This window comes from Salvelinus namaycush, chromosome 34 (genome assembly GCF_016432855.1).
Source record: "Salvelinus namaycush isolate Seneca chromosome 34, SaNama_1.0, whole genome shotgun sequence".
NCBI classification, from domain to species: Eukaryota; Metazoa; Chordata; class Actinopteri; order Salmoniformes; family Salmonidae; genus Salvelinus; species Salvelinus namaycush.
Window position 1 is genome coordinate 26255778 of NC_052340.1, and position 72089 is coordinate 26327866.

General features: G+C 42.6%; 1 protein-coding gene across 4 annotated transcripts; it reads left to right on the forward strand.

Moving 5' to 3' along the window:
• The first annotated feature begins 24668 nt into the window (after window positions 1-24668).
• LOC120028685 (Friend leukemia integration 1 transcription factor-like) lies at window positions 24669-59508 on the forward strand. Of its 4 annotated transcripts, none has more exons than XM_038973910.1 (10): window positions 24669-24774; window positions 27315-27403; window positions 35431-35642; window positions 36001-36158; window positions 36939-37142; window positions 43946-44014; window positions 52967-53026; window positions 54839-54898; window positions 55046-55093; window positions 56922-59508. In XM_038973910.1, exons 2-10 carry the CDS (start codon window positions 27359-27361, stop codon window positions 57449-57451), a joined length of 1386 nt encoding a protein of 461 aa, XP_038829838.1. In that variant the 5' UTR covers window positions 24669-24774; window positions 27315-27358; the 3' UTR covers window positions 57452-59508. The 4 variants fall into 4 exon arrangements, with proteins under 4 accessions (XP_038829838.1, XP_038829839.1, XP_038829840.1 ...); XM_038973911.1 differs by having other exon boundaries at window positions 36004-36158; XM_038973912.1 differs by lacking the exons at window positions 24669-24774; window positions 27315-27403 and adding an exon at window positions 31524-31634.
• The last annotated feature ends 12581 nt before the right edge of the window (window positions 59509-72089 follow it).

The window sequence follows — 72089 nt, forward strand, 5'->3', positions numbered from 1 at the left end:
TAGGCTCTGATGTCTTTCAGAAAAAGAACTGGGAGGGTGTAGTGGAGAAAGTGTGTGCCAGACTGTCAAGATGGAAATGGGTGCTACCCCAGTTGTCTTATAGGGGAAGGGTATTGGTAATTAATAATCTTGCTGCCTCTACCCTGTGGCACAGACTAATGATTTTGCAGCCACCAAAGGGTCTGATACAAGAGCTTCAGAGGACCCTTGTCAATTTCTTCTGGTCTGGACAACACTGGATCAAAGCTGCAGCTTTGTACCTGCCACTGCACGAGGGGGGGCAAGGCCTGGTGGACATTTCCTCTAGGATCATGGCTTTCCGGCTTCAAGCAGCCCAGAGACTGTTGTACAGTGACGGTTCTAGCTGGGTCGACACAGCCTACGCATTGATGAGGAGAGCAGGCTGTTTGGGCTTAGACAAGCACCTTTTCCTCTTAAAGCTGGAGGGGGGTGAGTTGAATGGCCTGACTCCATTCTATGAGTCTGTTATGCAGGCTTGGAGGGTTCTGGTCAAGTCCCGTAAGGCCGGCACGCTACCAGGGATGTGGCTTTTTGAAGAGCCTCTTTTTTATAACACTGCCATCCAGTCCAGTGCTCTGGGTTCAGCCAGCCTGCGTTCATGCCTGTTAGGTGTCGGGTGCACCAAGCTGGGTCATCTGATGCAGAGCAGGAGCAGATCGTTGGAGGAGCTGGGAGAAAGAGCGGGGATCCGATCATCTCGCCTACTGAGGAAGGTCGTCGCTGAGGTCTGTGACTCCTTGCCAGTTCTTCATCGTCAGTATGTGACTGACATTTCCAATTCTGATCGGTGGAAGGAGGGTCTGGATTATGTGTTCCCTGCACTGATTGTTAGTGCTGCGGTGGGGGCATTTGAGGAGGACGTGGGGATGCTGCTTTCCTTCGATACCCCGGAGCTGGGGGATTTCAAGGAGGTGGGAAAGAAGGCCATGTACAGAATATGTGTAAAGGTGTCCCATGCCTCTTCCCTGGAAGGGGTAAAATCGACGAGGTGGGCGGGTGTGCTTGGTCCAGGTGCTTCCCCAAAAGGCTGTTGGCGATCATTATACAAACTGCCGATTGATAAGAGGACAGCTGACCTCCAATGGAGGATCATACATGGAGCTATAGCCACCAACATGCATCTGGTACACCTGGACCCTACTGTTGGGGAAGGGTGTCCATTCTGTGCAGAGTCTGAAACTCTGGCACACCTGTTTTTACTGTGTCCCAGGTTGGTCGGGATGATTGACCTGATCACTGACTGGTTCTCAACGTTGGGAGAGGTTTTCTCCTCCCAACTGTATATATTTGGGCCAAAGTACAGGTTCAGTCAAAAGGGTGTCATTGTGTTGCTTAATTTTGTGTTAGGGGCAGCAAAATTAGCGATATGGAAGACCCGAAAGAACAGTATTCGGGGACAAGGGTCTGTGGATGTGGTGGGAATGCTGGAGGGAATGGTGGCAGCGAGACTAAGGGTTGAGTTTGCCTATTATAAACTTATCAACAATATTGATCTGTTTTTGAGTATATGGGGTATTCAGAGGCTGTTGTGTTTAGTTACTGTGGAGGAGGAGTTGGAGTTGTGTTTTTAATTGATGTGTAACTGTGGTTTTGTATGAGTATTTATTGTGTGGTGGGCTCCCAGACCCAATAAAGAATATTTAAAACTCAAACTCTCTCTCTCTCTCTCTCTCTCTCTCTCTCTCTCTCTCTCTATGTGTGTCTCTCTCTCTCTCTCTCTCTCTCTCTCTCTCTCTCTCTCTCTCTCTCTCTCTCTCTCTCTCTCTCTCTATGTCTCTCTCTCTCTCTCTCTCTCTCTCTCTCTCGCTCTCTCTCTCTCTCTCTCTCTCTCTCTCTCTCTCTCTCTCTCTCTCTCTCTATGTGTGTGTCTCTCTCTCTCTCTCTCTCTCTCTCTCTCTCTCTCTCTCTCTCTCTCTCTCTCTCTCTCTCTCTCTCTCTCTCTCTCTCTCTATGTGTGTGTCTCTCTCTCTCTCTCTCTATGTCTCTCTCTCTCTCTCTCTCTCTCTCTATGTGTGTCTCTCTCTCTCTCTCTATGTCTCTCTCTATGTCTCTCTCTATGTCTCTCTCTCTCTCTCTCTCTCTCTCTCTCTCTCTCTCTCTCTCTCTCTCTCTCTCTCTCTCTCTCTCTCTCTCTCTCCCTCCCCTCAGTCAGGGACTGTGTTGTTGAGTTCAATCTAAAGAGCATTTCCCCCTGCATTTGACTGTTGCTCATCTCAGCTCACAAGTTGTTGTCTTGAAATATCTACGGGGTCATGACACTGTCACAGTACTATTAAAACAAATGCATCCCACTTCACCTCTTGAGTAAAGGGGACAGAAAGTAAAAGTATTTTTAAAGCCCCTTGAAAACTTTGGTAGAAGAGCAATGCAAATGCATTTTTGAAGGTTGTGGCACGTATACAGAGTTTGATTTTGACCCAATGGAATGTTATTTCTCAGAATTGTAATTCAAGATCAGCTAATGTACCAACTAACTGCAAGTTGCAACACAGTGATTGAAATCATCACCTCCATATGTCTCTTCTGAAATACAACAGTGTGGTAAAACATTTCAGAGTTAACTGACTGCCTTTAACTTAGTTTTAGCTCAAGAAGCAGAAAATAAAGATGAAAGAAGGGGAGAGAGGGGAAAAGGAGTAAAGAGGAGGAAGAACAAGATGCTGAGTCCAGCGTGCCCTTGATAAGCTGCTGGCTCCAAAACGAACACCCACGCAGCCCCCTCCCCTCCTCTGTCCAGCCTGGGCTCCGGTCCCAGCACCGCCACTAACTATTCCTCTTCATTAGCCGCCTAGAACGAGATGCTTGTCATGTAATTAGAAGAGGGGTTTTCTGAATGCTTGTGAAACACATACTGTCATTAGAGACGTGAGAGAAAGCTGGTAAAGAGAGAAGAGGGCTAGAGAGGAGGGTAAGAGAGCAGCACAATGTGAAGCTGGAGAGAGAGGGGTCAGCTGGAGTGGCTTGCCTGCTTTGTAAAGAGGGAGATAGTGTTAAACAGCCTCCCTTGTGACTCTCTCTTCGGTGTGTTTTGGACAATCAGTAACTCCATCCTAGTCCCATTGTGTTAGCGCTGATAGCAACATAAGTGACACAAGTAGATCTGCCAGGCTCACTCAGCTCATCTATGCTGTGATCTGTGAAGGTGCAGTGAGGCTTATCAACAGCAGGGCGATGAGAGGGAAGATGTTGCTGCTTGTCAGTGATTTTCACCAGGGTCTGGGTAGTGTCCAGTCCAGAGCCTATGCTTTCTTCCAGTCTGCCCTGGGAAAGACATCGCTCCTGCCACCCCTCACTCATATGCTCCCTTATTCTTACCAGGCCTTGGTTTCATTAACATATCTGAAGGGATGTAAACTTAGCTCTACAACCCCCCACAATACTATAGGTACTCCAGCTGCTACAACGATGGAGGCCTGCTAATGCTCACCCTGAGAACAGCAGAAGCCCCTAACCCATGGTTCCCTCTTCCCTTCCCTCCACTCCCTCACTCCCTCAACCAGGTCAGGCTGAGAGAAGTGTTTATAGAGCCAGAGCCTATAATTAATGACAGGATAGTTCATTTGAGGCCTCGTTCTGTTCTGTGGAGGTAGATAGATACAGCCAGGGGGTTAGATTACAACTGCTTAAATAATACCCCGCCATCCCATCCCCTCTCCATCTCGCCCCTTTTCACTCACACTCAGTCTTATCCCAACATGTGTTTCTCACTAGCTTTCCTCCTGACTATCCCACTTGGCTCCCCTTCCCATGCCCCCCTAAAACCCACCCCATTTCCACCCCGCCCCCTTACTGTGCAGCGCCGGAGATATTTTTAGCCCAGAGTTGATGTTTTAAGGATGTATAGTCCATCCTGTGCCATGATTCTCTCTGTGAGGAAACGGGATGCTCTCTGTCTTCCCCCATTCTTCTTTCCATCCTTCCCTACCTCCCCTCACATTCTCTCTCCCTCCACCCCTCTCTTTACTTAGCCTCCACCCCCCCTCTCTCTCTCTCTCTCTCTCTCTCTCTTTGTCTCTCTTTCTCTCAATTCAGTTCAAAGAGGCTTTTTTGGCATGGGAAACATGTTTACATTGCCAAAGCAAGTGAAATAAACAATAACTAAAAGTGAGAAGAAACACAAAACAACATGAATCAAATGTACAGTATTGCACTCATAAAGGTTTCAAAAGGATAACGACATTTCAAATGTTATATTATCAGCTATGTACAGTGTTTTGACATCTTGCAAATAGTTGTAGTATTAATAGTAAGGGAAGATAAGTAAACAGATTAATATTGGTTGTATTTACAGTGTTGTTTGTGCTCCACTGGTAGCCCTGTTTTCATGGCAACGGGTCACAAATCTTGCTGCTGTGATTGCACATTGTGTTATTTTACCTAATAGATATGGGAGTTTATCAATATTTGATTTGTTTTCAAATTCTTTGTGAGTCTGTGTGATCTGTGAGAAATATGTGTCTCTAATATGGTCATAACTTTGTCAGGAGGTAAGGAAGTGCAGCTCAGTTTCCACCTCATTTTGTGAGCATTTCTTCTTTTGAGAGCCACGTCTGCCTACGGCAGCCTCACTCAATAGCAAGGTTATGCTCACTGAGTCTGTATGTAATCAAGGATTTTCATAATTTTGGGTCAATCACAGTGGTCAGGTATTCTGCTACTGTGTACTCTCTGTTCAGGGCCAGATAGCATTCCAGTTTGCTCTGTTTTTTGGTTGGTTCTTTCCAGTGTGTCAAATAGTGATCTTTTTGTTTTCTCAACATTTTGTTGGGTCTAATTGTGTTGCTGTCCTGGGGCTCTGTGAGGTCTGTTTCTGTTTGTGAACAGAGCCCCAGAACAAGCTGGCTGATGGGATTCTTTTTCTAGGTTCATCTCTGTAGGTGAGGGTGTTGTGGTGGAATGTGTGTGCATTGCTTTTCTGGATTTTCTGGATTTTTTAAATTAGTGGGTACAATCCTAATTCTCCTCTGCATGCATTGTTTGGGGTTTTACGTTGTACAATAATAATGTTTTTGCAGAATTCTTCATGCGGTCTCAATTGGGTGTTTGTCCCATTTTGTGATTTCTTGGTTGGTGATTGGACCCCAGATCTCATAACCATAGAGAGCAATGGGTTCTATAATGGGTTTTATTTTTTGCCAGATCATAATTGGGATGTCGAGTTTTATGTTCTTTTTAATGGCATAGAAAGTCCTTCTTGCCTTGTCTCTCAGATCGTTCACAGCCTTGTGGAAGTTACCAGTGCTGTTGATGTTTAGGCCAAGGTAGGTATAGTTCTTTGTGTGCTCTAGGGCAGTAGTGTCTCGATAAAAAATGTAGTTGTTGTTGTTATGTTTGTTCCTTATATAATGACAAACCAGGGCGTAGGTTTAACTACTTTTAATGAACATATACTTCAGCTAGAAAACTCCATGTTTAGCCATGCAAGGCATTCTTTAACCATCCGCATAGCCTGCTGGGTAACGTAGTCTAAATGTTATTAACACATAACAACACAGTTGTCCTTCCAACTGGACCTTTTTTGTACCAACATTATTTTTGTCGCACTGAGATTTACCGTCAGGGTCCAAGTCTGGCAGAATGTGTGAGCTGCTGTGGCCCTCCTTGGTTGAGATTTACCGTCAGGGTCCAAGTCTGGCAGAATGTGTGAGCTGCTGTGGCCCTCCTTGGTTGGGGACAGAAAGGGAGACTGAATGCATTCAACCGAAATGTGTCTTCTGCATTTCTGAATCAGAGAGGTGTGGGGGGCTGCCTTAATCAACATCATCGGCACCCGGGGAGCAGTTGTTGGAGGTTAACTGCCTTGCTCAAGGGCAAAATGGCCGATTTTTCCGCCTTGCCAGCTCGGGAATTTAGAACCAGAGACGTTTCGGTTACTATCCCAATGCTCTTAAACACAAAATGATAGTGTCATTCACAATTTGCATATACTCCAGAATGTTATGAAGAGTGATCAGTTGAATTGCAATTAATTGCAAAGTCCCTCTTTGCCATGCAAACGAACTGAATCCCCAGAAAACATTTCCACTGCATTTCAGCCCTGCCACAAAAGGTAGCTCTTCGTGTTGTTGTTTGTTTAGTGTGTTCCAATTTTCCCAGAAGTGATTTGATTCTATGGATTCTTCAATCACATTGAGCTGTTTTCTGACATGCTGTTCCTTCTTTTCTCTTAGTGTATTTTTGTACTGTTTTAGTGTTTCCCCATAGTGAAGGTGTAGGTTCTGGTTTTCTGGGTCTCTGTGTTTCTGGTTGGATTGTTTTCGGAATTTCTTTCTTAGGTTTTTGCATTCTCCATCAAACCATTTCTAATTGTTAGTTTTGTTAGGTTTTCTGCTATAATATTTTGAATTAGAATGTTAGCTGATAGGTAAAATATACTGTTCTGGCATCCTACTGATAAATGTACACCTTCAATATTGCAGGGAAATATTTTGTCCAGGAAGATGTCTAGGATCGTTTGGATTTGTTGGCCAATTGTTTTTTGGTAGGTTGTCTACACTGCCCATGTTTTAATAACATACAGTTTGTTTGGCTTCGATACATCATGGTGGAGATTTGATCTGTTCAAGTAGATTGTGATTTTACTGTGGTCTGATAGGGGTGTTAGTTGGCTGACTGTGAACGCTCTGAGAGACTCTGGGTTGAGGTCAGTGATAAAGTAATCTACAGTACTACTGCCACGGGATGAACCGTAGGTGTACTGACCGTAAGAGTCCCCTATAAGCCTACCATTGACTATGTACTGACAGAGCTGCCAGAGTTGTGACCCATTTTTGTTGTAGTTGTGTCAAGGGGGGCATATTTGGGAGGGAATGCTGTCACCTCCAGGTAAGTGCTTGTCCCCCTGTGTGCTGAGGGTGTCAGGCTCTTGTCCAGTTCTGGCGTTTAGGTCACCAGGCCTGGAAATGGTTGAACTCCCCGTCTAGGATGGAGAAGCTTTCTTCATTAAAGTATGGGGATTCTAGTGGAATGATGTAGGTAGCACAGTGAATAAAACATTTCTCTGTTGAGATTATTTCCTTTTTCATTTCTTGCCAAACGTAAAATTTTCCTGTTTTGATTAATTTAATGGAGAGGGTTACGTCTGATCTTTACCAAATTAGCATACCCTCTGAGTCTCCTCCCTGTGTAACACCTGGTAGATTGGTGGATGGAACTACCAGCTCTCTGTAACCTAGAGGGCAACCAAAGGCAGATGACCTCAGACCTTGTATATTCCAGGATGATAGTAAAAACGTTGTCTTCCATAGTGTCTAGTGTTGTTTTTGTGTGGTTTAGGCATAGGCCATTACTCTCTCTCTCTCTCTCCTGCCCTGATGCTGATTGGGAAGACTCAGAGGGTTCAAATCAAATCAAATGTTATTGGTCACATACACATGGTTAGCAGATGGTGTTGCGAGTGTAGAGAAATGCTTGTGCTTCTAGTTCCGGCAGTGCAGCAATATCTAACAAGTAATCTAATAATTCCACAACAACTACCTAATACACACAATCTAAGTAAAGGAATGGAATAACAATATATAAATATATGGATGAGCAATGACAGAGTGGCATAGACAAGATGCAATAGATGGTATAAAATACAGTATATACATATGAGATGAGTAATGCAAGATATGTAAACATTATTAAAGTGGCATTATTAAAGTCAGTAGTGATCCATATATTAAAGTGTGCAATGATTTCAAGTCTGTATGTAGGCAGCAGCCTCTCTGTGTTGGTGATGGCTGATGGCCTTGAGATAGAAGCTATTTTTCAGTCTCTTGGTCCCAGCTTTGATGCACCTGTACTGACCTCGCCTTCTGGATGGAAGCGAGGTGAACAGGCAGTGGCTCGGGTGGTTGTTGTCCTTGATGATCTTTTTGGCCTTCCTGTGGCATCGGGTGCTTTAGGTGTCCTGGAGGGCAGGTAGTTTGCCCCTGGTGATGCGTTGTGCAGACCGCACCACCCTCTGGAGGGCCCTGCAGTTGTGGGCGGTGCAGTTGCCGTACCAGGCGGTGATACAGCCCGACAGGATGCTCTCAATTGTGCATCTGTAATCGTTTGTGAGGGTTTTAGGTGACAAATCAAATCAAATGTTATTTGTCACATGTGCTGAATACAACAGGTGTAAACCTTACCGTGAAGTGCTTACTTACAAGCCCTTAACCAACAATGCAGTTAAGAAAAATAAGAGTTATTTACTAAATAAACTAAAGTAAAACAAATAAAAGAGCAACAATAAAATAACACTAGAGGCTATATACAGGGGGTACCGGTACCGAGTCAATGTGCGGGGGTACAGGATAGTCGAGGTAATTTAGGTAATATGTACATGTAGGTAGGGGTAAAGTAACTATTATGCGTAGATAATAAACAGTGAGTAGCAGCAGCATAAAAAAAGAGGAGGGGGGTCAATGAATATAGTCCGGGTAGCCATTTGATTAGCTGTTCAGCAGTCTTATGGAATGGGGGTAGAAGCTGTTAAGATGCCTTTTGGACCTAGACTTGGCGCTCCGGTACCGCTTGTCGTGCGGTAACAGAGAGAACAGTCTATGACTAGGGTGGCTGGAGTCTTTGGCAATATTTTGGGCCTTCCTCTGATACCGCCTGGTATAGAGGTCCTGGATGGCAGGAAGCTTGGCCCCAGTGATGTACTGGACCGTACGTTTTACCCTCTGTAGCACCTTGCGGTCAGAGGCTGAGCAGTTGCAATACCAGGCGGTGATGCAACCAGTCAGGATGCTCTCGATGGTGCAGCTGTAGAACTTTTTTGAGGATCTGAGCACCCATGACAAATCTTTTCAGTCTCCTGAGGGGAATAAGTGTTGTCGTGCCCTCTTCATGACTGTCTTGGTGTGTTTGGACCATGATAGTTTGATGGTGATGTGAACACCAAGGATCTTGAAGCTCTCAACCTTCTCCACTACAGCCCTGTCAATGAGAATGGGAGCGTGCTCGGCCCTCCTTTTCCTGTAGTCCACGATCATCTCCTTTGTCTTGATCACTTTGAAGGAGAGGTTGTTGTCCTGGCATCGTGGTTGTTCTGTGTCTGTGTTTAATAATTCCGCCTGCTCCCCCTTACCACCAGAACCATCTGTGGTGGGCAGGGGGGCCCACCAGTTACTGTCAGCAAACCACTTTTTTCTATATGTTTACTGTTTTGTGTTTGTGAACATACAGGTAACTGCCAAAATAAAGGAAACACCAACAGAAAGTGTCTTAATAGGGCTTTGGGCCACCACAAGCCAAAAAAGCTTCAATGCACCTTGGTATAGATTCTACAAGTGTCTGGAACTCTATCGGAGTGATGCGACACCATTCTTCCACAAGAAATTCCATAATTTGGTGTTTTGTTGATGGTGGTGGAAAATGTTGTCTCAGGCGGCACTCCAGAATCTCCCATAATTGTTCATTTGGGTTGAGATCTGGTGACTGAGACGGCCACGGCATCGTTTTCATGCTCATCAAACCATTCTGTGACCATTCTTTCCATGTTGATGGGGGTATTGTCATCCTATGGGGGCATAGCCATGGTAGCCAAAATAATGGCCTGCCCAGCATTTTTATACATGATCCTAAGCATGATTGTGGATAATGGTGCCGGGGGGGATGGCTGCTGTTTTACAGGCTCCAAACCGCCTGTGCTATTTTGTGTGTGTTTTTGTAAGTTTGTAACTTATTTTGTACAAAATGTTGCTGCTACCGTCTCTTATGACCGAGTATCAGAACAGAACTAAGAACAGATATAGCCCTTGGTTCACTCCAGACTTGATTGCCCTTGACCAGCACAAAAACATCCTGTGGCGTACTGCATTAGCATCAAATAGCCCCCGTGATATGCAACTTTTCAGGTAACTTAGGAACCAATACACACAGTCAGTTAGGAAAGCAAAGGCTAGCTCTTTCAAACAGAAATGTTCATCCTGTACCACAAATTCCAAAAAGTTTTTGGACACTGTAAAGTCCATGGAGAATAAGAGCACCTCCTCCCAGCTGCCCACTGCACTGAGGCTAGGAAACACTGTCACAACCGATAAATCCACGATAATCGAGATTTCAAAAAGCATTTTTCTACGGCTGGCCATGCTTTCCACCTTGCTACCCCTGCCCTGGTTAACAGCCCTGCACCCCCCACAGCAACTTACCCAAGCCTCCCTCATTTCTCCTTAACACAAATCCAGATAGCTGATGTTCTGAAAGAGCTGCAAAATCTGGACCCCTACAAATCAGCTGGGCTAGACAATCTGGACCCTCTCTTTCTAAAATTATCCGCCGCAATTGTTGCAACCCCTACTACTAGCCTGTTCAACCTCTTTCGTATCGTCTGAGATCCCTAAAGATTGGAAAGCTTCCGCGGTCATCCCCCTCTTCAAAGGAGGAGACACTCTAGACCCAAACTGTTACAGACTTATATCTATCCTGCCCGGCCTTTCTAAAATCTTCGAAAGCCAAGTTAACAAACAGATCACCGACCATTTTGAATCCCACCGTACATTCTCCGCTATGCAATCTGGTTTCCGAGCTGGTCATGGGTGCACCTCAGCCACGCTCAAGGTCCTAAACGATATCATAACCGCCATCGATAAAAGCCGTCTTCATCGACCTGGCCAAGTCTTTCGATTCTGTCAATCACCACATTCTTATCGGCAGACTCAACAGCTTTGGTTTCTCAAATGACTGCCTCGTCTGGTTCACCAACTACTTCTCAGATAGAGTTCAGTGTGTCAAATTGGAGGGCCTGTTGTCCGGACCTCTGGCAGTCTCTATGGGGATGCCAAAGGGTTAAATTCTCTGGCCGACTCTTTTCTCTGTATATATCAATGATGTCACTCTTGCTGCTGGTGATTCTCTGATCCACCTCTACGCAGACGACACCATTCTGTATACATTTGGCCCTTCTTTGGACACTGTGTTAACTAACCTCCAGACGAGCTTCAACGCCATACAACTCTCCTTCCTCCAACTCTTCTTAAATACTAGTTAAACGAAATACATGCTCTTCAACCGATCGCTGCCTGCACCCGCCCGCCCGACTAGCATCACTACTCTGGACGGTCCTGACTTAGAATATGTGGACAACTACAAAACCTAGGTGTCTGGTTAGACTGTAAACTCTCCTTCCAGACTCACATTAAGCATCTCCAATCCAAAATTAAATCTAGAATCAGCTTCCTATTTCACAACAAAGCATCCTTCACTCATGCTGCCAAACATACCCTCGTAAAACTGACTGTCCTACCGATCCTTGACTTCGGTGATGTCATTTACAAAATAGCCTCCAACACTCTACTCAGCAAATTGGATGTAGTCTATCACAGTGCCATCCGTTTTGTCACCAAAGCCCCATATGCTACCCACCACTGCGACCTGTATGCTCTCGTTGGCTGGCCCTCGCTTCATATTTGTCGCTTCATATAGGTCATCTATAAGTCTTTACTAGGTAAAGCCCCACCTTATCTCAGCTCACTGGTCACCATAGCAACACCCACCTGTAGCATGCGCTCCAGCAGGTATATTTCACTGGTCATCCCCAAAGCCAAATCCTCCTTTGGCCTCCTTTCCTTCCAGTTCTCTGCTCCCAATGACTGGAACGAATTGCAAAAATCCCTGAAGCTGGAGCCTTATATCTCCCTCACTAACTTTAAGCATTAGCTGTCAGAGCAGCTTATCGATCACTGCACCCGTACACAGGCCATCTGTAAATAGCCCACCAAACTACCTCATCCCCATATTGTTATTTATTTTTGCTCTTTTGCACCCCAGTATTCTCTACTTGTACATCATCATCTGCACATCTATCACTCCAGTGTTTAATTGCTAAATTGTAATTATTTCGCTACTATGGCCGATTTATTGCCTTACCTCCCTAATCTTACATTTGCACACACTGTATATAGATTGTTCTATTGTGTTATTGACTGTACATTTGTTTATTCCATGTGTAACTCTGTGTTGTTTTTGTCGCACTGCTTTGCTTTATCTTGGCCAGGTCGCAGTTGTAAATGAGAACTTGTTCTCAAATGGCCTACCTGGTTAAATAAAGGTGAAATTATGAAAAAAAATGATGAAGTGATTATTCACCTGGAACTGGACGAAGATTTTTTCTTACATTTTTTCTTTAACGCAATGGATATACTTTTTTTGAGACCAGGCCTAAATCCCCTTCATTCGTGTGAAGAAAAGACGGCGGTTCACAGGGCGAAGATCGGGGCGCATTGTTAGAATTTGTCTGCCTCTACCAGCAGTTCTATTGGCCAATGTGCAATAGCTGGAGAATAAACTGGATTAGCTCCGTTCGAGACTATCCTACCAACAGGACATTAAAAACTGTAATTTCTTATGTTTCACCGAGTTGTGGCTGTACGATGACATAGATAATATGCAGTTGGCTGGGTTTTCCGTGCATCAGCAGGACAGAACAGCTATGTCCAGGAAGATGAGGGTGGTGGTGTTTGTCTATTTGTCAATAACAGCTGGTGAGCGATGCCGAATATTAAGGAAGTCTCAAGGTATTGCTCGCCTGAGGTAGAGTACTTCATGATAAGCTGGAGACCACACAATCTACCAAGAGAGTTTTCTTCTATATTATTCTTAGCCGTCTATTTACCACCACAAACCGATGCTGGCATAAAGACTGCACTCAACCAGCTGTATAAGGCCATAAGCAAACAAGAAAATGCTCAACCAGAAGCGGTGCTCTTAATCGCCAGGGACTTTAATGCAGGCAAACTTCTATCAGCATGTCACATGTGCAACTAGAAGGGGAAAAAACTAGGCCACCTTCACTCCACGCACAGAGACGCATACAAAGCTCTCCCTCGCCATCCAAATCTGACCATAATTCTATCCTCCTGACTCTTGCTTACAGGCAAAAACTAAATCAGGAAATACCAGTGACTCGCTCAATACGGATGTGGTCAGATGACGCGGATGCTACAGGACTGTTTTGCTTGCCCAAACTGGAATATGGCATTGGCATTGAGGAGTATACCACCACAGTCACCGGCTTCATCAATAAGTACATTGACGACGTCGTCCCCACAGTGACCGTACATACATATCCCAACCAGAAGCCGTGGATTACAGGCAACATCTGCATCGAGCTAAAGGCTAGAGCTACCGCTTTCAAGGAGCGGGACACTGATCCGGACGCTTATAAGAAATCCTGCTATACCCTCCGATGAACCATCAAACAAGCAAAGCGTCATTACAGGTCTAAGATTGAATCCTACTACACCGGCTATGACACTCATTGGATGTGGCAGGACTTGCAAACTATTACGGACTACAAAGGGAAACTCAGCCGCGAGCTGCCCATTGACATGAGCCTACGAGACAGGCTAAATGCCTTTTATGCTGGCTTTGAAGCAAGCAACACTGAATCATGCACGAGAGCAATAGCTGTTCTGGACGACTGTGTGTGATCACTCTCGCCGTAGCCGATGTGAGCAAGACCTTTAAATAAGTCAACATTCACAAGGCCGCGGGGCCAGACGGATTACCAGGATTTGAACTCAGAGCATGCGCGGACCATCTCAATCGCACTCCACACTGCCCTTTCCCACCTGGACAAAAGAAACACCTATGTGAGAATTCTGTTCATTGACTAGAGCTCAGCGTTCAACAACATAGTGCCCACAAAGCTTATCATTAAGCTAAGGACCCTAGGACTAAACACCTCCCTCTGCAACTGTATCCTGGACTTCCTGATGGGCCACCCCCAGGTGGTAAGGGTAGGCAACAACACACCTGCCACGCTGATCCTCAACATGGGGGCCCCTCAGGGGTGCATGCTTAGTCCACTCCTGTACTCCCTGTTCACCCACGACTGTGTGGCCAAGCACGACTCCAACACCATCATTAAGTTTGCTGATGACACAACGGTGGTAGGCCTGATCACCGACAACAATGAGACAGCCTATAGATAGGAGGTCAGAGACCTGGCAGTGTGGTGCCAGGACAACAACCTCTCCCTCAACGTGAGCAAGACAAAGGAGATGATCGTGGACTACAGGAAAAGGAGGGCCAAACACACCCCCATTCACATTGACAGGGCTGTAGTGGAGCGGTGGAGAGTTTCAAGTTCTTTGGAGTCCACATCACCAACAAACTATCATGGTCCAAACATACCAAGAAAGTCGTGAAGTGGGCACGACAATGCCTTTTCCCCCTCAGGAGACTGTAAAGATTTGGCATGGGTCGCCAGATGTTCAAAAATTTCTCCAGCTGCACCATCGAGAGCATCCTGACCGGTTGCATCACCACCTTGTATTGCAACTGCTCGGCATCCGACCATAAGGCGCTACAGAGGGTAGTGCGTACAGCCCAGTACATCACTGGGGCCAAGCTTCCTGCCATCCAGGACCTACTGTATATACCAAGCAGTGTCAGAGGAAGGCCCAAAGAATTGTCAATGACTCCAGTTACCCAAGTCAGACTGTTCTCTCTGCTACCGCACAGCAAGGGGTAACGTAGCGCCAAGTCTAGGTCCAAAAGGCTCCTTAACATTTTCTACCCCCAAGCCATAAGACTGCTGAACAATTCATCAAATGGCCACCTAGACTATTTACGTTGACCACCCCCCCCCCCCCCCCCCCCCTCCTCTCCTTTGTTTTTTCACTGCTGCTACGCGCTGTGTATTATCTGTGCATAGTCACTTTACCCCTACCTACATGTACAAATTACCTCGACTAATCTAAACCCTGCACATTAACTCTGTGCTGGTACCCCCTGTACATAGCCTTGTTATTTTATTGTGTTACTTTTGATTTCATTTTTACTTTATTTTATTTAGTAAATATTTTCCTAACTCTATTTCTTGAACTGCATTGTTGGTTAAGGGCTTGTAAGTAAGCATTTCATGGTAAGATCTACACCTGTTGTATTCGGCGCATGTGACTTGATTTGATGGGATGTTAATTGCCTAATTAAATTGCATGTATAAAACTGCATGTATATTCAGTTCCCCATTTCCCAACAGTATGTCATAACACTGACTGTCAAGAACACCTGTGACAGAACTCTGATCTCTGGACATGTTTGGTCCTCAACTCTAACCCAATGTCTTTCCTATTGGTATTTGAACAGATCCAGTAAAATTGGATTATTCTCTGCTGTCAATCATATCAGTTGTCAGTTTGCCTAAATTATTCAACGTCTAAATGTTTTGGAAGTTGGTGCGTGTTGAACAAGTTTGATGTTTGTTCCAATTCATTGCAGTCAATTTCTGTATTCCTTTTAATGGTCCTCTGGTTACTAGCTTACTAATGGTGAATAGACTTACATGAGGTTCTCAGTCTGTTCCAAAGCTCAACTGTGCCCTCTATCAGTGGAACACCACACTACAGCCATTTCCCAGCCAGTTCTCTCAGTAGCATGGTAAAGTGCAGGTCGGTTTCAAGTGGCAGATTACATATGAATAAACGTGTTTTTCATAAGACCTGCTCAAGCTGAGATAATGACTTTGATTCAGGCATTTTCTAAATTGGAGTCTATTTATCTTTCCCAAAAACAATTTACACCAAATGACTGAAGTGGATATGTAATCAAGCACTGTGCTGAATACATTGTCTTTACGTACACAAAGCCCATTATAATAACTAGTATGGCCACCTACTGGCTTCAACGTATCCTGCAGTCAGACCCAGAGAACAGCACCATATGTTAACACTTTATTCAACAGATACACATATGATGACAGTGACACTGTCTCTTTAAGAGGCATGCAGGAATGCAGTGGTTTTGCCCAGGCGTTTGGGGCACTGCCCTTACAATTGCACACAAACACAACCTCTCTCTCTCACTCTCAATTCAATTCAAAGGGATTTACTTCCATTGGAAACACATGTTTACATTGCCAAAACAAGTGAAATAGATAATAAACAAAAGTGAAATAAACAGCAAACAACACGCTTAAAAGTATCAAAGGAATAGAAATTTCAAATCTTATATTATGGCTATTTACAGTGTTCTAACAATGTGCAAATAGTTGAAGTACAAAAGGGAAAACAAATCTACATAAATATGAGTTTTTTTTACAATGGTGTTTGTTCTTCAATGGTTGCCCTTTTCTTGTGGTAACAGGTCACAAATCTTGCTGCTGTGATGGCACACTGTGGTACTTCGCCTAATGGATATGGCAGTTGATGGGTGTGGGTCTGTGTAATTTGAGGGAAATATGTGTCTCTAATATGGTCATACATTTGGCAGGAGGTTAGGAATTGTAGCTCGGTTTCCACATTATTTTGTGGACAGTGGGCACATAGCTTTCTTCTCTTGAGAGTCTGGCCTGCCTACGGCGGCCTCTCTCAATAGCAAGGCAATACTCATTGAGTCTGTACATAGTCAAAGCTTTCCTTAATTTTGGGTCACAGTTATCAGGTATTCTGCCACTGTGTACTCTCTGTTTAGGATCAAATATCATTCCAGTTTGCTCTGTTTTTTGGTTGAACCTTTTACTGAAGTGGGCTAAATCAGGGTCAATTTTGAGTTTGCATCCCAATATTATACTTTATATACATTATAGAAGATGGAAATATAACAAAACTGTTTGACATAGAAGCACTGGATTTTCAGGCAAACAAAAAATATATAAAACATATTCCACCCATGAGCCCACTTGGGTCAATCACAGTGGTCAGGTATTCTGCTACTGTGTATTCTCTGTTCAGGGCCATATAGCATTCCAGTTTGCTCTATTCTTTGGTTGGGTCTTTCCAGTGTGTCAAATAACTATCTTTGTGTTGTCTCATGATTTGGTTGGGTCTAATTGTGTTGCTGTCCTGGGGCTCTGTGAGGTATGTTTGTGATCAGAGCCCTAGGACCATCTTGCTGAAAGGACTCTACTCTAGGTCTGTCTCTCCCTATGTGATTGCTTTGTTATGGAAGGTTTTGGAATCGCTTCCCTTTCAGTTGGATGTTGATCATTCCTATCATTCCTGGTTGGTGAGTGGACCCCAGACCTCACAACCATAAAGGGCAATGGGTTCTATAACTGATTTAAGTAATTTTAGCCAGATCTTAATTGGGATGTCAAATTTTATGTTCCTTTTTATGTTTAGAAGGCCTTCTTGCCTTGTCTCTCAGATCGTTCACAGCTTTGTGGAAGTTACCTGTGGTGCTGATGTTTTGGCTGAGGGAGGTGAAGTTTTTGTGTGCTCTAAGGCAACGATGTCTAGATGGAATTTGTATTTCTCTCTCTCTCCTCTTTGAAGTTTTTGAGCCCTGTCCTCTGGAAGGATGTGTGTTGTTGTTGTGGCGGCTGATTTTCATTTCACTCCAGCGTTTTGGAAAAACAATGCCCGGCCCTCTTGTCTGGCTTGGCATCAGTAAACAGCACCGTCTGTTTCCCCGTTCACACTTTTTTTGTGCTGAGAGAGAGAGAGAGAGAGAGAGAGAGAGAGAGAGAGAGAGAGAGAGAGAGAGAGAGAGAGAGAGAGAGAGAGAGAGAGAGAGAGAGAGAGAGAGAGAGAGAGAGAGAGAGAGAGAGAGAGAGAGAGAGAGAGAGAGAGAGAGAGAGAGAGAGAGAGAGAGAGAGAGAGAGAGAGAGAGAGAGAGAGAGAGAGAGAGAGAGAGAGAGAGAGAGAGAGAGAGAGAGAGAGAGAGAGAGAGAGATCAAATACAGTGAGTTATGTTGAAGTTGATTAAGATACCTCATTTCAGCACTTGACTTGTTTTTGTTGTAGAATACATCTCTAAAGAATATGTCAATCGCTACATTGTGATTTCTCAAACAGAAGACGTGTCTGTGTTTTGGGGTATAATAAGTGAAAGGATATAGGCTTAGTAGCTAAGGAAATAATAATGTTTTATCAAGTCTCCTGCAGATCTGCCAATGAAACTAAACATATTGTTCATATATATAAATCTTCTCTTCAACATGCCTTGTAAGATGTTTAAGACACAGAGCTAGCTAAGTTGCTCTAGCTTGGACCAGAGAGCCCTCTAGTGGTCTGAGGTTGAATGACTCCTAAAAGAAGGGGATCAATAGTGGGTTCCTTTATTAGATCCAGATTTGACTGTCTGAAGGCACAGATGAATGATTTTTGTAGTCTGGTGAACAGCCCACATCGAGAGAGTTCAGGCTGTCAGACATGTCTGGGGGGGACAGGGGCCTCAAAGTAAATGCCTGAGAATGTATGGCACGGTAAACCTGAGAGCCCTACTGCCTTCAGCCGCCTTCCAGGGAACAACACAAGTCTTATGGAGCAAAGCAGCTAGATCAAAATTAGAGGTGACAGCATATTCATTTCATTCTGTGTTTTTCTTTAAGGGCTTTTTAAATGCTGTTGAATGATGAGCGGTCAGTAGATTTATAGTCCAGGGATGATTTAGGCTTTCTAAATGGCACTACTCTCTACTGCTCGCTCCCTCTTTTTTTTCATGGAGTATAGGCATTTTTGAAGGCTTTATTCCATTCCCATGTAGTTTTTACAAGGATGAATCCCCTTGTGTTTTACTATTTTGAGTAAGTGTGTAAAGTGAACAGCACCTTGGTTCCCATATGCAGTAAGGAAGAATGTCAGCCTTCTTTACACTTTTATACTCACACAGAGAAACATAAACACACAGGGTAAGTACTATTTGATTACAAGTGGGATACACGTTTAAGGTGTGGTGAGACAATGGTAAGGCATGTAATCACCACACACACACACACCCTTTCAGTGATTTTCATTAAAAGCACACCAGAACATATTGTGTATAATGAGAGCATGTATTTTGTTCTCGACACCAAAACATCATAGGTCCTCTCCCAAAGTGCTGTCTGAAAGATAACCCTCTGGGCAGCAGCCAGCAAGGCCTTCATATAAAGGACTTCTCATTTCTCCATGAGGTCAAAGAGGGTGTATTATTGATACTCTCAGAGCGTGATGAGTGGCAACACATCAGGGATGCCATTACCTTCAGAAATGTTTGCCTCAGGAAAGGACTGCAGCGCTTTAATTTAATACTTCCCCTGCAAATTATTATGACACACGCGAGCGTGTCTCTGATTACACAGGGTGGGATTGATGGGGGCATTTTCCTCTCGTCGTCTATGAATTTATATTACATACCATGAATCTGGAGCATTGTTCTTCTAGACATTAATCTGTAACAGTCTTTTATGAAAAGAGGATTGATGAGACTTATATAGGCGTTATAGTCTTCTCTACTCATAGTCTATAGGCCCCCCTCCACCCACTCCCTCCTTACCCCCCTCCTAGTACCAGAACTCTCTTCCCCAGAAGTCACGGTTTTAAAGTTTGGGTCTTTGGGTTTAACTACACTGCATCTGGGCTTGACGGGGGCTAGCGTGAAAAGATGTCAAATTCCGCCCTGCCTTGCCGTGCCTGGTGCCACGCTCCAATTTTCTCTGCCCCTGAGGAGTTAGCTGGGTTGCAGCCCTGTTTCTATCTCAATATCCAGATCATCTCTCCTGGTAGCTCCTCCAACTAAATAAATAACGAATTACAGTTCAGAGTCAGTAAGGGGCTTCATTTACTCCAGTCGATGTAATCAGAGATGTCTGTACGACGTTGCTGCCACAAAGTCCTAAATACAACTGTTTTGGTGGAATCCCAGGAGAGGGTGTGGAACTCTGGAACAGCCCATGATGTTAACACCAGTCAGAGGGCCTGCCAGTGGAATGGAGATGTGGCACAGACCTGAATGCATACATGTTTTTTATAGAGCAAGACAGAGAGAATGGCTAGAGCCAAGAGATACAAAGAGAAAGCTAAAGTCTAGCTACGGTAACAATTACAAATATGCAGATCATGTAGCTGTAACACCAAAACTAGCTTACAAGTGAAAATCTAATCAATGGTACCTGTGAGTTTTTTGGAAGGCAGATTGGAAGGCAGATTGGATGGCATCTCTCTGATTCAGAATCAGATGAGCATACCTATAGGTCTTCTTTTTTGAGAACCATTGCTTTTACTGTGTCACATAGGCAATGCAATCAATCCAAAACAATCCAAATGTTCCCCCTTCTTTCACAACCCCATCCCAAACATACCCCTTACGGCCCCACCCCATCCCCAACCTCGGTCAACACATGAACTCAGCAAAAAAATAAACGTCCCTTCTTCAGGACCCTGTCTTTCAAAGATATTTCGTAAAAATCCAAATAACCTAATGATCTTCATTGTAAAGGGTTTAAACACTGTTTCGCATGCTTGTTCAATGAACCATAAACAATTAATGAACATGCACCTGTGGAACGGTCGTTAAGACACTAACAGCTTACAGACAGTAGGCAATTCAGGTCACAGTTATGAAAAATTAGAACACTAAAGAGGCCTTTCTACTGACTCTGAAAAACACCATAAGAAAGATGCCCAGGGTCCCTGCTCATCTGCATGAACGTGCTTTAGGCATGCTGCAAGGAGGCATGAGGCCTGCAGATGTGGCCAGGGCAATAAATTGCAATGTCCGTACTGTGAGACGCCTAAGACAGCGCTATAGGGAGACAGAACGGACAGCTGATTGTCCTCACAGTGGCAGACCACGTGTAACAACACCTGCACAGGATTGGTACATCCGAACATCACACCTGCGGGACAGGTACAGGTACAGGATGGCAACAACAACTGCTCGAATTACACCAGGAACACACAATCCCTCCATCAGTGCTCAGACTGTCCGCAATAGATTGAGAAAGGCTGGACTGAGGGCTTATAGGCCTGTTGTAAGGCAGGTCCTCACCAGACATCACCGGCAACTACGTTGCCTATGGGCACAAACCCACCGTCGCTGGATCAGACAGGATTGGCAAAAAGTGCTCTTCACTGATGAATCGCGGATTTGTCTCACCAGGGGTGAGGGTCGGATTCGTGTTTATTGTCGAAGGAATGAGCGTTACACCGAGGCCTGTGCTCTGGAGCGGGATCGATTTGGAAGTGGAGGGTCCGTCATGGATTGGGGCGATGTGTCACAGCATCATCGGACTGAGCTTGTTGTCATTGCAGGCAATCTCAACTCTGTGCGTTACAGGGAAGACATCCTCCTCCCTCATGTGGTACCCTTCCAGCAGGCTCATCCTAACATGACCCTTCTGCATGACAATGCCACCAGCCATACTGCTCGTTCTGTGTGTGATTTCCTGCAAGACAGGAATGTCAGTGTTCTGCCATGGCCAGCGAAGAGCCCGGATCTCAATCCCATTGAGCAGGTCTGGGACCTGTTGGATCGGAGGGTGAGGGCTAGGGCCATTCCCCCCAGAAATGTCTGGGAACTTGCAGATGCTTTGGTGGAAGAGTGGGGTAACATCTCACAGCAAGAACTGGCAAATCTGGTGCAGTCCATGAGGAGGAGATGCACTGCAGTACTTAATGCAGCTGGTGGCCACAACAGATACTGACTGTTACTTCTGATTTTGACCCCCCCCCCCCTTTGTTCAGGGACACATTATTCCATTTCTGTTAGTCACATGTCTGTGGAACTTGTTCAGTTTATGTCTCAGTTATTTGAATCTTATGTTCATACAAATATTCACACATGTTAAGTTTGCTGAAAATAAACTCAGTTGACAGTGAGAGGACGTTTCTTTTTTTGCTGAGTTTAATATAGAAAACACACACAGAAGAAAATGTATTTAAAAAAAATAACAAACCAACACTACAATTAAATAAAAAGTACACACAGTAAGATTTATGACCAGTATAACAACATCAAGAAAGCAATTTTATCCCACACTTGCACCATCTCAAGGAATTCAGAGATTTCTGAAGCAGAAACTTTCCACGTTTCCAGAGTAGTATTTTGGCTTTATGCACGCGGGCAGTGGATAACTCCAACATAACCACGTCCTGAAAGTTTACAAACCATTTCCTTATATGAAGGTCATGTGGTGGCAACCAGCGCTGAACAACAGGTCTTTTGACTGCAATCAACCCAGCCAGGCAAACTTTCCATTGTTTCTCATTCAGATACATACCTGAAACTACATCTCCAGCACCACCCCAACATCAACATACACTGAGTATAACAAACATTAGAAACACCTTCCTAATATTGAGTTGCAGGCTCAATTCTTCGTGCCATGGACTCTACAAGGTGTCTATCTTTTTTACTACAAAACATAGAAACGCACAATTTTCACATATGTTGATGTTAGGGTGGTGCTGGACATGATGAATATGAAGTTGAAAATGTTTGAATTGTCCTTTAAAGTAACAGAGGAATTTGTTCAAGGGTTTCTAATCCCAGAGGTGCAACATTGCGAGATTTTGGGGAACGCTTGTGAAACAGACCAAACAGACCAGGCCTGGGTTTGGGGTTTGAGAAGTCAATGAGAGAAGTGAAAAAAAATTCTTAGTTGTAAATTTTCTCTCTATCTAAAGGCAGAAGCTAGATTCGAGCCAGTGTCTTAAGTAGTTGAGCATGTTATTACTCCAACCTCGTGAAAGAGACAAACTGACACGTTTTCATTTTAGTCAAAAACAACTTTATATTGAAGTAGTGCCTTTGATTTGACAGCCTGCCCATGCGCAGTCAGTCACGAAACGACCGTTACACCCGACGACGTGTTTCTATGCATGAGCTTAGCTAGCCAACTTTACATCGCCCAGAAGTGTGACCTGGGATTTCTATTGGAGAAGCAGTTTTAGCCTATCTTCATACTGTACTGACTTTGTTCATACTGTACTGTCTTTGGTTACAATTTTATCAATCATATCAGAGAGAATAGATGACCTTTTCCTCCAAAATTCATAAACCTCAGGACCATCTCAAATCATATGTTTATATGTGCCAAGTGTCCTATTGAGGGAAGATAGGTCACAATTTGAGCTTGGAGCCTGTTTTGCATTAAATCTTACCAGTGGTGTCCATTACGACCTATGACAGAGCTTAAAACAAAATAATTGATGATTTGAGTTCTTTGATAAGTGAAATATATTCTTCCAGACATTCTCTCAATCAATAGCCTCTTTATCAATAGCCAAATCCTTTACCCATGTTTTAACCATTGAAATATCTTTCTGCATTAGTAATTGAAGATGAGAGTAAATAACTGATACAAAACCTCTGGATGGGAATGTAAAAATCCACTCTATCAGAGGGTACCTATTGGTCTTCTAAAAAGGAAAATAAAGTTACCATATTGGCTATAAACTGTCCCGCTATAACAGTAGCATCAGTCATGAATGCCATTACCCATTTCTGTGATTAGGTTGACTTATATTGCAGATTTTAAAATGTCAAAGTTCCTCACCATTTTAACTGGAACTCCTATAGGTAGACTAGTCAGTCCACTGTTTTCATTTCCTGGTGTCCTGCTAGGATGCTCTTGGATGTGTATGCGTCACCAACTTTACAATGTTGAAGTCATGTGTATGTTTTGTGGGCTTCGTTTGTTAATGATCCCCCACCTGTATGGTTCCACACTTCAGTTATCTGTTACAAAATCAACAGATGCTCAACAGATTATCTTAAAAGAAGGCTACTGGAATATGACTGTAGCCTGTCATGGAACAGAAGGAAACAGTATTGAGAAGTTGAGAACATTGTCAGTTAACGGATGTTAGAATTTCCGGTCATTGTTCTGTAGAAGCACAATCATGTAGCAACTGATGCTATTTTTAATAGGAACACCTTGACCACATCAGTGCACACCAACCATGGTAATACAATAATCTACCAGCTTTGACCCATAGGCCTAGGCTACAACATGTATCCATTACAGAGTATTGATGCATGGGTTAGGTTTTGTGCAAAACTTATGTAGATAACTGAAAGCTTCTCAATTTCACTTTGGTTGTCCTGCGTTAAATGATGACCTTAATGAGGCTGTAAAATCCTATGCTTGGGCAACTTTTCTCACTGTGAATTGCCCAACATCCTTTGAGGGACTCTTGGGTGGAGGATAAGGGCACTGTGTAGGAAATGAAGTTACTGAACTGAGTGGGGTCAACTGAACAGGAAAAACAAACTCACTGGAGACACGTGTCTCTGTCAGGAGGCCACGAAGCGCGGATCCTGCTATGGCTGCAATTATTCATGCGGGAATTATCACAAGAATATCTGCATTGTTGGAGACATTTCAAACTAAAATAAGAGAAATTTTGATTTTTTAAAAAGGTTTTACATTTAATTCAATCGGACTGTACTGTTATAAATACGTAAAGGGAAATATAACTTATTCCATCAGACATTATGTTATCACTTTCTGTGTTTGAAAATAACACATTATGTTTAACAACAGAAACTGTTTCATATGGTTGATATCAATAAGATCTCATTTGTGGTTTCAAGGTTGACATGATATTTCTTTTGATAAAGCATTTTGTTTAAGTTTTGTACAAAAGTTCATTCGATTTCCTGTTGTATTCATAACGTAAACAAAGCCTACATGGACAGGTGTGTAGAAATGCCTATTTATTTTGTCCTAAAAACACTTGGTGGCCGTCAATATCCCACGAAAGGGCTGCGGAAGGACATTAGGCCCTATTATTTTTTCCAATTTAAAAGTACCTCTCACTATTTGCCTTTTTTATGGTGCTGTTCCTATTTCCTATAAGATTTCCCTTATTTCATGGTTCATTTGACTTGCAACTCCGGCTCCCTCTCACACTAAACCCAAGGGGAGGTTTTTCACTCACTTCCCATTGGTTGCCGGCTGGCGGCTCTCATCACAGTAACATTCCCATTCATACACCCTGCGCTCCATACACCTTCTCAAAATAACTTACTGTCATCCATGGTAACGACTTTGAATAGACGGGACAAATTATTTAAATTGGGGAATAATTAAACTGAAATAATAGACGACTGACAACATAACGACAGGTGAGTGAGGAAATTACATTTGTAAGATTGCGACTCGTAGGCTATTCTAACCAGCCACAAACCTATGTGTATGCTGTGTGTTTGGTGACCATAAATCAATTCCACTGTTTTGTTACTAATTCTGGATTAATGTAGCCTGCCTTTTCATAAAACTATCTAATTTATCAAGATTCAATGCCAGTCTGCTTTCCATTTAGATTAAACAAATGTTTTGCAGGCTATCATCTGATAAAAATTACATTTAGTTTATTTTTCGTTTACATGTCATGTTTGTTTTCGAAATGTGTTTTAGTTTGTCCTAATATAACTCGCTGTCATGGTTGCTTGATGAGTGAAAACTGTGGTTAGAAAAAAGTGCAAAGATGAGGGGAAATCAGTTCGTTCTCATGTATGATGGATAACAGCAAGCTCTCGTGCAAGGTAATATGCTTAAAATGTAACACTAGAGGCTTCCAGTCCACGGGCTGTCTCAGAGGAAAGTCACTGCAGTTATTCAACAGTCCTCCTGAGCCGCGACTCGGCTAATTGGCTACATATGCGGAATTCTATGCTCTTTCACCATTTAGAAATTGGATGCATTTGGGAAACTTTATGAGGCGAGCCTAACGTTTGCCTACAGGAGCTGAAAATACGAAACATATTGGTCCGCTACAATTATAAATCGTGCCATGATCATAAGCCCCTTGGATAATGTATCAGTAGACCGTGCTGAGGCAGAAATTCAATAACCAAAACATTTCAGCCAAACGTGAAAGGATTCTATAAAATATGTGACTGTGGGCCTATAAAATATATGATCAGACACTAGTCAGTCCGTGTGTTTTACATGTATTTATTTGTTTAGAGATTGCTATAACATGAATTCTGGATGTGTAGTTGTCCATTTGTTTTCATCGTATTTCGAAAATGTGATTATTTTTAACATAATGCCGCTATGGATTTGGGTGCCCTGCACAATGTATTGTAGGCCTATGGTGACAAGTTCTACTTTACCTTTCGGTATTCCCCGTTTTCACAATGACAGTGAATGTCTCCTGTCAGTGGATGTGAGTCGAAATGAATGAGTCTTTGGCCGCAATCTTTGCACTGACAATAAAAAGTTCGTTTTCATTATCCACTCGTTCTGGAGACCAGTGTTTGTCTCAGTGTAATTTGCTTGATGTTAGGAATGTTAAATGCTGCATGTGCCAGCCTTCTTGATAATTGCACACTGAGGGAACCGCTAAAGACACCGTCCTCGAGCTGCCCTTTCACCCTAGACTTTGTAAACTGCACTTATTAAAGCGAAAAGTGTTTCAATATGTGGTAAGCTTTAGGGAGAAACGTGATGGGGGTTGGGGTTGGGGCTCTGCTGCCCTGCTTTCTCCACATGAGTTGTCTATCGAGAAAGTTAAAGTCAGTCAACCATGGTAGTGGTTCTGGCCATCATGAACAGTGGTATCATGCATGAGAATATGTGATTGGTTGTTAGATTATCATTGCGCCACCAAATATGTGACGAAGGAAACAACACGGCAAGGACGGTCACATGTCTGAATGAATCAAGTCTGTGTCCAATAACTTAGTGGGGCCTATGAACCAAATCTGACCCTATTCCTTATTTCAGTGGAAGTGGTTGCACGGAATGGAACGCAATTCGCAAAACCGCAAGGTGCTCGTGCGCGCTCCTGAGATCTCTCTCTAGCTGTGGTTATTGAAAATGTTTTCAATAATTTACCCTGATATCACAACAGCATGAACAATAGCAAAAGGCTTCCGAAAGTAAAAAGTTTTCAAATTGTTTATTTAATTGAAACCACAATATGTGGTCTGAGGCTTGGAGTCTTGGCTAAAAGTCTATATAAATAAATAATTTTACATGAGGGCGAATTGAAAAAATATCTAAACAAAACTCATTTGATAACAACCAGAGGGCAGAAAACTGGACTGTTAGCCTGAAGGGAATATTTTCAGGAGATCACAGCCATTGAAAATGCACAAAAGTTTGCATATTTAATTTAACATAAAAAATGAACTAACAAAAGTTTCAAAGAAGTATGAGTTAATTGATGAATGAAGCTTGAATGCTGGCTGTGTGGATGCTAGTCCATTATGAAGAGAGGTTGTTGATGGTCGAATGCATTACTGAACGAGTGGGCAGGAAAGTTTGTTATTCCAGTGTTACGTCTAGCCCACTGTAGCTCTTTTACCAATAGGAAGCGGAGTCGTTCTTCCACCAATCAGACATAGCTATCATAGCTATTTAGACGTGACATATTGGCATGACATAACATGTATTATTCCCCACACTATAGGCTTTATTTGTCATTACATTGTCATTACATAATGAATTATTTTCATATGTATTGAACCACAATTGATGATCAATATGCACAATATTATAAGTATTATTATGCACAATATTAGCATATTATGAATATATTTTACTAATCTATTTATTTGTGTTGTTATAATTCTTTTAATGCATTGTTATTTTTGAATATATTTCACTTTTTCAGTTTTTCCCTTTTTTTGTGCTAATATTCCTCTCCTCTCCCCAGAGCCCGTTGAACACTGTTGAAGACCTCTCGGCCCTCTCGGTTCTATGAACATGTTTCAGACCGTGCCTGACACTTCGTCTTACGTCAAGGTAAGACAACATCGTCTCTTCGAGCAGGTAATTTTGGTGGACGTTCTGGGTCGTCCCTAATTTTATATTCATGAGGATACTTTGCGAATAATTTGCATCTGCTTGTCATTTTTAAAATCTCTATCGGTATGCCTACCCTACGCCTAATATGAGAGGTATCAATAGGTATCATATCAATTAAATCTTGGCACAATTGCCTCTCTCTATTCCATTGTTGTTATCATGTTATAACCGTTCTGCAGAATAGTCCTGTATTCAAACATTGTATGGTAGTCTACTGTATAATGTGATTCTGTTAATCAGTCTGGACATCAAGATTGATTTAATCTCTTTGCCTTCAGTGCGGGACCGGTATAGCGCATTATTATATTCGACATCATGCAGTTTTTGTTCTCTCTCCGCCACAGTCTCAAAGAATGTAAACAAAGCAAATAGTGGACATCTGGTTTTCACGTTTAAAACTCTGTGCATTGAATCACATGGTACAGCGTGTAATTCTTGCAAGCGGACAATGTATAGGCCTTGGGACGATTTGTTTAAAACGACATATGCATTCCCATTGTTAATCTTATATCCTACATTAAACTGCACAATCTTGGACATGCCATAATTTGACTTTAGCAAACTATCAGTGTACGTGCAGTCGTCATGTTTTATGGGAATGTGTTGTGTGAGTGTATATGCCTTGTCATTGTTCTGCCTGTTGAGTGCTCATCATAACACATAAACATTTCCGCAGGCTATTATGTGAGTCAGGCTGTTTTAAAATAATATTGGAAATGTGATGCCATATCTTTCATAGATCATTGGTTGAAGACCAATTGCATATAGGCGGAGCATGTATGCTTATGAAAATGAACAATTGTGCTTAGTCAAGCCATTCATAATATCTTTATAATCCAAATATTCCAAGAGTGACTTGTTATGTTTTGGCGATTTATTTCCCTTTGCATATAAGGGCTCTTTTCATACAGTCATAACGTTTGTAGCGCTCTGCAGAAAGACTTAATTTTCACTGGCCACATTGCTTGAGACCTCTGAACAATCCCCGATTTGTTTTGGGAGACTTGAACAGCAAGGAATGTTTGAGGAGAGAATGTGTTTTGAAATGACCCTTTCTGCTCCCTAAATAAGACAAAACGGCAATGACTAGGAAACCAATCCAAGAACCTGTGCAAAGTACTCTTTGGTTAACCACTGAATGCTTAAGATTCCTTAAGCAACCCACATTTCAGACAAAGTAGGTCAGGTCAATGAATATCGCATTGCCCTCGTTTTAATCGAAACCTTCATTTAATTATTCTGCATTTCGGGGCAAGATATTGGTTAGAATGTGAACCAGGCACGCCTCAAGGCACATTTTAAATAAATATGCTGCTTCATTCAAGCGAATCCATGGTCTAGCATTTGTTTTGTTTGGTTAAGGCCAGGCGAGACTCGAGCTCTCCAATAAAAATACATCTCAAATTAATTATGGCCCCGAGCAAGGGACCAGACAGTTAGGTCTTGTATGCTGCAGTCCCCGCTTTTCGCCCTGAGTATTTTACTTGTTTTTTTTTATTTTTGCCGAGAGAGGGAAGGGGCTTACCAGAACTCTGAAGTCGAATTAACAATCTTACATGGCCTATCCATATCTATGGCTATGTAGGCCTAGTGGTTAAAATAATAGGCCAAAAAGGTTTGTCACATAAATTAATTTATAGAAGTGGTTTTTAGTAGGCCTAACGTTAGTTTGTTTGGTCTTTTATGAATTAATATTTGTTCACGAATAATATAAACCAAGGCCTCTTTCAGTAGGCTAATAATCTTGACTAATAATGATGATGAAAACCTATAATAATACCGGCATAATCATCGCCGTTATAATTTACTCTTGGATCATTTGGTTACATTATGGAGATGTTTAGGCCTATATAGGCTATTCTTGCGCACTTGTAAGCAAGTGAAGTTGTGAAGTGCTGTAAATTCACGATGAGCAAAAGGGCAACAATTTAAAAACTGAAACTAACCTAAGTAGTATCCACCCACTTCTTGTATTGTCCAATGGAGGAGCTATGGCTTCCCACAGCTCGTGGTAAGAAATGTCTGGCTGTCAAGTTTCAGCGTCAAGCCAGATGTTCTGTGGTTCGCTGTATAAACCAACTTGCATCTGTTTATTGGCCTCCGAAAATGTTTGTTACCACTGTATTCATTATGGCCTTGGCGGGTCCCGGGATAGCTTTTCTCTCTTAGAATAAACCTGCATGTTTCGTGCGTAATGGCGTGAGTAATTTGATTAGCGATAGCCTAGCTCTTACTTAGTCTTTAGTTTTTTTAGTGATTTGCCTCGGTTACTGTGCCTCTATGACCAACTCAATCAATATTGCCAGGTGATTTCAGAGTTTGGTCACATTATTCCACAAGTAACCTCAGGTGTCAACAAATCACACAAGATTGTGTTAGCGTTCTACGGGTTATTAGGCATATTGGAAATAGGCCTACTTATATGGTCCATAAAATGACAGTCGTTCACGATTAGGCATACTAGTCAATAGGCTACTTAAAATAATAAACATCTATTATTTTCTAAAAGTTAAGCCCTACCATTGCCCTCTGCTATTGCAAACGGGTCTAACATGGATGGAATCTATAATGAATATTATACCATTACATCATTCGCCCTACTTTTATTTTGAACGAAAATTAACGAAATCCAATACAAAACCAAAACAGTGGAATGTTGAATTAGAAAAAGGTACGGCCACTAAATAGTTAAACAAGGTGTCTCCCTTAATTACACGAAGCTGAACTGGCCTCAGGCAGGAGAAGCCTTGACCCCAAGCAGGATCCAGATGTGGTGGTCTCGAGGGGGCCTCTCCCGCAACAGACCCCCAAGTCGAGAGCAGACAGGCCGGTCCGTCTGTCAGTCGCAGCGGCGCAGGCTCGGTTTGGCCGCTCTGTGGCCTTGCCGCTCCCTCAGGCAGAGCCCTATTGGTCTGGTCACGTTCAGAGCTGGCTCCATGTCTAGCATCTGCGCTGAAATTGTGTCTGAATTGATGAGGGCAATTTCCAAAGGTAGAGGAAAAATGTTTGGGGGTGGGGACAGGGGATGTTTGTCCATGGCTCCAGTAACCTAAGGAAGAAAGTAGTTCAACTATAGCCTAGGCCTAATAATAAATTAATAATAATAATAATAATAATAATAATAATAATAATAATAGAAGCCTATGATAATGTAATAACATCTAATGGGAGTAGGTATACTTCATCATTACATTAATGAAAACCACACACATTTATTCATGAACTAAACTCCAAACATATTAAGAGAGGGGGTTCCCCTTTGCAATATTTGGAAATATAAGCCTACAATCCATCATAATTCCCTACTGTGTTGGATAGCAGACGCACACGTGTAGAGCGGACCTTGATCTGGGGCGCTGCGTGCTTGGATGTTATTAATGGTGTTTCAGGAAAACGTCACTGAGGCTGGGAAGGCTATAACAAAGAGCATCAACCCTTGCCACAGGTAGTTCAAGTTCGTATTCCTCTTGGTTTGATTTACAGTTCATTTCGTCAGCACTCTCGAGGAAAACATCTGTCTGCTTTGAAAGTGAAACTCTATTTTATATCTCCATCTCGCAGTGGAAACGCGAATATAAGATGTTAAAAGAGCAGGGGATGAATTAGGCTAAAGTAAAATCAAGAAAAAAAATGGACGCATTGCATTAAAAGCAATGAGGAGATTATAAAACATTATGGAATCACATAACAGTCTATACCAGTTTAAATTATTACTTTTTCATTGGCAAATGAATTTAATATAATACATGTATATTGATGGAATTGTTGAAACAAACTCATTCGCCAGTGTCTGTGACGTTTGTATAAAAAATGACACAAATGCAGCCTACATCAACATATGCATAACGCTGGCAACCATTCTGTAAATATTTTAGAGTAAAAACATTAACAGCGGGGGGAACACGCAATTGTTTTCCCTGCTTATCTCTTTGGGACAAGTATCCTGCTTTTTGGAGCTGCAATGAAGGCAGGGCTTGCAGTGACACACATAGCTTCCTTCTCAAAAGCGGTGACTTCACTTCCCAAATGTAGAGAAAAAAAACCATCCGGTTAACTGTCTCTTTCTCTCTGCGACATATCGGGGGCTGGAATTAATTCAGGAGCGTGTCATGTTTGGAATATTGTTGGGGTTCGCTGAAAATTGCGCAAAATGGACGGAACTATTAAGGTAGGGTGGAAGACTGGGTGTACGAATTTGTGAGAGCTTTGCTTTTCGGAGTTGCGCCTCCTTTTATCATGATTTGCTATGTCTGTGAGCAGTAGCCTACAATGTTGGGCAATGAACGGCTTTTTATTTTGCTCCGAAAGCGGTAACCAGATGTCCTTATTTTTTCCTCTTTATCTCGAAGTTTCCCTTTCCTTTAGGAAACTTTGAAAGGGAAAATAAGCTTTGGTTGGATAAGAAACGTTTAGACTCGATATATGCTTTCAATGTTGGAACGAGCGCGTAGATGCACATCTGCAAATCAACAAAGTGCTAATTTTATTCAGTGGAAAGTATGTATTATATAACAAATTGGAGAACAATTATTTGTCTCCAGTTGAAATAGTGTTGGCTAGGGATTACGCAATATGTAGGCGATATATGGCTGTGCGGTTAGATGAACGTGCGTTTCTTTGTAAGGTATGGTGTGTCAAAGATGTGGCTGCGCAATTGTGGTGGCACGGTGCCCGGGGATCCTCTCACAGTTCATGGTTCAAAACGTTACTGATGGTGTTTTGGTGGCGTTTATTATTCAGGCTGTACAAGGAAGTAGAATCCATGCGTAAAACCATAGCTTTTTAACGCATATTTTCCGTTGTAAAACGAGTGTTGAACACACATTTTTAATAGCCTTATCAATAGCCAAAATGTAATTTGGAAATATCACGGAGTGATTTAGAAGCGAAAACTGCGCATCTCCTTCTTGTAATTCATGAATAACAAAAGGCTCACAGTCTTACCTGGGTAGTTATACTTAAATTGAACACAAAAGGTCATTCATAATAGGGAGCGCGCATATTTTAGTCTTGAGGGACGGGTATTCAAGCGCGGTCCTCCATGTATTGAATTTCCAGATGCATGGCCATGCAGATGTTTGATGGTTAGGTCACTGCATTTCGCACCACGGTATTGTGTCTGGACTTTGAGTAGACATAGCCGATTGTCAAATATAGTTATTCTGCTCTTATTTCTAACTAACTGGACTATTATAATACCCATGGAAACGCATCGTTCTGCCAATGTGTTTTCTTTGGATGTTAAAATAAGCGGGGTTGTGGGGTTGAAGTGGCGGCTGGGTGTGGTGTAAGTTTTGGAACAGTATAAGCGTTGACTGCACAGAAAAATTGAATTTATATTAAATCATTTTCACCTGATTGGTTTGTGATTGATTGTTTAATACACAAACATGCACAAATAGAAACATTTAGGCCTTGTGAAATGATTGTTAATATTCTGCTAAATTGTGATGATGTATAACAATGATGACTATATAACAATAATATAACAACAATAATGACTATATTATTATGAATGTATCAGGACTGTGCATGTATCCGTGTGTATATTTGATTGACTACAAACTGTATTCAGACTTTACTCATCAAAAGGAGGGGGGGGGGGGGGGGGGGGGTTATCGAGCCATGAGAGCATCCTGTTCTGCACAATCTGGTTTCCTGACAGGTTTCCCTTTCCTCCTCAAACAAAGGGCAGGAATGCCTCCTGAATCGCATGCTGATGGGTGTGTGTGGAGGACACAATAGACGTGTGCAGTCTGGATGGAAGTGGTGTACTGGGTACTGGCACTTGGTACTGGCACGCATCGTGAGGCATTTGTGAGCCAGGCCGTTTGGCTGTAAGGCATCTGTGGTGGCCCAGGCACGTGGCAACTTCTACTCTCACAGTTTCCCAAGAAGAGTTTAGGAAGACCTGTTAGTTTATGAATGAGGGTTGTGAACAACATTAACCTATGTTGAGTTGATAATGGCATCATATGGTACCACATAATTATTGATAAGTACTGTAAATCATTTAGAGAATGCAAGACTTGGAGTGCCTTTCTTTTTGTTCCCAGTGAATATTATTTTGTAGGATACTTGAATAGCCTACGTGGGAAGGGATGTTAGCACAAGATGTTCAGGAGAGAAGAATGTAGATCAATGAATGTAGATAAATGAACTGTATCTCTGTCGCAACCTTACCATTGGCAGTGTGTGTGTGTGTGTGTGTGTGTGTGTGTTCCACATTGATACAGAACACACATTTCAAATAGACTCAGACTGGTGTGTTATATTGTCTGTTTGGAAGTGCATACACTCACATTATTTTTAAAACCTGTAATCTTGATAGGCACATGCTGATATGTCAGTGTAAATGTAACGTGCAACAGCCATAACAGCAGAGCTGCCCTTATCAGGAGACATTGAGACATTCCCTCACTGCTCTCAACATATCATCCCCAGACCAGGCTAGCTTCTGTATAGACTTCTCTGATAGGGCATATGGCTACCAGACTGCTAGTGTGCAGCTATGATGGTTTGACTGATGAAATCACTGGCACATCTGTCCAACTCTGAGGGCATTATCAGATGCTGTCACAAAGTATCATCCATCCAGCCCTCCCAATTAATGGCCTCAAAAGCTGTCACCTTGGTCAGTTTAGAACCGTTGGCACATCACAGACACATACAGTCAGTGTTAGTGAATGTACAATGAAGCATTAGTTTGCTGGAATGCACTGTACTTACTGTATGTGAATATGCTGTATTATTCTGATTAGTGGTGAAGATAGAACTCCCCATCCCGAGATTAGACATCTCAGGAGATGAGTACACAGGCTGTAAACAGCAGACTGGCCACTGCATGTATCACTGCAACTCTGCTTCACTTTTTCACTTGTTAGGACTCATTGGCTCCGGTTAAGGGCTTGTAGTAAGTAAGCATTTCACCTGTTGTATTCGGCGCATGTAACAAATACAATTTGATTCGATTTTTGAAATCTAGCCCTTGTAGCCTTTTTGATCCATGTTTGCTATTTCGTGAACAGTCAGACGTGTTTTGATGCGTACATACAGTACTTTGTTCTTCGACGGGGGAAGAACTGTGCTAATGGCACATCTTTGTCTTGATCTCGGATGTTATCTTTGAAAATATCTATAATCCCTCAGGATTACAGATATCTGTCTAATCTGTGACATCAGATGCTACCAGATCAGATGTGTGTCAGACATGAGCCTAATCCTTGAAACAGCTTAACTGTAATGACTCTAGATCAGTTTGTCTCTGTTGCTGCTGCTTTGTTTCACTAAAATGTGTCATTGACAGAGCTGAGGCAAGGCAGGCCTCACCAGCTCCTTCATTCATAGTAAACAAAAGTTTTAAAACTGATTTAGCTAAAAGGCTGCCACAGTCTATACAGGCAGAGCCGTTTACCTGTATATCTCATAAATAGTGTACATCTCTTTGGCTCTGTGTATAGGTTGTTGTATGTCAGATCATTGGAATAGCAAGTATTGTATTCCCATTAGCCCATATACATCTCTGGCAATGATAGATCTGATATGTTTTCCATGCATCAGTTACCAGACATGAGACAGAACACGTGGACACAGACAGAGGAGAGTTCCAGTGGAGCCACTGTAGAACTGACCCCCTTGCTGTTCCTGTTGATTCTTCAGCTGCTGTTCCTTCTCTGTGGAAGGAAAACGCAGACTAGATCTTGTTGTGCGTAGTAGTCATCAGGACTTTAGTCATGTTTGAAGTCATGGTAACATCAACAGGAAGCTGTAGTTGCTACATAGGCCCAATCACTGTATACACAAACCACTTAGGATGCCAGATTGCGATATGACACATAACTGCACATAATTACTGTAAACAAAATGTTTCTACAACAAGTGAGAGATTGAAGTTGTGAGATCACAGGTTCTCTCTGTTGTTCTAGAGGTGCCCCGCTATAACCTGTTCCTCCTCTGACCTGCAGGAGGCACTGTCAGTGGTGAGTGAAGACCAGTCCTTGTTTGAGCCTCCTTACGCTGCTGCTGCCCCTCTACCCAAGACAGACATGACTGCATCTGGCACACAGGACTACGTCCAGCCCCACAAAATCCACCCATTACCCCCTCAGCAAGAGTGGATTAACCAGCCAGTCCGAGTGAGCGTCAAGAGAGAGTATGACCACATCAATGGATCCAGGTATGTTCAGCAGTATGCACAGTCCATCTCACTAGACTCCAGCTCTTATGTCTTGTCGCTGTATGTCTTTGTCTCTGCTGATTTGAGTTGATGTTCCCTAGATTAGTCTATATTCAAAAGGATAGTTGATCATAACAATTGCTTGTGCACAGTTAAATATGATTTTTGTCCACCTTCTGCAGAAAGTGAGCTGTTCGTCTACCACTAACTCACCTGACACTTAAATTTCATTGGGCTATCTCAAGCTCTGCTCCATTGGCCCTGTGGTTGGTCTATATTGCAAACCATTTTCATCTGCTTAGAGCCAATATAAAGATGTCTTGTCTCTCGCTGACACTGACACTGTGTGTCTGTGCAGCAGGGAGTCCCCAGTGGACTGCAGTGTGGGGGGTAAATGCAATAAGCTGGTGGGGGGCAATGACACATCTCAGATGAGTTACGGAAGCTACATGGACGAGAAGAACGCTCCGCCCCCCAACATGACCACCAATGAGAGGAGAGTCATCGTCCCCGCAGGTAACAATGACTTCTATAATATAAACCACATGGTATTTCTTTATAATGAATGAAAATCACATATTGTTTTTTCTTTATTTCCTGCATGTATTATTTCTTTATTTCGTTATTAATTGCTCAATACCTAGACCTATAAGTACTATGACTTTACATTCCAGGCTGTGAGAAAGGTTTATTTCTTAGTCGTTTTTCTTCCTAGTCAAATGGAGGGCCTATAAACATGCTATTAATTGGCATACATTTTCTGATGTTGTAGAGATGTTTTTATTAGCCCCGGATGTATTTAGCTGGGTCACGGGTGAAGGCTCTTTGATGCTTTTGTTAGTAATGTTTTAGCTTGCTCATGGGAGTATGACTAAAACACGTACAGGCAACAGAGGTCTGTTCAGTCAAAGAGCTCTTTACATTGGCAAATTGATTCACATATTACAGAGTATTATTTATGAGGGATAAATGCTTTGGGAAACACTCTCTGTCAGTCTTGGAAGAGATTGATGGTACATCAGATATACTGTAGAATAGATGCAGGTGTATGATTTCACTCCATCAAAGTATTACATAGGCTACACAATCTGGGAAAGGATGGGTCAGATACATTCATTGAAATATGGATGAATGAATAGCTAGATAAATAAACAAGTGAAAATAACGATTGGGTACATTAGCCATAATTTGGAAATAATTATGAGACCAAAACTTGAAAAGCATTCTCAATCACAGTGAAAAGATTAGATTGTCCCGTGCTGTATACACTGCCTTTGTCTTCTTGTATTTCTCCAGATCCGTCGCTGTGGTCTCAGGATCATGTCCGCCAGTGGCTAGAGTGGGCCGTCAAGGAGTACGGCTTGCTGGAGATGGACACGGCCATGTTCCAGAACACAGACGGCAAGGAGCTGTGTAAGATGAGCAAGGACGACTTCCTCCGACTGACCACCATGTACAACGCTGAAGTCCTACTCTCTCATCTCAATTACCTCAGGGAAAGTAAGTTCTGGCAGCCATTTGAATTGATCTATACTGAACAAAAATATAAACACATCATGTGAAGTGTTGGTCCCATGTTTCAGGAGCTGAAATAAAAGATCAGAGAAATGTTCCATAAGCACAAAAAACGTATTTCTCTCAAATTTTGTGCACAAATTTGCTAACATCCCTGTTAGCGAGCATTTTTCCTTTGCCAAGGTAATCCATCCACCTGACAGGTGTGGCATATCAAGAAGTTGATTAAACAGCATGGTCATTACACAGGTGCACCTTTTTCTGGGGACAATGACAGGTCACTCTAAAATGTCCAGTATTGTCACACAACACGATGCTAGAGATGTCGCAAGTTTTGAGGGAACGTGCAATTGGCATGCTTTTTGTCAGAAATGTCCACCAGAGCTGTTGCCAGAGTATTGATTGTTCATTGCTCTACCATAAGCTGTCTTGTTTTAGAGAATTTGGCAGTATGTCCAATCGGCCTCACATTCGCAGACGTCGTGTGGGCGAGCGTTTTGCTGATGTCAACGTTATGAACAACGTCTTCTCCCAAGTGGCTCAGCGGTCTAAGGCACTGCATCTCAGTGCTAGAGGCGTCACTACAGACCCTGGTTCAATCCCGGGCTGTTTCACAACCGGCTGTGATCGGGGGGGTTTGGCCGGGGTAGGCCGTCATTGTAAATAAGAATTTGTTCTTAACTGACTTGCCTAGTTAAATAAAGGTTATGTATGTATATATATATGAACAGCGTGCCCCATGGTGGGGGTATGGGCAGGAATAAGCTACGGACTATGAACACAATTGTTTTTTATCGATGGCAATTTGAACGCACAGAGATATCGTGATGAGATCCTGACAATGCCTATTGGCATGCCATTCATCTGCTGCCATCACCTCGTTTTACCATGATACTGCACGGCCCCCTGTATATAATTCCTGAAAGCTTCAAATGTCTCAGTTCTTCCATGGCCTGGATACACACCAGACATGTCATCCATTGAGCATGTTTTGGATGTTCTGGATTGACGTGTACGACAGCATGTTCCATTTCCCGCCAATATCCAGCAACTTCGCACAGCCATTGAAGAGGAGTGGGATAACATTCCACAGGCCACAATCAACAGCCTGATCAACTCTATTCGAAGGAGATGTGTCGCGCTGCATGAGGCAAATGGTGGTCACACCAGATACTGACTGGTTTTCTGATCCACACCCCTACCTTTTTTTAAGGTATTTACAGTATTTACAGATGCATATCTGTATTTCCAGTCATGTGAAATCCATAGGTTACATTGACTGATTTCCTTATATGAACTGTAACTTAGTAAAATCTTCGAAATTGTTGCATGTTGCGTTCATATATTTTTTCACTATATGTCAGTGATGGATCGTGGAGGTGTAGGACTCTAGTTTCTCAATGATCTTTATTCTCAGTGTGGTAACAAACAATGACAGAACAGAAGTTCTCTGTCTCTTCCATTAGCCAGTTTGTACTGCATTCTGACATTGACATACGTCCAATCTCGTTCACCCGGCCATGTGAGAATGCCAGAAAACGTGGTTTACCCGTTTTGAATGTTTTACATTGGTCTTTTGCCTGGATTGGTTTTTCATAAAGAGTAGAGGAGGCTTAAATAGCACAGACATTTCAGTCTCTGTTTCTCAGCGCATCGCCCCTGCTTTTGGATGTGAACAGAGTATGACGAACCAAGGGGAATTAAATGACTCACTGTGTTTTGTCACCATAGTCATCATGTTACAGTCGCCAGACAATGATACAGCCTTACTGGAAAACTGGACCCCATTTCTCCAAAAAGGGCACCCTGCAGGCCTTGGCACATACAGCCTTTGCAGCCATGAGGACTTAAGATTTTTTCCCTGTAGATAACCATCATCTCTGGACTGTAACCCGCTCTCCCTCCACTTAGGATTGCCTTATTCCACATAGGCCACAGTAAGATGAAGCCCAGGTGCATTGCCTCAGGAATCACACGAGCGAGTGAGGCCTATGTGTTCAGCAGAGCACAGGAAGTTTATCTGTAATATACAATGGAGGCAGCTTTGCTGATTAATTGGAAGGCCTTTTGTACATTACGGCCTAGCATGTTTTGGCAGCGAGACACGACTATAAAGAAACAAGGTTTTGCTGCACCAATATGCAAATGAAATCTATAAGCAAGATACCAGGAGGACACGCAGCATCTGGCATCTCGTACAGATTATCTGGACTGTGTACCGTTCTGTGCTGTAGAGTTCAGGTTTTATAGACATCCACTGCATTTAATGGAGTTGGTGGATGGCCATCACAAAACATACTAAGCCATAATGTTGGAGGCCATCCATAACATCAGTTATTTCAGTAAACCAGTAAATATTTCCATGGATATCCCACCCTCTATGTATGACAGTTATCCTCTGCTGTTTGCACTGTACTGTATAGCAAGAATAGCAGCTGCAAAACGTCATGACATGGAGCAGGGTGGAGCCCTAATGGTTGACTAATTTTAAAGTTTCTCCTAAAAATCGTGATGGGTCTTGCTGTGATGTAATGGGAACTTTATTCTGTGGGTGTCAACAGTTTTCTCTGTGCTGTGCGTGGCGTCTGGGCCCAGGGAATGGGGATGGCTGCTGTGAGTATAACAGCCCCATTGTGTTACAATGCAGCATGGACTGGAGGCTCTGTGTGTCTGACTGACCGCCGCTGGGCCCTCTTACTCTCCGCAGAGCAGTTTTCATTAGGAATGGTTACCGCGGGACTTAGCCTGGCTTAGGCGTCCTGCACTGCGGCTCTACCCCCGCCACCATTCTTTTGATTTAGTTGTTGTGTGTTTTGGAAACAGAAGAGATGCTTCGGAATCCTCCGCTCGGGTATTGAAATTGCTTTGGACTCCTTCCCAAGCCAGGAGACAAATGCTCTCTCTTCGTCCCGTGCCTGGCTGACCAGTGGCAGGCCTTTTGAGAAATGAGCAGCATTAGGGCGTATATTGACGCGGGGCGGTGAGCTCGCGTTGAGGTGGGAGGAACTGTGTTAGTAAATGCACGACGTCGGAAGAGGGTGGGGAGTTTCCAGGGTTTATCCTGACCTCAGGGCCGCAGATTTGAAACTGAAGCCGATCTCTTCCCCCTGCAGCACAAACAAACACAATCACAGACATGGAGCTAGCCCATCCAGAACGCAGACCTCTGGCTTCACTCACGAGGAGAGGTGGAGCGGGGCTAAGCTCTCGGTTCCGATTCAGACACACATACACAAGGAGAGGGAGAAGCAGGCCCTGGAAGTTTTTAGTGATTACAGGCCGTCTGATGCCTCACCCTCTCCCGTCCACCGCCTCTCCACTCTCCTCCCAACTCGACGACGGTCTGTCCTCGACGAGCTGGAATAATTTCATACACATCTGTTTACATCATGTGTGTTACTTTGGGGTCTGTTTATTGAAACTCTGATTAACATTCTTCAGTGTCATTAAGCTTATTCACTGTAGGCCCGAGCAGGGCAGGGACATTTCCCCTCTCTGCGGCTATACGCTAAAAGTAACAACACACGCCTGTCTGTTATGTCTTAGTCATACACAGGGAGGAATATCATATAGAAGCTCATGCCAGCAAGGCATTCTGCACATATCTGAATCTCTGTCTCCAGCTGCGAACAGTAATAAGGGTGGTTGCCTGTGCATTATTTTGGCCCCATTGTTGGTCACTTATCCAGATTTTCTACGCGATGGCCTCCCATTCTCCAATGTGCTTTCAATTTGGGGCGCAATTTGAGAATTTGTTCAAATTAGTCTGTCAGGGAGGGACTGCGGACTGTTTGCTTTATTGCACCCATGTAGGTCGGTTTGATACCACATGTGCTGGAACGAACCAAGCACAGCACAGTGAAACCTCCAACAAGGAGAGACTGTATCCTCAGACACAGAGACAGGAGAAAGGGGGCAGAGAGAGAAAAAGAGAGAATGAAAGAGTGGGAGTTTTTATTGAAGTGCGTGGAAATAGCCTGAAGTGGCTCTGATTGAGTGCCATAGGAGAATAGCTGCATTGCTTTCTTTCCCAGGTGTCCCTGCTCTGGTCTGGTCTGCTCTGTGTGGCTGACTGTGGCTGGAAGGATTTACAGAGTGATAAGTCTGGGCTCCCAGCCTCCCGGGCTGCCTCTGCTCCTGATCCTACTGCTGCTGCTGGTGCAGCCCATTCGAGTGTGGGGACATTCTCAAGCCCTCAATAGTTTATGCAGACCATAAACATCTGGGCTGAAGGCTGCAGAGGAAAAGGAGATCTGGAGTTCTCTCCTTTGCAGCAAGTTACTCCCAATCTCTCTCTCTCTCTCTCTCTCTCTCTCTCTCTCTCTTTCTCTCTCTCTCTCTCTCTCTCTCTCTCTCTCTCCTTCTCTTTTTAGGTTTTTATTGAGCTCCTCCTGCATTAGTTATTTCTATTGGCAGATTAGCACTGCAGTGTAGGGGTTCAGAGGCCTGGCTGCCTCTGTTGTTAGCTGTTAGGTACCATTACACAGCACCTCTGGTTGGTTTGGGTTAGTCAAGGAACTGGGCTAATGTAGTCTAATTACTGGGGTCTCCTAGGCCTCCTTTAAGGGGCAGTGGCCTCACCGCCCGGGTGGGTGCCCTTCAGATTGTTGATGGAGAGAAGGGTATGTACATGTTTGAGGCAGTGTGGGACTTGAGAGGGGTTTGTTGATGGAGAAAAGGGTATACATGTGTGAGGGGGTAGTATAGATTTTAGCTTGGTAGGATCAACATCAGGCCAGGGCTCAGCAAAGGTCAATGACGTCTAACCATCTCAGAAGGATGTCTGTCAATATTATGGTGTGTCAAGATGGAGGATGGAGGGGCAGGAAGCGTTTTAGACTCATCATTTATAGAAAAGAAAGAAAACAAAACACTGCTATTGGAGGTATTATGTAATAGAAGTACAGACTTTTGGCAGATGTGGCTCGGTTGGAGGAGGCTGAACATCAGCCAGTCATTCCACTGCGCAGTCAGATTACTGGGATGTGTTTTCGAGGGGGAAGAGCACGTCCAAATAAATAGGCGGTTTAGCCAAACCTCCCTCGCCCAAAGTGTCAGTGTTGCTCTCCCCATTTTCTCTTTCTCCCTCTCTCCCTCGCTCCCTCTCTCTCTCCCGTCCTTATAATAGCGGTCCCAGTGTTCTCTTTTGAATCTGTTTTCTCAGCAGCTCTGCCTGTCTGGGGCGGCCCCCATGTGGAACCCAGTAGGGCAGTAGTTAACCCTAACCCCGTCTCTCTCTCCCTACTACTTTTTACTATTCTCTCTCTCACCCTGGAGATGGGTCGGTGCCGTGCCTGCCCTGTGCGCTTACACTGAGAGTGTGGAATAATTTTTGTATGGGGAGCTGCGTTTGATTGCTGTGCAGGGACCCTGCCTCACACAATGCTTCCCCTGTTCACCAGTCCCAGGTCCAAACCAGGGCCAGAGCCTTGGGGGTGGCGTGGGCTGGGGTTGTGCGGGTTGGGGTGGGGGTTAGAATATGTGTGTAGAGCCCCCCGCCTCCCTCCGCCAACCCGCCAAAAAACAGACCCCAGGTCTGCATTGCTGTGGGCCCCCCCATTCCCCTCACCCTCCAAAATGAGCAAAGGCATCCTGCATTCCCAAGCTGTAGCCTATACTGTTATTCATCTCTCCGTCTCCTGCCCATTCAGAATAGCTCATAGAGTTCCTTCCTAACCAGCAACTCCCAATAGTAGTAGTCTTTGTCTTAAATGTTACACTCCCCATAGTAGTACTAGTACTGGTATTTTCCCAGTGCATTTTTGGTCTGTTTTTCCACTCTGATTTATGCGTCGGGGCAGCTAAAGTTAAGAGAGCATTTTGGTGCCGCCCAGGGTGCCTGTGTAAGCAGAGGAATGCAGAGCACAGTTCTGCTCCATAAGGTAAAATGAAAAGCTAGCCATTATGCTATTATAAATAGTCTTGGTTTCTGGACTTTAATAGTCAGGAGGTTTGTGGTGGAATTGTTGACTCAGCACAGCATTCCGAGTTCAAAGGATTACATATAAAAATATTGCTGGGTCGATTCTTTAATGGATAGAATGGATTGATTGTTTACAATGTACCATGGGCAGTTTTTAAGTATACTTTTAAGAGGCATCTCAAATTAAAGGAAATTGAGATCTACCTACACTAATCAAGGATCTTCTTACTGCCACCTACTGGGTATTGGCCAGTGTTACTACTCACAGCTAATATCATTGTACACTGCATACCAAACATTAGAAACACCTTCCTAATATTGAGTTGACTCCAATGCTTCTCATAGTTGTGTAAAGTTGTCTGGATATCCTTTGCGTGGCGGACCATTCTTGATATACCTTTATTGGAAATTATTGAGCGTGAAAAACCCTGCAGTGTTGCAGTTCTTGATGCACTCAAACCGGTGCGCCTGGCACCTACTGCCATACCCTGTTCAAAGGCACTTAAATCTTTTGTCTTACCCATTCACTCTTTGAATGGCACATATACAATCCATGTCTCAATTGTCTCAAGGCTTAAAACCGTTCTTTAACCTGTCTCATCTACCCTGATTGAAGTGGATTTAACAGGTGACAACAATAAGGGATCATAGCTTTTCACATGGATTCACCTGGTCAATCTATGTCATGGAAATGTTTTGTACACTCGCTGTATAATGAATAATGAATCATTAAAATTCATGACTTGAATTTCTATACTATATAACCTATTAGCCAGTATATTTTATTAATCTTGCCCTATGCACAGATAACTGTAAACTTTGAGATCATACAGCTCTGACGTTGTGCCCATCTGGCGTGTTGCAGGTAGCTCATCATTATCCTACAACACTCCATCTCACACGGACCAGTCTCCACGCCTGGCTGCCAAAGAAGGTAGGACAGCATTATTTTCCAAAACCTTACTGCTAATGTTAAATATGGGCAACAGTTTTCTATTTCAGAGGTGTTTTTATAGAGGACTATGTTTCCTTAATTGAAGAGAGCCAGGTATATTCTGAAAGAGTGTGAGAGAGAGAGCGAAAGAGAGAGAATGTGAGAGAGGACAAGAAAGAGTGTTCTCATTTAGCACGATCATTTAGCCAAAACAATAGAGCTGCAGCACGCGCCGCTCTGTCTGCAGCCCCTCAGCGCACGGTGGTCTCAGTGTGAGTGCCAGTTCCCTCTCTGCTGCCACAGAGGAGAACCGGCCCAGGTCCTGGCAGCACCAAGTAGAGACACAGCTATTGACAGGTGTATCTTTTGTACAGGGGAATAATATCAGGCAGCGCATGGAGGAAAGCGAGGGCCACCTTACAATGTAAGGGAATTAGCAAAACAAAAGGCATGCCGTGGCTAACCTCCCCATCCACAGGGAGAGATAAAGGAGGATAGGGTGGGGGGCTCAGCGAGGTAGCACGTCTAAATAAGGTCATTTTTGTGGAGAGGTTTACTTAAAGGACAGGTGGTTCAGCCACAATGTAAACAGAGAGAAGGAGACAAAAAGGGAAATTAGTTGTTTTTGTTGTCACAACTTTGACTCAATCTAAGAGGGAACACGTGGTGGTAGGGAGGAACGTTTTTTTGCTGGTTGATGTGTGTATTTGTGCAGGTTTTGGAGGGCAACTGTTACGCTGAGCGTTATAGGGCACTGTTCATTGTTTTAACATGTAGATTAGTGTTCTGTGTTGCTTGGTGTTGATGAGACATGTTCATTCTCTCCGATCAGATACACTGATCAGTCTGGAAGACAGGGTTTTTTGCAGACAGCTAAAATGTGACTTTATGGTCCATAAATAACTCTGAATGTTTTTTACTTAACTAGGCAAGTCAGTTAAGATCAAATTCTTATTTACAATGACGACCTACCCCGGCCAAACCCTAACCCAGACAACGTTAGGCCAATTGTGCGCCGCCCTATGTGACTCCCAATCACGGCCGGTTGTGATACAGTTTGGAATCGAACCAGGGTCTGTAGTGACACCTCTAGCACTGAGATGCAGTGCCTTAGACCGCTGTGCCACTCTGAGGAGACACTTTGTCAAAAGAGCATTTGCACTGACATTTATCAAATCTCATTTTATTTGTCACATGCTTCGTAAATGACAGGTGTGGACTAACAGTGAAATGCTTACTTACAGCCCTTCCCAACAATGCAGAGGGAAAGAAAATTGAGAAATAATAGAAAAGTAAAACACATAATAATAATAAAAGTAATAATAGACACACAATGAGTAATCATAACTTGGCTATATACAAGGGGTACCATTACCGAGTCAATGTGCAGGGTTATGAGGTAAGTGAGGTAGATATGTACATGTACAGTGCATTTGGAAAGTATTCAGACCCCTTGACTTTTTCAACATTTTGTTACGTTACAGCCTTATTATAAAATTGATTAAATAAAAACATGTCCTAATCAAGCTACACACAATAGCCCATAATGACATCACAGTAGCCCATAATGACATCACAATAGCCCATAATGACATCACAATACCCCATAATGGCAAAGCGAAAACAGGTTTTTAGAAACTTTTGCAAATGTATTACAAATAAAAAACAGAAATACCTTATTTAAGTAAGTATTCAGACCCTTTGCTATGAGACTTGAAATTGAGCTCAGGTGCATCCAGTTTCAATTGATCATCCTTGAGATGTTTCTACAACTTGATTGGAGTCCACCTGTGGTAAATTCAATTGATTGGGCATGATTTGGAAAGGCACACATCTGTCTATATAAGATCCCACAGTGGACAGTGCATGTCAGAGCAAAAACCAAGCCATGAGGTCTTAAATGAAAGAAGTTTGGAACCACCAATACTCTTCCTAGAGCTGTCCATCTGACCAAACTAAGCAATCGGGTGAGAAGGGCCTTGGTCAGGGAGATGACCAAGAACTCAATGGTCCCTCTGTCAGAGCTCCAGAGTTCCTCTGTGGGGATGGGAGAACCTTCCAGAAGGACAACCATCTCTGCAGCTCTACACCAATCAGGCCTTTATGGTAGAGTGGCCAGACGGAAGCCACTCCTCAGTAAAAGGCACATGACAGCTTGGAGTTTGCCAAAAGGCACCTAAAGAACTCTCAGACCATGAGAATCAAGATTCTCTGGTCTGCTGAAACCAAGATTTAACTCTTTGGCCTGAATGCCAAGCTTCACATTTGGAGGAAACCTGGCACCATTCCTACGGTGAAGCATGGTGGTGGCAGCATCATGCTGTGGGGATGTTTTTCAGCGGCAGGGACTGGGAGACTAGTCAGGATCGAGGGAAAAATGAACGGAGCAAAGTACAGAGAGATCCTTGATGAAAACCTGCTCCAGAGTGCTCAGGGCCTCAGACTGGGGCAAAGGTTCACCTATCAATAGGACAACGGCCCTAAGCACACAGCCAAGACAACGCAGGAGTGGTTTCGGGAAAAGTCTCAGAATGTTCTTGAGTGGCCCAGCCAGAGCCCAGACTTAAGCCCGATCAAACATCTCTGTAGAGGCCTGAAAATAGCTGTGCGGAGGCGCTCCCCATCCAACCTGACAGAACTTGAGAGGATCTGCAGAGAAGAATGGGAGAAATGCCCCAAATACAGTTGTGCCAAGCTTGTAGCATCATACCAAAAAAGACTTGAAGCTGTAATCGCTGCCAACGATGCTTCAACAAAGTACTGAGTAAAAGGTTGAATACTTATGTAAATGTTATATTTCAGTTTTTTATTTTTAATACATTTGCAAAAATGTCTAAAAACCTGTTTTTGCTTTGTCATTTTGGGGGTAGATTGATGAAGAGAAAAAAACGATTTAATCAGTTTTAGAATAAGGCTGTAACATAACAAAATGTGGAAGAAGTCAAGGGGTCTGAATACTTTCCTAATGCACTGCAACAAGGAATAAAGTGACAGATAGTGAACAGTAGCAGCAGCGTATGTTATGAGTCAAAAAAGTAATTGCAAAAAGGACCAATGCAGAGGTTGCTATTTGGTTACTATTTAACTACATTTTTTGCAGTCTTATGGCTTGGGGTAGAAGCTGTTCAGGATCCTGTTGGTTCCAGACTTGGTGTGTCAGACCCACCTAAGCCCGTGTTAGTGTCTGTGAGATGAAGTACATATCCTTTAGATGTGGACTGTGAAGTCACCGCCATATACAGTACATGAGAACAGGTTGCAATAACACTGATAGCCTGGCTCACAGGAAAAGGGCATATCTAGCTGGGAAGAGAGGAAGAGACTAGGCTGAGTTACACTGTTCTCACCCTGGTTCATATCATCATGGGCGTGCTCGATAAGATACTTTATGTTTCTGTACGATTTTATTTTGGGTTTTCTAGACAATAGACATAGACAAAATACATGATCGATAAGATTCTGCAGTGTCACCTCTGACCCCTTCTTCCTGGTTCTCAGTGGCAGGTATTTGGACTGGCAGATCCAGCAGGTCAACTCCCCTCAACAACATTTCCCCAACACAGAGAAGTGATTTCTATTATAGGCTACCATAATAACAGTGCTCCTTCTTCTCCTAATACAAACTCAGTCACAGCCCAAATTCCATTAAAGCCTTTTGCTTCAAGAAATGCCCGTATTGAGACTTTTATCAACTTTCTATCGCCAGATGTTCACAGTCATATTGCCTGTAGAAAAGGGTCACATACCATCTCAGCTCTCTCAGGGTATAGTAAGCACCGTTATTCAGCAGGAGACCTCCAAATCTTTTCCAGACTGTCTGATGTAAAAAGCAATGTTATGAATAAAAGTGAGCATATAAAACATGGAATGCAGCAGCCATGAAAAGTGTGTGTTCATGTGCTTGCTTGCATGTGTGTTGAGCTAAAGGGTACAGGGTGATAGTTTGGAGATTCAGTGATTTACCACATGGCTCCTCAGTGGTCACAGAGAGGGAAGCTTTAGCGATTGATGGGCTATTCTTTGTCTTTTATCTTTCCCTCTATGGCCTCCCAAGTGGAGGACTGCTGATTTACATTGGTTGTATAGCCAAGCATACATACAGTACTCTATCCATTGTATGTACATTGTGTCTGCTAAAGCTTGGCAGCTGCCTCTTCCTCATTTAGTCAGCTCTTTTCCTTTCTCACACAGATGGCTTTTAAAGCACCTGCATACAGTATAAAAAGCCCTGCTTTGTCTGAGTCTGTCTTTGGCTTAGACTGTGGGTTAAAAGCGGTCCATGACTATGCTTCTCTCTCGTTGGTGCTCAGCCCTTGTTTTGAATAGCTGGTCTGCAGTCAGGTCTCCCAGGAGGAGCAAGCATTGCACCACACCCCAGCCCAGAGTGGAAACTGGCTCTACTCAGAGAGGGCCTGGAAAAAGAGGGAGAGAGGCTCCGATGTGCCATACTTCTGGGGTGTCTGTTGAGTTTGCATGGCTGACTGTATTCCTGACGTGGTGTGTTCATCTGGACTCTGGTCGTCCTTCCCAGTCTGTCTGCCTGGCTTCCCCCTTTCCTATCATCTCTTCTCGTTTCCTCTCTTCTCCTTTCGTACCCTCTCCTCCCCTCTCGTCTCCTCTTCTGCCCTTGAGCAAGGCAGTTAACCCCCACAACAACTGCTCCCCGGTCGCAGATGAAGTGGATGTGGATTAAGGCAGCCCCCCGCAACTCTCTTATTCAGAGGGGTTGGGTTAACTGTGGAAGACACATTTAGTTTGAAATCATCCAGTTGACTAAGTATTCCCCTTTCCCTTCCTTCCCTTCCTTCCCTTCCCTCTCATCTCCTCACCTCTCGTCTCCTCTCGTCTACTCTGCTGAATGGTGCCCCACTTAGGTCTCATGTCCACCCCTGTCCTTCTGGTCTGACTCAGACCCTAATCGAATCAGGAATAGGAACTTCCCCACTGTCTATAGTGGTGAACCCTTAATATGAGGATATTGCAGGGATGTGACCCTCTCTCATGTCGAAAGGCTACATAGTGGAGCCGAGTGTAGTCTATCCAACCACCTCCTCCGCTCTTTATCAGACAGTAGCGGGATACAACGCCATTGTTTTCTTTTCACATTCCAACGTTGTGTTTCGTCTGTCTGGGTCTCTTGAGTTTCTCACTCTCTCTCTCTGCCTCTCTCTCTCTCTCTCTGTATCTGTCTCTCGCACTCTCTCTCTCTCGCTCCCCCTTCTGTTTGTGACCCTTCTCTTGGAAGGAGGTAGCCCCTGTGTGTTTTTTCACAGAGGAGGGGGGACGGAAGAGGGGAAAAAGGGCTAGTAAAACAAAGAGAGGTTGTCTGCAGGCAAGGCAAGCAGGAAACGCAACTCTCCGAGGACTCTCCCCCAGTCGTTGCTACTTGGCTATCCCACCAGCCCACTGCAGATTGGACCTGACAGCCTCTGCTGAGCGACGGCCGCCCAACTGTTATTCCTCTCTCACTCTCTCTCACTCTGTCTCTCTCTCTCACTCTCTCTTCTATCACTCTCTCTCTGTCTTCTCTCTTCTCCCTCCCCCTCTTTCTCTACCACTCCACCCAGCTCCCTCCATCCTACCCCAGGCCATTCCGACAGAGAGAGAAAAGAGAGACACACTTTGTTTAATTCTTCCAGGTTCAGGCCCATTGAGCCAACTCTGGGGTTAATAGTTTAAAATGCAGAAAGAGTGAGATGTTCATGAGATTTCTTTTTAGGGAAATGTTTCTGCTGAAGGACGGTTTTATAAAGCACAAACACACATGAGCAAAAGGAAATAAGTTGAAATAACATCCTGTGAAAGTGTGATTAAATACACCGTTTGTAATTATTTTTATTGCAGATATGTAATTTATGTTAGACAATAAAACATGTTCTAGTGACATTGCTTCTTAGAAAGCCAGATTTGTTTTCTATTACAGCTTTAAATCAAGTTTGTGGTTGAGAAGTACTCAACACTAAAGTAGATGTGCGTTTTGATTTATTCAATGTTGGTTGAAGTAAACCAGTGGAAGGTCTGCATTTCCAAATGTTTGTTTTATAAGAAATGACATGTTTCTGACCACAAGAGGGCAGTGTTGGATAATGTTTTGAGAAGCCATGACATAGCTCTCAACCAGTTGTAGATGCTGAGGTCACTGATGAGTCAGAGGGAGCTAGTTGTGTCAAGACCTCCTGTAATAAGTGGGTATCAGCATCACCACGGTCAAGCATGTTAAGTTCTAGCTGTCCCATCGGCTGCATATGTAGCGTGACAAACACACTATGATTTAGAGCCTTAAGTCTTCACGTTAGACACCTGCTGTGTCTCTTAACTGCATGTTGAGCTCAGCAGGGGCTTATATGAGCACCACTTATGTGACCAAACATAAAAACCGTGGTGACATTAAAAATATTAATGTAGTCATGATGGAAGACTAGTAGGACATTACATCAGCTATATGTAATATTAGTAAGACATTAAGTCAGCTATATGTAATATTAGTAGGACATTATATCAGCAATATGTAATATTAGTAAGACATTATATGAGCTATATGTAATATTAGTAAGACATTATATCAGCTATATGTAATATTAGTAAGACATTATATCAGCTATATGTAATATTAGTTGGACATTATATCAGCTATATGTAATATTAGTAGGAAATTATATCAGCTATATGTAATATTAGTAAGACATATCAGCAATATGTAATATTAGTAAGACATTATATCAGCTATATGTAATATTAGTAAGACATTATATCAGCTATATGTAATATTAGTTGGACATTATATCAGCTATATGTAATATTAGGAAATTATATCAGCTATATGTAATATTAGTAAGACATATCAGCAATATGTAATATTAGTAAGACATTATATCAGCTATATGTAATATTAGTAAGACATTATATTAGCTATATGTAATATTAGTAAGACATTATATCAGCTATATGTAATATTAGTAAGACATTATATCAGCTATATGTAATATTAGTAAGACATTATATCAGCTATATGTAATATTAGTAAGACATTATATCAGCTATATGTAATATTAGTAAGACATTATATCAGCTATATGTAATATTAGTAAGCCATTATATCAGCTATATGTAATATTAGTAAGACATTATATCAGCTATATGTAATATTAGTAAGACATTATATCAGCTATATGTAATATTAGTAGGAAATTATATCAGCTATATGTAATATTAGTAAGACATTATATCAGCTATATGTAATATTAGTAAGACATTATATCAGCTATATGTAATATTAGTAAGACATTATATCAGCTATATGTAATATTAGTAAGACATTATATCAGCTATATGTAATATTAGTAAGACATTATATCAGCTATATGTAATATTAGTAGGAAATTATATCAGCTTATGTAATATTAGTAAGACATTATATCAGCTATATGTAATATTAGTAAGACATTATATCAGCTATATGTAATATTAGTAGGAAATGATATCAGCTTATGTAATATTAGTAAGACATTATATCAGTTTATGAATATTAGTAGGAAATTACATCTGTTAGATGTGTGTCTTGCTTCACTGGCTGTTATACGTCCTCCTGTCTAGTGACTCTCTGCATGTGGTACAGTCTTAGCCGGTAACAAAGCTAAATGTCACGGGTGCTATAGTCGTTGCCAGCCAAATGAAGGTGAAATTGCATCTACTTTCAATTTAGATGGGAATGTGCAGTACTGTTTTTGATGCCTTGATGGAGAAAATATGCATCCTGTTTTATCTGCACGTCAATGAGATTGATTACAACTGGTAGCAATCCAGGTACCCAGATCGCATTCAACCAGTTGGGAACCTCACAAACGTAAGGCAATTCTTTCCAGTTGCAGCATCTTACAATCATCAACTACTAGATTGTCTATCTGTCTGTTTGTGTGTCAGTTTGTGTGTATTTTCCCCTCCCGTTTGTGGTCACCATGGTGCAACCTGCTCATGAAACTGTCATTTTATCGAAGACATCTTGTTGGTTCCTCTAGTTTTGAGACATAGTTGTATGTCAGATAAACCCACATCACCGTGGCCAGATATCCTGCTGCACAGGGTTTCTTGGACAGGGCTTGGATAGGCAGGCAAACCTTTTTATAGCCAGCTCTTGGCATCACTCCTCTGCCTTATTTCCGTGACAATCTTGTTGCTTGTTTAAAGCCAAGTTGTGTTCCTGAGATGGGTTCGCTTGCAGGTGGGGAGGTAGAGAGCACAGCCTAGAACATACACAGCCACAAACCAAAAAGAGACACTACCACATTTTATTTCAGGACTAGTGTATATTATGAGATGAAGTGGAGGGTTCATCTTCTCGAGCTAGAAACTGTTTATTTCCCACTCGTGTATAGGCTGCTTGGTTGTTTAACAAAACCGACTTGTGCGCAACCATGGGGCAAAAAAGATTGGGTTGGCCTAGATTGTTGACAACATGTAAACTATATTTAGTCTGCAAGGTTTGGGGGTGGGGGCGGTTTGGGGTGGGAGGGGTGTCGAGGGAGAGGTTGTTGTTTTATTCGGGGGGGGGGGGGGGGTTTGAATGGTTGAGGGGCAGCTCTCACTGAACTGTAGGGGGATCTTGGATGGTTGATGGCCTGGCGGTTGGGAGCCTGGGCCGGTGACCGATAGGTCGCTGGTTCGGCTCCCTGTTTTTGAAAATTAAAAATTAAACAAGATACACTGAGTTAAAACGAGCCACCTACGATTCCCCACATGGCAGCTTCTTGTAACTGTTGCTAGCTATCTGACCATTCAGAGTCATAACACCCTACAGCCTTCTGCCTCATCGATGCGTGAGCATCATTTTCGTATACGATGTCAGCCAACCCATCTATAGGATAAATAAATGCAATACTCCGATATTAAATGTTAGGAAGTGCAGTAGAGTGTTTAATGTTGACAAATCTCTCTTTGTCGCTCTCTACTTCTCAGACCCCTCATATGATGCTGTACGACGGACTGGATGGTCGAACAATATGCACAGTGGAAAAGGTAAGCATGCGCTTTGCTTTACTGAGTCGCAGAAAGACTTGTAGCCTAATCACACAAGGAATTAGGACATGGTCCGACCCATCATGCATCATCACATACAGTGCCTTCGGAAAGTATTCAGACCCCTTGACTTTTTCGTTACAGCCTTACGTTACAGCCTTATTGGATTAAATAAAACAATTTCCACAGCAATCTACACGCAATACCCCATAATGACAAAGGAAAAATACGTTTTTAAAAACTTTTTCTTATGCATTAAAAACAAAAAACAGAAAAACTTTATTAACATAAGTATTCAGACCCTTTGCTATGTGACTCGAAATTGAGCTCAGGTACACCCTGTTTCCATTGATCATCCTTGAGTTGTTTCTACAACTTGATTGGAGTCCACCTGTAGTAAATTCAATGGATTGGACATGATTTGGAAAGGCACAACCCTGTCTATAAGTTGACATCACATGTCAGAGCAAAAGTCAAGCCATGAGGTCGAAGGAATTGTCCTTAGAGCTCGAGACAGGATTATGTTGAGGCACAGATCTGGGGAAGGGTACCATTTCTGCAGCATTGAAAGTCCCCAAGAACACAGTGGGCTCCATAATTTTTAAATGGAAGAAGTTTGGAACCACCAAGACTTCCTAGAGCTGGCCGCCCGGCCAAACTGAGCAATCGGGGGAGAAGGGCTTTGGTCAGGGAGGTGACCACTCTGACAGAGCTCTACAGTTCCTCTGTGGAGATGGGAGAACCTTCCAGAAGGACAACCATCTCTGCAGCACTACACCAATTAGGCCTGTATGGTAGAGTGGCCAGACAGAAGCCACTCCTCAGTAAAAAGCACATGACAGCCTGCATGGGGTTTGCCAAAAAGCACCTAAAGACTCTCAGACCATGAGCAACAAGATTCTCTGGTCTGATGAAACCAAGATTTTACTCTTTGGCCTGAATGCCAAGAATCACGTCTGGAGGAGACTTGGCACCATCCCTACGTTGAAGCATCGTGGTGGCAGCATCATGCTGTGGGGATGTTTTTTTTAGCGACAGGGACTGGGAGACTAGTCAGGATCGAGGCAAAGATGAATGGAATAAAGTACAGAGAGATCCTTGATGAAAACCTGCTCCAGAGCGCTCAGGACCTCAGACTGGGGCAAAGGTTCACCTTCCAACAGGACAACGACCCTAAGCACACAGCCAATTCAACACAGGAGTGGCTTCGGGAAAAGTCTCTGAATGTCCTTGAGTGGCCCAGCCAAAGCTCGGACTTAAACCCGATCAAACATCTCTGGAGAGAACTGAAAATAGCTGTGCAGCAACGCTCCCCATCAAACCTGACAGAGCTTTAGAGGACCTGCAGAGAAGAATGGGAGAAACTCCCCAAATACAGTTGTGCCAAGCTTGTATTTTATAAATTAGCAAACATTTCTAAAAACTTGTTTTTGCTTTGTCATTATGGGGTATTGTGTGTAGATTGATGAGGAATACAATTTAATCAATTTTAGAAAAAGGCTGTAACCTAACGGAATGTGGAAAAAGTCAAGGGGTCTGAATACTTTCCGAATGCACTTTACATTCTTCCATAGCTCATAGAGAGACGTGTGAGAGCCCACTCAACCCAAGCACGCAAGGCAAACCACCAATGATTAAATCCTCCCTGAAATCTGTGAACTTTAAGCACTTACCCTAGCCACCAGTTACTGGCCTGTTTTCTTTGGAACGGGGCTGACATGCCATTAAGATGTGTACCGTGGTTTATCCATGACCGCCCAACTGGCTTTCTTCCCTCCTGTTTCTTTCCCCTCCCAACCCCTCCCTCTTCAGGCTCGCCGGTGGTCACACAGAACGTGTCCAAGTCCACTGAACAGCCCAGACCTCAGCCAGGTAATGTATTTCACCCTGCTCATTCCTTCCATCATGTGTGTGTGCTCCACTTAAGACAGCCGCAGTTGGTTACACCCATCTCACTAGGATGAGGATCAGCCTAATGTATAGTGATAGATACAGACTAACAGACCTCTCTCTCCACAGATCCTTACCAGATCCTGGGGCCCACCAGCAGTCGACTGGCCAACCCAGGTAGGTACAGGAGGATGTATGAGACCAATCATATATCAGATGTAAACTAAATTTCCCAACATACATTGCTTCATTATGGCCTTGGTGGATTTCTCTCAAAAAAATGTATTCTGCTGAGAATTGTGCACATTTGAATTCTACTTTACTGCAGTATTCAGTAAGTACATTCGTGGCCAAACGTTTTGAGAATGACACAAATATTCATTTTCACAAAGTCTGCTGCCTCAGTTTGTATGATGGCAATTTGCATATACTCCAGAATGTTATGAAGAGTGATCAGATGAATTGCAATTAATTGCAAAGTCCCTCTTTGCCATGCAAATGAACTGAATCCCCCAAAAACATTTCCACTGCATTTCAGCCCTGCCACAAAAGGACCAGCTGACAACATGTCAGTGATTCTCTCATTAACACAGGTGTGAGTGTTGATGAGGACAAGGCTGGAGATCCCTCTGTCATGCTGATTGAGTTCGAATAACAGACTGGAAGCTTCAAAAGGAGGTTGGTGCTTGGAATCATTGTTCTTCCTCTGTCAGCCATGGTTACCTACAAGGAAACACGTGCCGTCATCATTGCTTTGCACAAAAAGGGCTTCACAGGCAAGGATATTGCTGCCATTAAGATTGCACCTAAATCAACCATTTATCGGATCATCAAGAACTTCAAGGAGAGCGGTTCAATTGTTGTGAAGAAGGCTTCAGGGCGCCCAAGAAAGTCCAGCAAGCGCCAGGACCGTCTCCTAAAGTTGATTCAGCTGCGGGATCGGGTGACCACCAGTACAGAGCTTGCTCAGGAATGGCAGCAGGTAGGTGTGAGTGCATCTGCACGCACAGTGAGGCGAAGACTTTTGGAGGATGGCCTGGTGTCAAGAAGGGCAGCAAAGAAGCCACTTCTCTCCAGGAAAAACATCAGGGACAGACTGATATTCTGCAAAAGGTACATGGATTGGACTGCTGAGGACTGGGGTAAAGTAATTTTCTCTGATGAATCCCCTTTCCGATTGTTTGGGGCATCCGGAAAAAAGCTTGTCCGGAGAAGACAAGGTGAGCGCTACCATCAGTCCTGTGTCATGCCAACAGTAAAGCATCCTGAGACCATTCATGTGTGGGGTTGCTTTTCAACCAAGGGAGTGGGCTCACTCACAATTTTGCCTAAGAACACAGCCATGAATGAAGAATGGTACCAACACATCCTCCGAGAGCAACTTCTCCCAACCATCCAGGAACAGTTTGGTGACGAACAATGCCTTTTCCAGCATGATGAAGCACCTTGCCATAAGGCAAAAGTGATAACTAAGTGGCTCGGGGAACAAAAAATCTATATTTTGGGTCTATGGCCAGGACACTCCCCAGACCTTAATCCCATTGAGAACTTGTGGTCAATCCTCAAGAGGCGGGTGGACAAACAAAAACCCACAAATTCTGACAAACTCCAAGCATTGATTATGCAAGAATGGGCTGCCATCAGTCAGGATGTGGCCCAGAAGTTAATTGACAGCCTGCCAGGGTGGATTGCAGAGGTCTTGAAAAAGAAGGGTCAACACTGCAAATATTGACTCTTTGCATCAACTTCATGTAATTGTCAATAAAAGCCTTTGACACTAATGAAATGCTTGTTATTATGCTTCAGTATTCCATAGTAACATCTGACAAAAATATCTAAAGACACTGAAGCAGCAAACTTTGTGAAAATTAATATTTGTGTCATTCTCAAAACTTTTGGCCACGACTGTACATAATGAGTTATGGGTGTTTGATCAATCGACTGTTAGGTGTTCAGGGATAGAACAGCTGTTGATTTGACATATGTGTGTGTGTTTCCTGGTCAGGTTCAGGACAGATCCAGCTGTGGCAGTTCCTGCTGGAGCTCCTGTCAGACAGCACCAATGCCGGCTGCATCACCTGGGAGGGCACCAATGGAGAGTTCAAGATGACTGACCCGGACGAGGTGGCGCGGCGCTGGGGCGAGAGGAAGAGCAAGCCCAACATGAACTACGACAAGCTGAGCCGCGCCCTGCGCTACTACTACGACAAGAACATCATGACCAAGGTGCACGGCAAGCGCTACGCCTACAAGTTTGACTTCCATGGTATCGCTCAGGCCCTTCAGCCCCACCCCACCGAGTCCTCCATGTACAAGTACCCCTCGGACCTGGCATACGTGCCCTCCTACCATGCCCACCAGCAGAAGGTCAACTTCGTGTCCCCACATCCCCCCTCCATGCCCGTCACCTCTTCTAACTTCTTTGGACCCACTGCTCCGTACTGGAGCTCCCCTACAGGGGGCATCTACCCCAACCACAGTGTCCCCCGCCACCCCAACTCCCACGTGCCCTCCCACCTAGGCAGTTACTACTAAACCCCACTGTACCGTGACGTCTTCCCCAACCTTCTCTCCCCCCAACCAAACCCACCAGTGCTGATCTGAAATCACAATGAAACCAAACCAACTAAGACCGAGAGAAAGGGGGATTCTCCGCCTGGACCCAAAGTCTGCTCTTAACTGGCAAAATGAAGAAAGCTAACTGAAGAAAGCTAACTGAAGAAAGCTAACTGAAGAAAGCTAACTGAAGGAATGTTTGAAGGATAAAAAAAAACTGGATGATCCAAATGGAGTACTACTTATTTACAAGACAAGAGACTGTTTCCATGTTTGTTTTGTTCAGTTTTTCAGTTCGTCTGTGTTTTTTGTGCCATGTGTCCCTTGAAAGCAGCACCCATGGGCCAGTTCACAGTGCCCCCAAAATCTAGACACGTTACCCACATAGACACAGCCTTATCGAGAGACCATAGAGGCTCTCATACCTACTTTGTGCCTGATCACAGACATGGACCCATTCTCTATGTGTCTCTATCTACATTACCCTCATATGGTAAAGCTCCTGCCTTGTTCCTCGTTCCAGGCCTGTATGGGGTCTCAGATCAACATCATGTTCGTCTGTCTCATGTTCTGTTATCAGTCCGTCCGTCTGCATCCGGTGTAGGTAGGGCTGTAGGTAGGGCTTCAAAGAAAAGGACTTCTCAGCACTGAATGAAAATGAAATGTTGGCAACTGGAATACGCCATTGATTCACACTTAACTTATCCTCCAAACTGGAAGTAGGCGAGTTGGAGACCAGAGTTGGAAGTGAAGCGCTGTAGCTATGTTTTCAGGGGGCTACACACCGGTTGGCTGTTGTTATAGGAACTATGCTGTTTGTCCTCTTCAGCCGTTGGTTCGTTCCATTTCCAGATGTTTTGTTGGACCAAGTCATTATTAATGTGAATGCCCTCTGGTCCATGGAACATATCCTCAATTTGACAATCACAGTTGTTTGTCTGTCCAGGCCAGTCAAGTGTCTCTGTGCATTCATACTGCACTGCCATTTCAAAACGTGCATTTTCAGATGTTTAAAGTTTGTTGTATGAAAGAAATAATTGTATTTAAACAGCTGAATATGGACTTGTTTCACTACTTCTTGAAAATAAATGGTTTACTAAATAAAGAACAAAACCAATAAAGTAAGAAAGGATGAAAACAGAGAAATCCTCAGATTCGCGAATGCTGTGCGTTCGTCAGACCTATTTTCTATTATTTTGTAAACATTGGTCAACTAGGCATTAAAGCAACTTACTGTATAAATTATGCAGAGTTATTTTCATATGTGACACAGTTTTAAAAAGTCAAGAGAATTAATACGAGTTGACCTCGGTCAAAAATGCAAACATTGTTAAGTCCGTTACTGATATATAGTATGTTCAACATTTTTAAACGTTTTATATCTGTACATTTGGGCAGTCCATTTTTACATGATTTTTATTTTATTTTATGAAATTCAATTTGTAATGTCCTCAGTGCCTTGGAGTGAACACAAGATTTGTTCTAGCTAGTTATTACCAAAAACCACAAATGCCTGCTTGAATCATAATCCTATACTTATAGTCAATCTGTTATTCTGTATATACCATGATTATGGTTGCTTTCAATTCTAAAATAGGCCAACAATACTTGTAATGTCTCATATCATTAAGCCAACCACCCAGAAATTGCCAGCTTTTGTCTGTGCCTTTAAATTGGCCAGGTATATTATGCAAAAGAGCACAGACACCCCTTATATTCACAGCAAGCATCTCTATTAAGCTCCATTGCTTTAGATGTGTGAATTAAAGGGAATTTGTTAGATGTAGCATGAAGGTAATAATCTAAAATGTACCCTTTACATCCACCTCTCATAAACAGTAATGTTCAATGAAAGGGGAGCTGTGCTACTTCGTATATGCAATGTATTTTGGATATTAAATATATAAATGTAATTTTGCAGTTAACCATTTTATTATTATTGTAATTCCTGCCATGTATTAAGTACTAACTTTTGAAAAAGGGCTTTTGTATAGGAAAGAAATTTGACAAAATAAAAGTTTTTACTTCTGAACATATTTACTTCTGTTGGTCCATTTTCTGCCAGAAAGTAGGATACTGTCACACCCTGACCTTAGTTATCTTTGTTTTCTTTATTATTTTGGTTAGGTCAGGGTGTGACGAGGGTGGTATGTGTGCTTTTGTCTATGTGATGTTGCATGTCTGCACTCGTTATTATTAGCTTCACGGTCATTTTGTTAGTTTGTTTAAGTGTTCTTTCTTTATTAAAAGGAAGATGTATTATAATCACGCTGCACCTTGGTCTCCTTCGTATGACGAACGTGACAGATACTGATCTTTAGCTACTAGGCAAAGTTACAACATCATGAAATCCATCATTTTTATATTTTTCCTTTTATCTCCATCACTATAAGAAATCTAGTTAATGTGTCGCCCTGTTTCAATCAATACTTAATCATCATTACTAGCAATTTTATCCAAACTTTAACCCAATTTCATTCATTTTTATAATTTCAGTGTTATACAAAATTATTTGATGAGAAAATACATTTCCTGTGGAGAAGAGATTGTAACAGGAAATACTTTATTGGTTTCTCTGATGTTTCTTATATACTGTATAATGACAACACACATCGACCCAAGTCCCAGTACCTGTGCTAACAATATCGGATGACTACTGGGCTTGCTGGGGTGTTATGTAAGAGCTTCAGAAAAGTATGTTGTGATTTCTTCTCAACTTGAGAGGTACATGGATGGGAGGAGAGACCTTTGTCCTCTTGTTATCATAGAGGATGTCAAGTGTGTGTTTATGATAACTGGGTTATTTACAGTAATGTATTCAGTGTACCCCATCAGCCTACGTACAATTGAGTCGTACAAAATGACAAAGCGTGCATGTGTGTGTGAGAGAGAGAGAGCGAGAGAGAGAGAGAGAAAGGAGAGAAACACTTTCCTATCCTATACTGTCATACTCATTTATCGATGTATCATGTCAACAATTGAGTCGTACAAAATGACAAAGCGTGCATGTGTGTGTGTGTGTGTGTGTGTGAGAGAGAGAGAGAGAGAGAGAGAGAGAAAGGAGAGAAACACTTTCCTATCCTATACTGTCATACTCATTTATCGATGTATCATGTCAGTCGGTCAAGCAACGCAGGGCTCATCAGGCTATAATTTTTTTAATGTGATGTCCATTGAAAGCCTTGATTATTTGCATGGATTTTAAACAGCTGTGAAATATTCTGTGAATGATAAAACATTTATTGTATGCCATTAAACAGAGAAGGCCACATCTATCACATCCATCCCATACCACCTTTAAAATCGACAATTGCAGTCATGCACATCACCACGAGCAAAAACACTTCACTGTCGCCACCATGTGGCTAGTACAGGCCAATGCAATTGACGAAGCAATTCACTGTGTAAATCAGCCTAGAACAGGAGTCTTTTTTTTCACGTCTTGTCTTATCACCAAGTGAATGATAATGTCAGGGAGAAGTAATTAACATTTTAAAGTGAATAGATTTGGTCGATAGTTTTTCATTATTTCCAAGACCCGTACTCGCGGATGCTTTTTCAAAGCCTATGTCAGAGACTCCAGTGAGTGTAATGAGCTCAATATTAGGAGTTGAGAAATAAAGTTAACATCATTAGAAAGAAGATATTCCCCTCTTAACTACTGTAGGTAATTTCATATAAACATACACAAAAATCACTTTTTATATATTTATACAGCACCAGTCAAAAGTTTGGACACACCTACTAATTCCATGGTTTTTCTTTATTTTACTATTTTCTACATTGTAGAATAATAGTAAAGACATCAAAACTATGAAATAACACATATGTATCATCATGTAGTAACCAAAAAAGTGTTAAACAAATCAAAATAAATTGTATATTTAGCCACACTTTGCCTTGATAACAGCTTTATACACTCTTGGCATTCTCTCAACCAGCTTCATGAGGTAGTCATTTGGAATGTATTTCAATTAACAGGTGTGCCTTGTTAAAAGTTAAGTCCAATTTATTTTCTTCTTATTGCGTTTGAGCCAATCCGTTGTGTTGTGACAAGGTAAGGGTGGTATATAGAACATAGCCCTATTTGGTAAAATACCAAGTCCATATTGTATCAAGAATAGTTCAAATAAGCAAAAAGAAACAACAGTCCATCATTACTTTAAGATATGAAGGTCAGTCAATCTGGAAAATTTCAAGAACTTTGAACGTTTCTTCAAGCGCAGTCGCAAAAACCATCAAGCGCTATGATGAAACTGGCTCTCATGAGGACCGCCACAGGAAAGGAAGACCCAGAGTTACCTCAGTTGCAGAGGATAAGTTCATTAGAGTTAACTGCACCTCAAATTGCAGCCAAAATAAATGCTTCACGGAGTTCAAGTAACAGACACATCTCAACATCAACTGTTCAGAGGAGACGAATTGCTGCAAAGAAACCACTACTAAAGGACACAAATAATAATAAGAGACTTGCTTGGGCCAAGAAACACGAGCACTGGACATTAGACCGGTGGAAAGCTGTCCTTTTGTCTGATGAGTCCAAATTTGCGATTTTTGGTTCCAAACACTGTGTCTTTATGAGACGAAGAGAAGGTGAACGGATGATCTCTGCATGTGTGGTTCCCACCGTGAAGCATGGATGAGGAGGTGTGATAGTGTGGGGGTGCTTTGCTGGTGACACTGTCTGTGATTTATTTAGAATTCAAGACACACTTAACCAGCTTTGCTACCACAGCATTCTGCAGCAATATGCCATCCCATCTGGTTTGCGCTTAGTGGGACTATCATTTGTTTTTCAACAGGACAATGACCCAAAAAACACCTCCAGGCTGTGTAAGGGTTTTTGACCAAGGAGAGTGATGGAGTGATGCATCAGATGACCTGGCCTCCACAATCACCCAACCTCAACCCAATTGAGAGGGTTTGGGATGAGTTGGACCGAAGAGTGAAGGAAAAGCAGCCAGCATATGTGGGAACTCCTTCAATACTGTTGGAAAAGCATTCCAAAATGGTGTAGCAGTGCAGACGTGTTTTGTTCGTCCTCTCGTCTACTTTTGTATTTTTCATCCTTTTTTTTGTATATATTTCAATTTTATTTTCAATCCCTTTTCCATTTTAAATCAATTATATCTTCCGGTAACCTGCCTCACGCGATGTGATACGGAACCGCAATTATTTTTTTATTTTTTTAGACCTTATAGCCAGAACCACCTAGCCATCAAAGCTAACCAGCTAATTAGCTACTCGCTATTTAGTCATTGTTAGCCACTGCTAGCGGCCTTTACCTTCTGCACAGATACCAGCCCTTTCTTTTTTAGCCTGGATAATACTTGCCAGCCTACCAGTATCGGACTGTTTCTCTACTACAACGCCTGACTCCTGCCGTAAACCCTGGACCATTACTCCTGATCTTCACAGCTAGCTAGCTGCCACCGAGTGACCCAGTACCAAAGCTAGCCCTGAGCCAGGCCAGGCCCACCTCCCGGCCTACTCAGTTGTTCACCCGGACTCCACCCAAACACGGCTAGAATCCACTACTCCACCGGATCCTTGCCGTAAGCTCTGGAACTTGGCACCGGATCACCACTGCTATCGAGTGGCTATAGTGGCTAAAGCCCCTGCCCCGAAGCTAGCACCAGTTAGCCATGAGCCAGGCGCATCTCCCGGCTAGCAAACTAAATTACCACAACTACAATACCTCTTTCGCCATCTGGCTTGGATCCTTTGTCGACACAGCGCCCCGCCGCACCACCACGACTGGTCTGCCGACGAATACTCCATCTGCTGTGCTTTCATCCGGCCTCTGTCGGACGTCGGAGCAGACGCTTCTACTAGCCCCGGGCTGCTAACTTTAAACGCCGTGTCGCCCGCGTTCTAGCGTAGTAGCGACTACTCTGCGGCTTCCCTTTTCCATCTACTGCTGTCCCCTGGCCCCTATGATCACTTGGCTACATAGCTGATGCCTGCTGGACTGTACATTAATCAAGGTACTCCATTCTGTTTATTTTTGTTTATCTGTCGGCCCCAGCCCCGAACTCAGGCCCTATGTGTAGATAACCGACCCTCTCTGTCCATTCATTGCCATTTTACCTGTTGTTTTTGTCTTAGATGATTAGCTGTTGTTGTCTTACCCGTTGTTGTCTTAGCTAGCTCTCCCAATCAACACCTGTGATTGCTTTATGCCTCGCTTTATGTCTCTCTCAAATGTCAATATGCCTTGTATAATGTTGTTTAGGTTAGTTATCATTGTTTTAGTTTACAATGGAACCCCTAGTTCCACTCATCATACCTCTGATACCTCCTTTGTCCCGCCTCCCACACATGCGGTGACCTCACCCAGTATAACCAGCATGTCCAGAGATGCAACCTCTCTTATCATCACTCAGTGCCTGGGCCTATCTCCGCTGTACCCGCACCCCACCATACCCTTGTCTGCACATTATGCCCTGATCTATTCTACCACGCCCAGAAATCTGCTCCTTTTATTCTTTGTCCCCAACGCTCTAGACGACCAGTTTTGATAGCTTTTAGCCATACCCTCATCCTACTCCTCCTCTGTTCCTCGGGTGATGTGGAGGTAAACCCAGGGCCTGCGTGTCCCCAGGCACCCTCATTTGTTGACTTCTGTGATCGAAAAAGCCTTGGTTTCATGCATGTTAACATCAAAAGCCTCCTCCCTAAGTGTGTTTAACTCACTGCTTTAGCACACTCTGCCAACCCTGATGTCCTTGCCGTGTCTGAATCCAGGCTTAGGAAGGCCACCAAAGATTCTGAGATTTCCATACCCAACTACAAAATGTTCTGTCAAGATAGAACTGCCAAAAGGGGAGGAGTTGCAATCTACTGCAGAGATAGCCTGCAAAGTTATGTCATACTTTCCATGTCTATGCCCAAACAGTTCGAAAGTCTATTTTTTTAAATTAATCTCTCCAGAAATAAGTCTCTCACTGTTGCCGCCTGTTATCGACCCCCCTCCGCTCCCAGCTGTGCCCTGGACACCATATGTGAATTGATTGCCCACCATCTAGCTTCAGAGTTCATTCTGTTAGGTGACCTAAACTGGGATATGCTTAACTTCTCTGGGATATGTAGGACGGTAGCGTCCCACCTAATCAACAGCCAGTAAAATTGTAGGGCGCCAAATTCAAAACAACAGAAATCTCAAAATTAAAATTCCTCAAACATACAAGTATTGTACACCATTTTAAAGATAAACTTCTCGTTAATCCAGCCAAAGTGTCTGATTTCAAAAACGATTTACGGCGAAAGCACACCTTGCGATTATGTTAGCTCAGTACATAGCCACAGAAAAACAGCAATTTTTCCAGCCAAAGAGAGGAGTAACAAAAAGCAGAAATAGAGTTAAAACGAATCACTAACCTTTGATGATCTTCATCAGATGACACTCATAGGACTTCATGTTACACAATACATGTATGTTTTGTTCGGTAAAGTTCATATTTATATCCAAAAATCTGAGTTTAGGCGGGACGCTACTGTCTCACTTGGCCAAAAGCCAGAGAAAATGCAGCGCACCAAAATCAAATAAAATACTATAAAAATCAAACTTTCATTAAATCACACATGAAAGATACCAAATTAAAGCTACACATGTTGTGAATCCAGCCGACATGTCTGATTTCAAATAGGCTTTTCGGCGAAAGCACACCAAACGATTATGTTAGGTCAGTACATAGCCACAGAAAAACACAGCCATTTCCCCAGCCAAAGATAGGAGTCACAAAAAGCAGAAATAGAGATAAAATGAATCACTAACCTTTGATGATCTTCATCAGATGACACTCATAGGACATCATGTTACACAATACATGTAAGTTTTGTTCGATAATGTGCATATTTATATCCAAAAATCTCAGTTTACATTGGCGCCATGTTCAGAAATGAATCCAAAATATCCGGAGAAATTGCAGAGAGCCATGTCAAATAAAAGTAATACTCATCATAAACTTTGATGAAAGATACATGTTTTACATAGAATTAAAGATACACTTGTTCTTAAAACCTTTTCTCAATAGGGGGGCGCCATTTCCACTTTGTAAAAATTCGTTCCCAAATTAAACTGCCTCGTACTCAATTCTTGCTCGTACAATATGCATATTATTATTACTATTGGATAGAAAACACTCTCTAGTTTCTAAAACCGTTTGAATTATATCTGTGAGTAAAACAGAACTCATTTTGCAGCAAACTTCCTGTCAGGAAGTGAGAAATCTGAAATCGGGCTCTCTGTTCCAGGGTCAGTTTATTAATTTGCATGTAATCTATGGGTCGACATGCACTGCATACGCCTTCCCCTAGATGTCAGTAAGCAGTGAGAATTGGAATGGGGTGTCTAGGTAGATCTGAGGCCGTACAAAAGCTCTTGGAACCGGGTGTGCAGTCTTTTCAACATTCGTCATGGCGCAAGACAGACCTCAGGATTGCATTCTGAAAAGCTCTCGTTATAGGCGTCAGATATATCCGGCTCTGATTTTATTCGATATAGGTGTTAAAAACATCATAATGTAGTTATTTTAAACCGAGTTATATCAGTTTATATCAGTATATTGCGATTTTCGGTATTTTATTTGTGCTGCGTTATGGTGAGTTGGACACGTCTTCGCCACATGGCTAATGTTTGCTGCTAATTCCAAAGTTGAAGACGACAATCTACAACCGAGCAACGATTATTCTGGACAAAGGACAACTTGCACAATATTCTGATGGAAGCTCATCAAATAGTAAGAACTATTTATGATGTTAATTCGTATTTCTGTTGAAAAATGTTAAACTATTATTCCGCCATTAATTTCGGTGCGGTCTCGCTTTAACGCACGCTGTATGTCGTAGTAACGTTAATTTTAAAAATCTAACACAGCGGTTGCATTAAGAACTAATGTATCTTTCATTTGCTGTCCAACCTGTATTTTTTAGTCAAGTTTATGATTAGTTATTGATTAGATTAGGTGCCTCTCCCAAGATTTCTCCCGACATTTTGTTTGCATTTTGGCTACTATTCATATTGTATAACCACGATTTGTGCCGCTAAATATGCACATTTTCGAACAAACCATATATGTATTGTGTAATTTGATGTTATAGGACTGTCATCTGAAGAAGTTTGAGAAGGTTAGTGAAAAAATTAATATCTTTTGCTGGTTTATTCGTTATCGCTACTGTTGGCTTGAATCAATGCTGTTGTGTGGTTGGCTATTCTAGTAAGCTAATATAATGCTATATTGTGTTTTCGCTGTAAAACACTTAAAAAATCTGAAATATTGGCTGGATTCACAAGATGTTTGTCTTGAATTTGCTGTACACCGTGTATTTTTCATAAATGTTTTATGATGAGTATTTAGGTATTTCATGTTGGTTTCTGTAGTTATTCTAGCTGCTTTGGTGAGACTTGTGATGGTGGCTGCAATGTAAAACTATGATTTATACCTGAAATATGCACATTTTTCTAACAAAACATATGCTATACAATAAATCTGTTATAGGACTGTCATCTGATGAAGTTGTTTCTTGGTTAGTGACTATTTATATCTTTATTTGGTCGAATTTGTGATAGCTACCTATGCAGTAAAGAAATGGTGAAAAAAAAAAGTTGGGTCTTTTGCTATCGTGGTTAGCTAATAGAAATACATATTGTGTTTTCCCTGTAAAACATTTTAAAAATCAGAAATGATGGCTGGATTCACAAGATGTGTATCTTTCATCTGGTGTCTTGGACTTGTGATTTCATGATATTTAGATGCTAGTATTTACTTGTGGCGCTATGCTAGGCTATGCTAGTCAGCTTTTTTACTGATGAGGGTGCTCCCAGATCCGGGATTGTGTGCAAGTAGAAGTTAATGCAACCGCTGTGTCAGATTTCAAAAAAACTTTACGGAAAAAGCACACCATGCAATAATCTGAGACGGCACTTAGATATAACAACATTTCTCTGCCATGTTGGAGTCAACAGAAATACGAAATTACATCATAAATATTCCCTTACCTTTGATGATCTTCCTCAGAATGCACTCCCAGGAATCCTAGTTCCACAATAAATCGTTGTTTTGTTCGATAATGTCCATTACTTATGTCCAAGTAGCTACTTTTGCTAGCATGTTTAGTACACATGTTCAAACGCTCGCGCAGATCCAGGCGAACGTCGGACGAAAACTTCAAAAAGTTATATTACAGGTCGAATAAACTTGTCAAACTAAGTAGGGAATCAATCTTCAGGATGTTGTTATCATAAATATTAAATAACGTTCCAACCGGAGAATTCCTCTGTGTCTACAGAAGTAATGGAACGCAAGGCAATATCATTGGGAATGCGCATGACCAAGAACTGAAACTCTGCCAGACCACTGACTGAAACACCTCCCATCCGGTCCCACATCACAGTAGAGGCTACATTCAACATTCTACAGACTGTTAACATCTAGTGGAAGGCGTAGGAAGTGCAAACATATCCATATCTTACTGGGATTTGAATAGGCAATGAGTTGAAAATCGATCAGCCTCAGAATTCTCACTTCCTGTTTGGATTTTTTCTCAGGTCTTTGCCTGCCATGTGAGTTCTGTTATACTCACAGACATAATTCAAACAGTTTTAGAAACTTCAGAGTGTTTTCTATCCAATAGTAATAATAATATGCATATATTAGCATCTGGGACTGAGTAGGAGGCAGTTCACTCTCGGCACGCTATTCATCCAAAAGTGAAAATGCTGCCCCCTATCACAAAGACGTTTTAACACCCTGGAAGTCCTACAATCAAAGCTAGATGCCCTCAATCTTACACAAATCATCAAGGAACCCACCAGGTACAACCCTAAATCCGTAAACATGGGCACCCTCATAGACATTATCCTGACCAACTTGCCCTCCAAATACACCTCTGCTGTTTTCAATCAGGATCTCAGCGATCACTGCCTCATTGCCTGTATCGGCTATGGGTCCGCGGTCAAATGACCACCCCTCATCACTGTCAAACGCTCCCTAAAACACTTCTGCGAGCAGGCCTTTCTAATCGACCTGGCCCGGGTATCCTGGAAGGATATTGACCTCATCCCGTCAGTCGAGGATGCCTGGTCGTTCTTTAAAAGTAATTTCCTCTCCATCTTAGATAAGTATGCCCCTTTCAAAAAATGCAGAACTAAGAACAGATATAGCCCTTGGTTCACTCCAGACCTGACTTCCCTTGACCAGCACAAAAACATCCTGTGGCAGACTGCAATAGCATTGAATAGTCCCCGTGATATGCAACTGTTCAGGGAAGTCAGGAACCAATACACGCAGTCAGTCAGGAAAGCAAAGGCTAGCTTTTACAAGCAGACCTTTGCATCCTGTAGCTCTAACTCCAAAACGTTTTTGGACACTGTAAAGTCCATGGAGAACAAGAGCACCTCCTCCCAGCTGCCCATTGCACTGATGCTAGGTAACACGGTCACCACCGATAAATCCATGATAATCGAAAATTTCAACAAGCATATCTCTACAGCTGGCCATGCCTACCTCCTGGCTACCCCAACCCCGGCCAACAGCTCCGCCCCCCCGCAGCAACTCCCTCGAGCCTCCCCAGCTTCTCCTTCACCCAAATCCAGATAGCAGATGTTCTGAAAGAGCTGCAAAACCTGGACCCCTACAAATCAGCTGGGCTAGACAATCTGGACCCTCTCTTTCTAAATCTATCCACCGCCATTGTTGCAACCCCTATTACCAGCCTGTTCAATCTCTCTTTCGTTTCATCCGAGAACCCTAAAGATTGGAAAGCTACCGCGGTCATCCCCCTCTTCCAATGGGGTGACACTCTAGACCAAAACTGCTATAGACCTATATCTATCCTGCCCTGCCTCTCTAAAGTCTTCGAAAGCCAAGTTAAAACCTCTCTGGGGCAGGTGGGACGCAATCGTCCCACCGGCCAATAGCCAGGGAAAATACAGCACGCCATATTCAAATAAAATTATATAAAAATCAAACTTTCATTAAATCACACATGTAAGATACCAAATTAAAGCTACACTCGTTGTGAATCCAGCCAACATGTCAGATTTCAAAAAGGCTTTTCGGCGAAAGCATAAGATGCTATTATCTGATGATAGCACAACTGTAAACAAAGAGAGAAGCATATTTCAACACTGCAAGCACGACACAAAACGCAGAAATAAAATATAAATCATGCCTTACCTTTGACGAAATTCTTTTGTTGGCACTCCAATATGTCCCATAAACATCAAAAATTGTCCTTTTGTTCGATTAATTCCGTCGATATATATCCAAAATGTCAATTTATTTGGACCGTTTCATCCAGAAAAACACAGCTTCCAACTTTCGCCACTTCACTACAAAATATATCAAAAGTTACATGTAAACTTTACCAAAACATTTCAAACTACTTTTGTAATACAACGTTAGGTATTTTTAAACGTTAATATTCGATCAATTTGAAGACGTGATGATCTGTGTTCAATACAAAAAGAAAACAAACTGACGCACCTTTTTTCGTAACGTGCCTCTCTCCAAAAATTTACTTCATGTGACCCTCATTTACGATAGCCCTACTTCTTCATTACACAAAGGAATAACCTCAACCGATTTCCAAGGACTGGTGACATCCAGTGGAAGCGGTAAGAAATGCAAGAAAGTCCATTAGAAATCTGGTGTCTCTAAGAAAGCTCATTGAAAAGACAGTGACATCAAAAAAATAAAAATTCTGAATGGTTTGTCCTCAGGGTTTTGCCTGCTACATAAGTTCTGTTATTCTCACAGACATGATTCAAACAGTTTTAGAAACTGCAGAGTGTTTTCTATCCAAATCCACTAATAATATGCATATCTTATATTCTGGGTATGAGTAGCAGGCAGTTGAATTTTGGCATGCTATTTATCCGAAAGTGAAAATGCTGCCCCCTGCCCACAAGAAGTTAATAAACAGATCACTGACCATTTCGAATCCCACCATACCTTCTCCGCTGTGCAATATGGTTTCCGAGCCGGTCACGGGTGCACCTCAGCCACGCTCAAGGTACTAAACGATATCATAACCGCCATCGATAAAAGACAGTACTGCGCAACTGTCTTCATCGACCTGGCCAAGGCTTTCGACTCTGTCAATCACCATATTCTTATCGGCAGACTCAACAGCCTTGGTTTCTCTAACAACTGCCTCGCCTGGTTCACCAACTACTTTGCAGACAGAGTTCAGTGTGTCAAATTGGAGGGCTTGTTGTCCAGACCTCTGGCAGTCTCGATGGGGGTACCACAGGGTTTAATTCTCGGGCCGACTCTTTTCTCTGTATATACAGTGGGGCAAAAAAGTATTTAGTCAGCCACCAATTGTGCAAGTTCTCCCACTTAAAAAGATGAGAGAGGCCTGTAATTTTCATCATAGGTACACTTCAACTATGACAGACAAAATGAGAAAAAAAATTCCAGAAAATCACATTGTAGGATTTTTAATGAATTTATTTGCAAATTATGGTGGAAAATAAGTATTTGGTCACCTACAAACAAGCAAGATTTCTGGCTCTCACAGACCTGTAACTTCTTCTTTAAGATGCTCCTCTGTCCTCCACTCGTTACCTGTATTAATGGCACCTGTTTGAACTTGTTATCAGTATAAAAGACACCTGTTCACAACCTCAAACAGTCACACTCCAAAGGAGGACAAAGAATGCTGAGTTGCATCCAAAGAACACCATACCTACTGTGAAGCAGTAGGTATGGGGGTGGAAACATCATGCTTTGGGGCTGTTTTTCTGCAAAGGGACCAGGACAACTGATCCGTGTAAAGGAAAGAATGAATGGGGCCATGTATCGTGAGATTTTGAGTGAAAACCTCCTTTCATCAGCAAGGGCATTGAAGATGAAACGTGGCTGGGTCTTTCAGCATGACAATGATCCCAAACACACCGCCCGGGCAACGAAGGAGTGGCTTCGTAAGAAGCATTTCAAGGTCCTGGAGTGGCCTAGCCAGTCTCCAGATCTCAACCCCATAGAAAATCTTTGGAGGGAGTTGAAAGTCTGTGTTGCCCAGCAACAGCCCCAAAACATCACTGCTCTAGAGGAGATCTGCATGGAGGAATGGGCCAAAATACCAGCAACAGTGTGTGAAAAACTTGTGAAGACTTACAGAAAACGTTTGACCTCTGTCATTGCCAACAAAGGGTATATAACAAAGTATTGAGATAAACTTTTGTTATTGACCAAATACTTATTTTCCACCATAATTTGCAAATAAATTCATTAAAAATCCTACAATGTGATTTTCTGGATTTTTTTTTCTCATTTTGTCTGTCATAGTTGAAGTGTAGCTATGATGAAAATTACAGGCCTCTCTCATCTTTTTAAGTGGGAGAACTTGCACAATTGGTGGCTGACTAAATACTTTTTTGCCCCACTGTATGTTTTGTTCGATCAAGTTCATATTTATATCCAAAAACCTCAGTTTACATTTGGCTTTGCCTCCAAAACATCCCGTGAATTTGCACAGAGCCACATCAATTTACAGAAATACTCATAATAAACATTGATAAAAGATACAAGTGTTATTCACAGAATTAAAAATATACTTCTCCTTAATGCAACCGCTGTGTCAGATTTAAAAAGAACTTGACGGAAAAAGC

What these genes read in the sequence shown, in the direction of transcription:
- LOC120028685 (XM_038973910.1), top strand. Translation starts at nt 27,359, where the DNA reads ATGAACATGTTTCAGACCGTGCCTGACACTTCGTCTTACGTCAAG. An exon ending in TCTCAATTACCTCAGGGAAA is followed by an intron (nt 37,143 to 43,945) that starts GTAAGTTCTGGC and finishes GGCGTGTTGCAG; the next exon opens with GTAGCTCATCATTATCCTAC. An exon ending in CAATATGCACAGTGGAAAAG is followed by an intron (nt 53,027 to 54,838) that starts GTAAGCATGCGC and finishes CTCCCTCTTCAG; the next exon opens with GCTCGCCGGTGGTCACACAG.